Below are 70126 nucleotides of genomic sequence, written 5' to 3'. Positions count from 1 at the left end.
GTTTTGTGTCTAGTAGTAATACAGTGTTTGACATTATTTGGGTGGTTGAGAAAGGATTTCTAAGTCTAAACGTTTTGTGAGCTTTCAAACCTATTTAAAATCTACCGAAAACTCATCTCAATTGGTCGAACCTGTCTCTTGATCAGTCAAGGCTTGCAGTTTCTAAATTCTTCTTTCTGCAGTTTGACTGTTTTTGAATCTTAACTTGAATCAACTTGAGCAATATCTAACACTGTTCTAAGACTTAAATATTTTAAACTAGACATGTTTTTGTACTTAGTTTGCCACCATACATAAAATTAAAATCTAAACATTTACTCCTAAATCTTTAGAACCTAATAATATTTTCCTATTTATCCAAGAAAAGTAAAATAAAAAGGCCTATACATTAGTTAGGTTGGTATTGACCTTCAATTATTAGAAAAACACACTGATCTCACCCCATTTTTCACTTTTAGTTTCGGATTATGAGATATAACAAGTTTTTTTTTTTTTTTTGCAAAGGTCATGCGCATGAGAGGTACTTAAGAATTTTGAAATAAGATTGAACTTCTAGTTTTTTTTTTTTTTTTATAGCAATTTTTGCCCTTGAGGTTTGGATTTTTGTTTTCATCAAGACTTTGGAGATTTTTGGCAATTGAGTTATTGAGGTTAGTTTTGAATTTTATTTAATGCAATATTCTTTGAGGATAGTACCACTCTATAAGAAGGCATTGCACGCTTGCAAAGTGATAATTTTATAAGTGTGCAGTCGTTGTCACATGCCTAGCTTATTTGTTAGGTTGGAGGTGTGACAAATTTCCTTCTTGCTTCATAAGAGGGAATTGTGCTTTGATTCTCCTTGTTGACTATTGAAGGATTGGTGTTGAGTTGATGATCCTATGAACTAGGGTTTTGTGTTTACTGTTAAGTAGTAATACTGTGTTAATGTGTTTGCCGTCATTTAGGGTGGACGAGAAAGGATTTCTAAACCTATATAAATGGGGTTCAGAGTTGCTACTCTGAAAATAAGTGTAGATAACACCATGGAAATTGTTCAATAAGATCCTTCATTATTATTTAATATAAGTATTTATTAATTAAAGTAACACAGTGGGGTATGGCTAGCCTAACCATGTATGGGAATCATGTAATAGAAACAATTTTCCCTTTCATTCAAGAAAAATAAAAAAGCTTAGACATTAGCTTCTTAAGCTAAGGCCTTCAATTATTCGAAAAAGAATCTGATCTTGAACTCTAGGACGAGAGATGGGCCAAGTCTTGGTAATACTGTGCGATCCATTTTGCAATGATATTGACTTCTTGTTTTCTCACATCTTTAAGCCATTCTGGGTCTTCTTTAGTAGAGAACCTTAGGTCCACGTGGTGAGCCCCTGTTAGTAAAATCCAATAACAAGCCATCAGGTGAAAAGCACATCAAACAGAGCAGAAGATCTTTTACCATCATGGTGAAAAGCCATCACGGTGAAAACAATCTCTTTTGAAAATAGGTAATATTTTTTTAGCACACGCCTGTTACACATAACTTACACTGTTACACACGCATTACTTTTGTAAAGAAATCGTAAGTCGTGATTCATAATTTGGAAATCATGATTTCAAGTTATAATTTTGGTTCAAAAATGTGTGTATACAATGTGTGTAACAAATACGTTTAAAAGGCATTTCTCTTTAAAATTAAGAGCAAATTATAACAATTTTGTTTTTGAAAGAAGCAAAAAGTAAAGAGTTATTTTATTCTATCTCAACATGCAGGTTCGCAATTGTACATATATGATACAATAACAATAACATATACTTTTATATATTTATGTTTTTTTTTTTTTTATTAATACAAAGGGTTACAAACCTTCTTTTGCAACGATAGCAACTATGCTCTCGGATATATTCTCCAGCACCCTACCAAAACCGCGAAGAGATTTTTCAATTATATAAACATATTTTTTGAACTTTATCAATTTAGCTCAACCAAATCAGAATGAAGAAAGAGAGTGAAAGAATTGAGAGAGATCATACCCTCCTCCACTCCAAGGGTCCCTTAAGCCATTAAAGAAGATAATGTTGCTCCCAAACCTTTTCAAAACCCTCTTGATATCCTGGTTAAAATAGACATAAAATGTTTCAAGCATGAAAAATGATCAATGATGTGACAACATGTGAAATGATATACCCACATGGCCACCAAACTCAGTAGTAATCCAATTCGGTCTTGGCACAGCGTCGTAGGTCAATTTGCAAGAAGTGACTCGGTTATCGTAGTTCCAATAAGACTCTGGTAATATGCTTTCTTTATTGTTTCCACCCATTGGCATTATCATCTCCGTACATGCCTGCACAAAATCTCATAATTGGATTGACTTATTTTGTTATTACGACACATTTTGATTTTTTTACGAGTAAAAACTTATCCTTAATCAGAAAAAATTGAAAAAAAGATACAACAGAGGAATTAGACTGATCTATCTATTATAATATCAAATTAAAACGTCATAGTTGATTGGTGTCATAATATTTTGTTCTAATAAAGAAATCATAACGACTACTGAAATGGAATTAACAACTTTGTTAATCCCCTCCAAAAGCTTAATAACTAAGTAAAAAAAAAATATATATATATATATATATATATAGAGAGAGAGAGAGAGAGAGAGAGAGAGAGAGAGAGATTAAAAAGAAGAAAACTCTTAGGATTTAGCTCATTGTGAGAGAGCGGGCTAGTAATGACAAGTTAGTGTACTTGAGCCTAGACCTAGTTTGATCCCAATTATGCAGGAGTATATTTAAAAATAATTACAATTACACATATATATGAGTTCAAATTAAACTTGGCATAAGAATTACAATTTACACATTTTTTAAGTCATGAATTTCTAAAATATGTAATGGTTTCTCACTATATATATATATATATATATATATGATTTATAATCTAATTGATCTAAACTCTTCAGTTTTTGTACTCAATAATTCACTTGTCACAAAAATTAAAAAATTAGATGAGACACATGGCGCAAAATTAAACTCCAATTAAAATTTAATTTAGAATATAATTGAATTTAGACTTTTTGATTTTTGCACCTAATAATTTACTTGACACACAAATTTAAAAGGTAAATGAGATACGTGGCATAAGATTAGATTCCAATTTAGAATTTAATTGGATTTTCTCTTAACTTTGGTTATATATATATATATATATATTAAAAAATAATTAAAACCTATCCTCTTACCCTGATTTTTATGATGCCATGGATTTTATTGTAAACTGCTATATAAAATTTGAATGGAACCCAAATTTGATGAGATAACAAGGAGAAGATTTCTACAGTACTTCCGATTACCGAGTCATGGGGTTTCAACTTTCAAATGGTAAGTAAGCTCTTTTTTTTGTTTTTTTTTGTTTTGAGAATTGTAAATGAGCTCTGTTGGTGAAAGGGGCAGGATTTTGCAAAACTATGATAATATAAACAATTTTAAACGCCAACTTTAAGTTTGAACATCCCAAGAAAAATGGTCAAACAATGTTCCCTCCCCCAATTCATATACACTACTTTGCGTTGGATGCCAATTGCCGACACTGCCTGCCCAGCATTGCGAGAGCTTATTATAAAATTAGTGAAAAAAGACTTGTAGTTCAACGGGTACTTTTCGGGGTTTTCATATAAACAATTAAGGTCCAAATTCTTTTCTTTCACTTGTTGTAATTACTGAATTAAAAGGTAATAATAATAATTGAAAAAAAAAACTAGTGGAAAAAGTAATATTACTCTAGCTGTAGTCTATAGGGTCCAAAGAGATAATGGTAATGACCAGGTATAAATAATGGTAAAGTTCAACTTTTGCATGTGAGGCACATGCTTTTCTTGGATACTCTCACAATTCACATGCTCTCTTTATTAGTAAAGATTTTTTAGATTCACTTACGAAAGTGTTTCCTCTTTAGCGGGTTGTGGATTGAAGATCTTCCTTTTTCAGTGGACGTGGTCGGATTCATCATAGATTGCATCGTAATAGTACTTATTTAAGAGTGAGAAAATTCAAATATCCATTCTTATTATAGTAAGTCATACGACTCATAAGTTATACTCATACCTCTAGATTTAAACAAAAAAAAAAATTTAATTAAAAATTTAGGAAGACAACTTTTTGAAAAGAGGAAAATATTTACCAGTCTGCAAGGGAATATTGTCATTGTGATCACAAATCACAATCTGATTTGAAAGAAAAAAATGTTCTTGAAAATGAAACAGCTGATGTTGCAGTACAGGTATTGGTCTATTTAGCCACAAAAAAAAAAAAATATATATATATATATATATATATTTTATTTGGGCCATTAGTCACATTGATATTTTTCATCTATGACTGTTTGAATATCGCTTATTTTGCTGAAAACTGAAAACACTATAGCAAAATAATTTTTAAATGTGTGAATAGTGTCATGAGACCCATTTTTAATGGAAGTTTTGTTTGAAAAAAAGGTTTGTAGGTCCCGTAAATAGTATACGAGACCCACTAAACAGTGCATAATCACATGAAAATTGACTTCTCAAAAAAAAAAAAAAAAGCCAAAACGCCAAACGCTGGGACGTGGATGTGTATCCAAACAAATACTTAATGGTAGAAACCATTTTGACACAATACCAAAAAGTTATGGACTAAATTGACACATTTGAATAGTGAATGACCAAATCAACACACAACTTAAAAGTTAGAGACCAAATATGTAATTTACAAAAAAAATCGTGTTCATTCTAACATTATGAGTTTATGACATTATCACAATTTAATGAGTACCATTTTGCTCAAGGATTTTATTTCCCCTTAAATGACAGGTTTTGCATGTGAGATGCGAGTGTTTGAAACTTGAATTTGATTCTATAGCATTATACATGACAGATTATTATTTTGGTAATTTTATTTTCTATTAGTAATGTTTACTTTATTGAGATATGGCACAAATCAAATATGACAAGGAAAATATATTTCATATTTCAATTAAAAAAGTATTACGTCCACAACAATTTTTTCACAATAGATTATAGGTAGTATATTGTTATTAATTCTAATTTAAACATATAATTGAAATTTCTTTTTTACCCATCTATATCAACCAATAACAATCTACCACTTAAAACGTGACGTGAAAATGATTTTCATCACTGCCTTTGCTTTCTTATCTTTTGCATATCTTGATTCAACATAAAATTTGCTAGTTACCAATGCTTGTAAGTCATGCTTATGTTCCTTAAGACTCCCTAAGGCAATGAAAGTAATAGCAAACCTAGTTGGCCCTAGATGCACAATTTCCGTCCAATTTTTTCTAGTCCTCAACCAAGCTAGCAATGCGATAATATCGTGTAGATAGAATTTTTTTTTTTCAATTAACTATACTTTCAAAGCTTTTTAACTGCAAAAATAAACTGGATTCTATAACATGTGAGATCTCATGAATGAGACGTGGATTTCAAAGATATAAACGATATCTGGTCATATGAGAGTTTTTGGGCTTTGAGCTACAGAAATTAATAGTAATCTGTATGAAAAGTAATCTGTAATCCACTTCTAACACTGATATTTTAATATAATAAACATTTACTTATTAAATGATATCTGTAATCTTAAAATATGTAAAGAAAAATACATAAAAATATAGCATGTATGGTCAAAGAAACTGTTGTGAGGCGGAGTTTTGTAAAAAACTTCCATTTCAATTGGTCAAAGAAACTGTTTGGGTTTAGATGAAAAATTAAAATTATTTTATTATTTAAATTATTTTTATTATTATTTATGAGATTTATTACACTTTTTGGTACTATTTATAAGCTCCACTATATTATTTTAACTAATTTTTACTTTTATCTATAGTATTTTTAGCAATAATTTTTTAATTTCAGTAAAATAAGTGGTATTTAAACACATTTTTAAAACTTTGACAAAAATGAAAAGTGAAAACCATTCAATTCATGTTTTTTTTTTTTTTTTTTTTTTTCAGTTCAACTATCAATCATTAAAATTATACTAATACTTATTTTTACCACAATGAACTGAAAGATTTTTATTTATTTTTCTTTAATTTTTGTGTGGGTGATTTGTTATATTCTCATAGGCAAATAAAAAATTTATAAAAAAATAAAAGTCTTGGCTGTAGCACAGATTTAAGGGTATAATCAGGTGTAGAATCACATACCTGCCATTGCCATCCTCCGAGGCCATGAGGATCAGAATCATCGGCTAGATCAAAGCACGTGGCAGTTCCACTATGGTTATAGTAGATGTTAGCTGCACCGTATAACTTCGCGAACGTATCATTTCCAGTCGTTGGATTATCGATTGCCTTACACATCTGAGCCACTCACACAAGAATAAGTCAAAAAGTACTCAGCCAAAAATAACAGGAACAAGGTGAAAAGTGTGTCAATGTCTATTATACCCCTCAAATTATACAAAACTGAAGATATTAACATGAAAAAAAAAAAAAAATATATATATATATATATCTATTTTTAGGTCCAGTCAATGAGTGCCTGTAAAGCTTTTGTTAATAGGTTATTTTAAGAAAATTTTGATACCGCTTTCATTGAAATATAAAAAAATTTCAAAATAAATCATTTGCTTTTTTTTTTTTGTCATAAAAAATTTCTAAAAATATTTTTTAAATAAATATTTTAAGGGCATATGTTAATTTAAAAAAAAAAGAAAAAAAGAAATTGAGCTATGTGTTACTTTTTAAGAGTACAATATACCTGTTTCACTGGATAAGCTGGTAAAGGACTTATGAAATTTGAAGCAGTGGGATAATCTGTCATGGCCGTGTAATAGTATGCGGTAGTAAGCCAACCTTCTAAAGAACTTACACTAATATAGTTCCTATAAGAAGATAAAAAAAAATTAAAATTAAAAGTCAATTTCTATGAAGATAATATCTTTCAAAGTAAGCTAGAATTGTAACAGTAAAGAGTCTTACTTGCATATTTTGAATGATTTACGAAGGGCCTCGAGACCACCGGGTTGATTTGCTTTATTTTCAATTTGATCCCATGAACCTTTGAGCACTTTGTAACAATTCTCACTTTCACTCTAAATTTTCACATACAACCAAAAAGATAATTTACTCTTCAAATTATTTTACATCGTATTTGTCATTATCATGGCTTCAAAAAAAAAAAAAAGTATTTCTCATTATCATTATTCATTAGTAATAAGTTAATTGTACTTTTAGCCAAAAATTATTATTGTTGTCTTGTTATACAATATGTATACAAAAGGTAATTACTTGGCCTAGAACCTTATCTAGAATCTCATCTTTAATGTCTTTTAGCTGGGTCAAAAATGTAAATATAAAAGAGAGTGGGAAAGAGAGACCCTGAAGTCCTTGGTGACAATGTTGTTGAAGCTATTTGGGGATGTAATATTCTCAAAACTGAGGATGGGTGAAGAAGATGCCAAGGCTCCAATAGTTATATGCGGGTACTTCAATCTAAACCATGCTGCTAGCACTGAAAAGCCAATGAACTCAATTTTAATATCCCCCCACTATGTTCCAATTATATATATATATATATATATTTTTTTTTTTTTGCATAAACAATTGTATTGGGACAAAAGTTCTACCAAGGAAAATAAAAAGAACAGAACAAAAGGACTTGATGATGAGATTGTTACTGAATTGTATTGGGACAAAACTTCTACCACGGAAAAGAAAAAGAAGAGAACAAAAAACAAAGCAAAAGGACTTGATGAGATTGTTACTTACTTCCACCATATGAGCCTCCAAAAACAACAACAGGACAGTCGGTTGCCGATAAATTTTTCTTCAGATCAGTGATGACAGTGGCATAATCTGCCAACGCCTGTGTTGAGCTCAGATATCCAAGTGTACTTGTATTGCTGTAAGCCACATCTTTATGACCCCCAAATGGAATGGATTTACCATAGAACCTATGCTGCAATTTATACCATCTCAAGCTCACATTTTTCACATTTTAAACAATATTACACATTTCTACCCACATTTTTTCCTCCACACATATTTTAAAAAATTATAATCAACATTACTCAAACTATTCTACCAAACAAAATTAGTTAGAAACAAGATTAGTTAGTATTGTATTCTTTTTCCTCTATTCTATTCTATTCAAAATCAAAAGCTCGGTTAGTTCTGTAATTGACTTGTTGACTTGTGTAATTGACTTGTTGAATATCAATAACACAAGGGAATTTCGAATAAAAATTCAAGGCTTAGTATATAATTAACATATCTCTATTCTCTAATATGAATCGAAGTTACCTCGATGAAAACAAGAAGGGCTTTGAAATGGGGTGCTTTTTCAAACATAAAGCCTGTGTTCTGAGCAAACCATTCAACATCTCCTTCATTTCCCGTGTAGACAAAGATTGGAGCATTGCTATGAGCACCACCCCAGAACGTGTCATTGATGAGATACCTTTGCTGAAAGGTTTGGTAGCTCTTGGGATTGAAATTGAAGTGGTCAAGGATTTGGGTGAAATACTTGGTTTTGTAAAGCTGATTTTTGGTAGAAAGTACAGCTGAGAGCTGCTCAGGCCGAACGATTGAAGAAGGGAATCTAGGTGTGATTTTGGCCATTGAAGCTGTAAATGACAACAAAGTGAAGAAGGAAAACCATAGAAACACAACCCCAGTTGCCATTTCTATGTTGTGTAGGAAAAGAGTGAAGGATGGATGGTCCTAAATCGAGACTTGAGAGAGGAGATTAGCTAGGAAGAGTGAGAAGTCCACGCCTTTGTATAGAGTAATAAGGCAAGAAGGTAAGGGTAGGCGGCCGAATTATAGACAACTTGTATGATAGAACTATTGACTATTTTTATCTGGAAGCGTCTCTTGGAAACGAATCAAACGATAATAGACGTTGGTCCCAGATCTCTTTTGAGAAAAGTATCTCATGGATGGACCCCTAGGCTTTTTTTTTTTTGTGTTTCACGAGCATAGGAATCCCCATGTAAATTTGAGAATCACACATCGATGACATATTGGCGTCGTGTCATCACTGAGAAATCAAAGTACGTAACTCTCATCTCCACTATAAAATAAAACTTTGGTGATTGACAAAACTAATATACTTCCATCTTGAGATAGAAATCAACTTAATGATGAGTAAGCTAATTGAATCGTGTAGTTTAGTGGTGTTGTTTTATTCTTCCATAATAAGGAGAATCTAGTATTGAGATATCAAACCGACGCAATGGTTTAAAAGTAAAGAACTGCTATATTCACAATATTTTTATAACACTTTTACAACAAATTTTAGGTGATAAGTTGTTATTAATTTAATTTAAACTCACCATAGAAATTTTTTTTTTCCTTAACAACCTGCCATGTAGTATTAATTTGTTATGAAAATACTGTGAGCATATCATTTCTCTATAAATTAAAAGTATTGTAATTCATTAGTATTGTTTTGTTTTTTCATAAAAGAAAACCTAGATTCAATTCTTGTTTTCCACATTTTATAAGAGAAAAAAAATTATTGAATTTAATTGGAAAACTTGAAATACAATGCTAGGTTGTTTGTGCAAAGTGGCTCAATGTCATTATTAATTAGAAACTAGTGAATAACTTGTACATACACGGTACAATAAAAAACAATTACAATTATACACATATATATATATGTTCAAATTATAAGAGATCTGGGGTTCAATCCCCACCTACACTAAAAACTGATTGGTGTCTTGATCTGATGATAAAGAACTATCATTAGGAGCGGATTCCATAGGTTCAAAACTCTTTAAAAAAAAAAAAAAAATTATACCTGACGTAAAAATTACACATCTTTTAAGCCATATATATATATATATATATATATATATGAATTTTACTCTTTTTTTATGTTTTTTTTGGGATATACATGAGTTTACTTTTTTTTATTAGACTATTGATGGTTTATTTTATAGACTCTTCGTCTTTCATATAACATTAACTCACCTAAAAAAAAAAGCACTTAGATATGTTACATGACGCAAAATTAGACAATAATTGGAATTCAATTTATAGGGTCCGTTTAAATACAACTTATTTTTGTTGAAACTGAAAACTGAAAACACTGTAACAAAATAATTTTTAAATGTGTGAATAGTATCGTGGGACCCATTTTTAATATTTTTTTTTCTAAATAAAGTGGCTGTGAGTCCCATGAACAGTACTGTTACAGTGCGTGAACAGTGCTGCTACAATGTATGAACAATGATAATTGTCTCTAAAAGCTGGAAACGCGTGAAAAAAAAAAAAAAAAAAAAAAAAAAAAAAAACAAAACCAAAACGCAAACGCCAGACCCAACATAATTCCTATTCAAACACTCACATAATCTAATTGGATTGTTTATTAACTTTGACTTTAATTTTATGAGATGGGTTCAAATTACACCTGGCGTAACTTTATAAGAGTTACACCATTTTTAGATCGTAAATTCTCATTAGATGTGACGGTAATAAATTACTATTTGCTATTTCATTAATGCAAATTTATTATATGTCAAGTCAACTACTTTTACTGAATTTTCTTACATTTATTGCCCAACATCCCTCAATCACCTTCCCACTACCACGGTACAACCCCTCTAGATAAAGTGCCAGACTTGGCCATTCCATGGAGATCATTGAAAAATAAAAATATTACAGAGTTTTCTTTTTGAGTCTCACGAAAATATCTTTGAAACAGGTCTCCTTCCATGAGAGTACTCTTAAGGCTTGAGAATTTCTTGACTAGACCTGGCGTAACTTTATAAGAGTTACACCATTTTTAGATCGTAAATTCTCATTAGATGTGACGGTAATAAATTACTATTTGCTATTTCATTAATGCAAATTTATTATATGTCAAGTCAACTACTTTTACTGAATTTTCTTACATTTATTGCCCAACATCCCTCAATCACCTTCCCACTACCACGGTACAACCCCTCTAGATAAAGTGCCAGACTTGGCCATTCCATGGAGATCATTGAAAAATAAAAATATTACAGAGTTTTCTTTTTGAGTCTCACGAAAATATCTTTGAAACAGGTCTCCTTCCATGAGAGTACTCTTAAGGCTTGATAATTTCTTGACTAGACCTGTACCATCTTGCAATTCACAACAAGAATTAGAATGCTCTTAAACTTAACTCCGGGTATTTTCAAAAACTTGACAATCACTCCAAAAATCCGTCTCTGCACCTTCCTCAAAATCATGGTTTTAAAACTGTACACCTGCACCTTCTCTACACATCTTTAGAGAATATACTCGGATTTACAATTACACCAGATATAAAAAATATCTGATTTGATGGTGATTTTGGATCACCATATCAAAAATTTAAGATATGATTTTGGATCACCAGATATCAAAATTCACCATCTTTGCACCTTCCAAAAATCACGATTTTAAAACTGTATTTATGCCATTTTGTTCATAAGTATTGACAAGAGGGACAAATTTTTACAACATCACAAATAATTGTACTGGCATAGCACAGCTTGTGTTGAAGAACTGTTTGGCCAACATTCAGGGCACGAAAATATAAGGAATCTTCAAAGGTTCCAAGGGAAAAATCATGAAAAGTTGCGCATTTGTCAGAATTTGTTGAAACTTTTCTATTGATTAATGCAATTTCTTGCTATCTGTCTGCATTTACTTGTTTTCCTTCTTTATCTCTTTCTCTTTGTTTTCATTTTTGTTTTCCTACTCACAAGCCTCTAATGTAGTGTTCTGCAGTTATTTTTTTTTATATATTTTTTCCTTCTTCTGCCGGCAATCTATCAACAATGGTGGAGGAGAAAGAGATAGAGAGAGAAACGTAGAGAGAGAGAGAGAGAGAGTCAAATATAATTTTTTTTTTTTTTTTAGTTTAGAGATAGGTATAAAATACAATAAATGAGGGATAATTAATGAGATCCTAATCAAAATATTAGCATTAATGAGAGATTTTTTTTTACCGTTGGATCTACTTAAATCCAATGGTTTAAAAAAGGTGTAACTTGAACCCACAATTTTCCACATCATTACTATTTTTTTTTTCCTTTTATTTTATATTCTTTTTATTTCAGATTCTTTTTCCATGTCAGCATTATTTAAAAAAAAAAAACAAAAATTCTGATTTTATATGATAGATATTAGAAGATCATATATAGATACGTATAGTAAGATTAATGCCACTTAGCCGGTTGCCATGAATTAAGAGTCCCATTAGGAATTGGATTTTATTAGAGTGGCGTGGGAGTCTCTAAATCATGTTTGTATGCAATGCAAACTCCTTCACAGTGAAGGAGGTGCCGACTTACTCTCCTATATATGTATAAACCTACGTGTGTTGCCGTAAACTATTCTTTTGTTACAAACACTTCTTTCTCAAGGTACGAAAATTTCTCTTCATAGCTTTCTCTCTTTAGTTTTTGTATTCTTTCTTTAATAGTAATTTGTGTATGGTCTGTGTTTGTGTTTGTTTTTCCTTTAATAGTCCGTGTGAATATATTTCTTGGTACTTATGCAAAATCTTTAAAGATGCCTTCATATTCTATGTTTCCTTTTCGTTTGCTATTTCTTGGCTTATATTATAGATTGTAATGTATATATTCATCAAACAATTTAGTTAATTGGTTTTTACATCCTTAAGCATCACCCATTCATGAATGGAGATTTCGTGCAATATACCACTAGGTTATTGTAGAGTGAAATTCTCTCACAACAATGTTGACATTTTGACTTTTTTGTTTTCCAATTTTTTTTATTCAAGGGTTTAGATTCAAAGTTACAGAAGCAACTTTCAATCCAAACCTTTCAAAAAAATTTCTATTGATGAATTAAAAAGCTAGTGACTTTATTTCATTAAGTCATTTTTTTTATTCTTAAGTAGAAAGGATAAGATTAAAAAAAATGCAAAACTATTTTATAAGCATGCTAATTACATGGAAACCTAAGCCAATTAGGAGAGAAGTTTAATTAGAATTAGGAGACATAAGTTACCACATAGAATAGAAACCTAAATTCAATTAAAATTAGTAGAGATAGAAGTTACCAAATAGAATAGAAATCTAATTCAATTGGAATTAGCAGAGATAGCTAAGAACCTTGTATAATATAAAATCTATAATAGTGTTCCGTATTATATGTTAATATATTTATATTTGGTTTTGAAATTTGCTATTATTGTTTTAAAGTGTTCCAGATTCAAAAGATACGTTTTAACCCTCTATTCCAAATGTTAGTTTTATTACTTTTATATTTTTACTTAAACTAAGTGATATTTGAACGTCGGTGGAATTTTCATAGTGAGGTTGTTTTTGAAATTATAACTTTTAAATCAGTATGCTAGATTATGATACTTTTTCGATTTCTAATATTGTTTGGTTACTTAGCATAATAGTTAGAACTTAGAAGCTATATGGGCATGGTTATAAGAATATGTTTTTTCTATTCTCTGCCCTGTACAACACTTCAATATATAACATTGGTTAAACATTTTTGGATTGAATATTCACTTTAGGATTTTGATTATAATGAGAAGAATTTTGTGTAACAAGTCGCCTTCTTTGAACTCTACCATTGGGTCCAAATATTGTAAAAAATATTTCTTATAGGACCTTTAATCCTTCCTTAACAATTGTAGTTGCTCTTGCTTGTGCTAAAATTTCCGACTTTTTAAATCAAATTGTTTTCTTCTAAAAGCCTGTGTTATTACCCTATCCATTAAATATCATTATTTTTGTTTTCATACTAAAAGTTTGTGTTCTGGTAAATTTATATCTTTGTGGTGGGAAGTTTAATGAAAAGTTTTTAAAATCTCATATCCAATAGCTTTCCCGTGCATTGCACGGGTTAGCGACTAGTATATATATATATATATATATATATATATATAAACTAGCATGTAACCAATGCATACCCATGGGTGCATTTAAAATTAAACACAATTTTTATTATAAAGATATAAATAATAAAAATGTCATGTTTTCAATCAAAAATTTGTTATGGTATAATAGACATTAGCAAAATATCATCAATTCATTATCTTTGAGTAGATTATAACCTTGTCATCTATGAGTAGCTTCTAAGAGCATCCACATTGGTAGAGATATTTTTTTAGCTATTTGGCACCACAAAAAAACTACTTGATCTATTTTACCTTCTCACTTTATAAAACATCCAATATCAGTGGTTCTATTTTTTTACCTATTCATTTAAATATTATTTCTTTGTTAATTTTTTTATTATTTCTTTCTCACCTCACTTTATTTGTCTCTCCCTCTCTCATCTAAAGATTTTGAAGAACAAGTAACAAACCCAAAACCCCAACCACCTCCATAACCCACAACCCACAACCACCTCCACTACCCACAGGCCACCATTACCACAACCCAAATCCACCAAATTTGCAACAAAATCATCTCAAAACCCAACCAAAATCACACATAAAAGCAACCAAAATTCAACAAACCCACAAATCCTCCAACAAAAAAATTCACTGAGACAATTGATAGAGAGATTTAAAAAATCATCACCCCCACACCCCTCCACCACCACCACCAGGGACACCAAGACCACCACATAACATCCAGAACCAAACCCACCACATCAACACCACAAAATCCATCCCATAACCAAAAAGCACCGCCTAAAATCATTCCAAACCCAGCCACAACACCACCACCACCACCATAACCAACAACAACCGCCCACGGCAATGCCAAACCAAACCAGGCTTTAACCCAACCAACCCGACCACCAACACAAACCCACGAACACAAACATAGCTCGATCCTGACCCCGACCACAAACACAAAGCCATAAACACAACCAAATCAACAACCCACTACCACCACCACAAACTCACCTCAACAATCACCACCCATAACTCTAAAAAATAAAATTAAAAAAAAAAAAAAAAACACCACCACCAACAAGCTTGGGTCAGCAGCAGCTTGGTGGGCAGGGGCTGATGTGTGGTAAGGAGTTGGAGGAAGAAAGAAATAAAAAATGAAGGGGAGAAGAGAAGGGTTGGGTTTAGTGAAGAAGAAAGAAAAAATAGAGAAAAAATGGATGGAGGAAGAAACAAAAAAAAAAAAAAAAATTGAAAGGGGGGAGAAGTGCTGGGTTTGGGTTCGGTGAAGAAGAAAGAAGGAATTTGAAGAAGCAATAGAAAAGTGAGAAAGAGAGAGAAAAGATTAATTTAATAAAAGAAGAGAGAGAAACAAATTAAAATATAATTTTTTTTTTTGCCTTTGAGTTACAGTGCACAACCATCTTTGGTTGTGCACTGTAGCTGAGAAGCCAAATCTTTTGGCTATAGCTCCACCATTGTATTTGTAGCCCTATTTTTGTGATTGGTGGTGTTAAAAATAACAATATGGTTTTTTAGTATCACCAATACTAATGCTCTAACCCCAATAAAATCCTAAAACAATTACATTGATACAACTCAAATTTGATATGATTTTTGGCACTAGGATTTGCAAGCTCAATTATATTGATACAATAAAATTTCCTCATTTCGATGATCCAATTCAACTCCTAGGGTTGGGTAGTTGATTTATTGGGATCTAGAGCTAGCAAGGTTTAGATAAGGTTGGAGATTTTTCAACCAAAAGAGATCAAATTTGGTTGAAAAAGATTTCACATCTAACCCATGCACACCTATTTTCTCCTAAAAGAGACAAAGCAATAATTACTCTAACGATCTTACCACTAAACTGTATCAATTTGATTGCTAGTATGATTACTCTAACCTATATTCTCTCTCTCTCTCTCTCTCTCTCTCTCTCTCTCTCTCTCTCTCTCTCTCTCTCTCTCTCTCTCTCTCTCTCTCTCAATTTACTTGCATTGTGGTATATTATTAAAACATGGAATACTTTGCAGTTTATTTTGGGACAATTACCTCTCTTGTGGTTTGCTTTCTAGGACATTTTTACTAATTTTAAATAAATTTAATGATGTTACAAGTGCCAACATATCACATATAGAGAAAGAATTGAAGGAAAAAAAAAATCATTTTACTCCCACATTTTTGGTGGTCTCTTTGATTTTTTTCCTTCAATCGTTATTTGGGTTTGTGTATGTTTACTATGAATAAGATTTAAGGTAGATTAAAAAAAAAAAAATTCAATGGGTGTTGTTAACACTTGTGAAATCATTAAATTCTATTAAAGTTAGCAAAAATGTATCATAAAGCAAACCATTATGGGATAAGAGCATTCACATCCCATATCTTCGAACTATTCTATTCTACTATCTCAAAAACAACTTTAACTATTATACCATTCCATTTTACAATACTCCCAACATCCCAACTTTTATTTTACAATACAATACATTAAATTAATATAAGTTATACAATAAAATAATAAACAAATTATCTATCACTCCTCTTTCTCTCATTCCTATCCATGCCTCTATGTCTCTCTCTCTCTCAACAACCAAACAACCCAATCACCACCATGCCCACCATGCCACCATTACCCATTGCCCACCAAAATCCTATCAGAACCAAAAATCCAAATTAAGAAAAGAAAAAAAAAAGAAAAACCAGCAAATACCCACCAAACCCATTAAAAAAAACCAAACAACCTAGTCACCACCACCACGCCACCCACTGCCCCATTGCCCACCAAAATTCCATCGGAACAAAAACCCAAATTAAAAAAAAAAAAAAAAAAAAAAAACTCAAATCAACCCTGATCAAAACCTAGATAGTTGTTGAACAAAACCTCGACCAAAATCCCACCGGAAAACACACACATAGTTGTTGAGCAAAACCCAAATCAACCCCGATCAAAACACAACACACAAAACCCAAATATTAAAAAAAACACACTTGTTGAGCAAAATCCAGATCAACACCGATTAAAACACACAAAACACAACACAAATCACACCACTGCCGCTAGATCAACACTGCCACGGTTGCTGCTAGATCAATGTTTCCTCCATCAAACAACAACGCACAAAACCCAGCCCATCTTCAGTGAGCTTGAGCAACCCATCATTGCCGAGAATCACAGCCCATCATCAGCGAGCTTGAGCAGCCCACGCCAAAATATGCCCATTGTGATAGAGAGATGTGATAAGAGAGAGAGGCTGTTGTGGAGAAGGAGAGAGGAGATGAAAAACACAGAACATAAAGAGAGAGAAAAAGTCAGATTCATTTATGGGTGAACAAAAAACTATTATTTTGTTTTACAATTGTGCTATAGTACCGTCACAAATTTGTGATGGTACTGTAACACAATTGTAAATTTTTTTAGAATACAAGATCGGATAATGGGACCTTTTTGTGTCTTGATGGTAAAATATATCTATATTTGGCATATACCAGGCCGGGTGTGAATGCTCTAAACGTCTTATTATGATATCATAGGTATAATATATTCTGTTTTGTTTTATTTATATGACACTCTGAAGATCATGAAGTAAAATTATAAATTCCTTCTTCCTTAAAAAATACACGAAGAGTGTGTATGACATTAACTTTAAGTTTTAGCTATTAACTTTTATATATAAAACCTCACTTTTTTCCATTTTTAATTTTTTTCAAAGTACATACTTTAGCATACTTTTAATAAATAACTAAATAAGATATTCTCAAATAAACACGAAGTAAGATCACGAGTTTAAATCTCTTTCATACGCACATACACAAACAAATCCACGTTAAGCACCCGATTTCAAAGGCTAAAAATTTTGAGGCGAGAAATCTATCACGTAGGTCGAAGAAACAAGTGATGCGAGGATGTACAAGAGGCAACCTTTATACAAAGTAACAGTGATGTATCAAGAGAGGGACTGTGTGTTGGTGATGGGTGGTGACATGGCATATTACCATTGGCGATTGACTATTCATTTCCTGAGTCTAACAGGACAGATGTTGATCCCTGAGATTGGCGCTTGTTTGGATGGGGACATCCTGGCTCTTCCTCGCCTTTTGTCTTTGGAGTTTGGATGACTTGACTATGAACCTATGGTCCCATCTTATTATTATCAACTTGTCTCTAAAAGCTAAAAAGCAGTGTTTTCATCACCAGTGGGAATAAAAATGTCACCCTCACCCGCACCCCATCTCCGAGCTTATAAAAATTTCTCTCTATTTTAAGATAAAAACTTTTTGCTTTTTTTTAAAATTTAGCTAACTACTTGTTCATGTCAGCCATTTCTTCACTTACGAAGCACCAAACTTTTTATTATTATCACAGTTATCAAGACACAAAATCAATAAAATACTGATTTGGAAAATAAACAATATTCCCCATACATAGGAAGCTACTCAAGCAAATCTCCCATTTTAGAGTAGAAATGGGAAGTCTACGTAGGCAGCTTTTAGGGTAATACTTTTTTTTTTTGGTTACCTATTCACCCCTTACCTTATTTTAGGTAACTTGCTACCAATGTTCATAATTTATAAACAATATGATTTTTTTATAAAAACAAAGTTTAGTTATAAAATTGATTCTAACTTAAACGATACTATATATTTTGAAAATCTAACTGTTAAATTGTATGTTTTTTACGCTCTCAATATACACGTTAAATTTTGTGTTAATCGGATATTATTTACTATATGATTTACAAGCTTATATTTTATACATAGTTTTAAACTACTAAAACTTGCAATTTAAATGATTTATTAATGATATAGATTTTGATTTTTAATTTTAATTTTTTATAAATTTTGCAAGTATAGAGGATATAAGAAAAAGATGTAATTCAATGGTGGATTTATCAAAATTCACATCCAATAAAAAGATATTGAGTAATGTTGTAGTTTAAAACTACAACTAATTTTTTAGCTAAATTTTATCCTTCTTATAATTTATATTAAGATGTTATAAATTAATTTGTAGGAAAATTATATCCAAAACTTAATTATTAATTTTACATATTTTTTTTGGTAAACTTAATTTTACATCTTATATAGCTAGAACTATGTAGATCTAGCAATACACACATTGTCATGTCATTTAAAATAACGTTATAATTTGTATACCCTCAAGTTTGTAAAATTTAACCCAAATCATGAAATTAGTCAATTTCAAATGAAAAAATAATCATTTTTCTTAACCCATTTAGATTTTCTTACTAAAACTTAAAATTATTATTTTTAGAAGAAAAATGAAAACTGAAAATTAATTTAAGTATAAAAATCTAATTGAAAATAATTGGTAGTACATTTTCATATTTGTAAAATTTAGTCCTAATCATGAAATGGATCTCCTTCAAATCGAAAGAATCACTTTCCTTAGTCCATCTAGATTTTCTTACCAAAAATTCAAACTAATTCAAGATTTAATTTTAGCTAAAACCTTAGAGAGATGCTACATCTACAATATTTTTACAACAAATCACAGGTGGTTAGTTGTTATTGGTTCAAATTTGAAACTAACACTAAGATTACTTTTTTGCCCCAACAATAACAACTAGTAACAATCTGCCACTTAGAATTTGTTGTAAAAATGTTGTAGATATATAATTTCTCAAAACTTTACCATGTTAGAGTATTAGCATTCGGTGATGTAAAATGCATTTTTATCCATTTTAAATTGGACAAAACTTGACTACAAACCTCATTGTAATAAGTTTGTAGCAAAACTCTGTTTTTTTAGATTTTACTATAGTATCAAATCCACAAAAAGATTCTCACACCCAATAATGCAACATTGTTTAAATTTCTACATTTTGCTATAATAACATATAAAAATAGATGTCCACTCTAATAATGTGCATGTCTTTTTTTATTTTTTTTATAGGATAGAATTTCTATTCTAACCTAATCTAAGTGTATATGTGTGTAAATTCTCTCTTAGAGACTTGAACCCTGACACTTGCCCCCCACACATCACAAGTATTTATACTTATAGAGTGACTATCGCACCAAAGGTGCGCAGTGGTTGTGCATGTTTTAAACACTACTATTATTTAATTTATTTTATCCCACCCTTAATTACTTTAATCTCACAAAACATATAGAAAGAATAAAAAAAAATTAAAAACGGTGGTAAGAGAATATTACGAGATATTATTTAGTAATGCAAAGTGCTTCTTTCTTTTGCATTACCGAATGTAAATGCTCTTACAAGTTTTTTTTTTTTTTTTGGAGAAGCTCTTACAAGTAATTGGTCATACATTTTCATTTTCTTTCTTAATGAACAAAATAACATGAAGTATTAAGCGTGTAAGCAACTCTGTTGCTCATTTCCTTGCTAGACGATCTAAATCAGGTAACGAGTTACAGGTTTGGCTGGACTCTCTCCCTGATGATTTAGCACTCCTTGCTTCAAGGGATGTTCTGTAACTTCCTGTTTTTTTTATTATTTGGCCCCTGGGTCTAGTTTCTTAAAAAAAAAAAAAAAAAAAAAAAACATGAAGTAGCGTGTGTATATTCTAAAATGATTTTCTTTAAAAAAAATCATAATTACAAATCCCATATTTTCCTCATTTAACTTACCCTAAGAATCTATTGTAATTATAATAATAATAGCTACGGCAGTGATTTGACTGAACAACTAAAAATTTTTGGTTGGACTTCTCATTCAAGCCTAGCTCCTAAACAAAGCCTAGTTTGAATTCAGGGGGCCATCCCAAATCCACCGAATTTTCGCTATTCACATAAAAATTTTCAAAAGCCACGCTGTCGCCGAATCTCTTCCCTCTGAATTAATATCAGACGGTCTCTCAATTCCATTATAACCACAACCACCTCACAAAATTCATCCCCTTTCAACCACTCCTTTATTGACACGTGTCCACACTCACATGAATCACACCGCTTCTGATTCCTACACCTTTCCTTTTCCTTTACGCACTTTACAATTACGCCCCATGGAAAAGAAAAGAAAAGCTTACAGTCTGCACTGATCGAAAAAATCTTCTAGCAGCAGTAGTGGAATCCATCAGTGCTCTCTCAAACTCAAACTCAAACTCAAACTCAGAAACTCATCTAGGGAAAGAGCTAACATCTTTCTTTCTTTATTTTAAACTGTGCGTTTAGTAGTATGATCTAGAAGTTTCTGATCGAAAGAAAGTGATAATGCCAAGACAAAACAGAGGAGGTGGGGTGGATTTGATACCTGGAAAGATCAGAAAGCGAGGCTGCACGTCGTCGGCGTCTTCGTCTTCGTCGATACTGCAAAACTACAGGTTCAAGAGAGCGATACTTGTTGGGAAGAGAGGCGGATCCACTACGCCCGTGCCTACATGGAGGCTCATGAGCTCGTCTCGATCTCCTGCTTCTGCATTGCGCGGTGCCTTGGACTCGCCCAAACCGAGCGGCCTCAGAACCAAGCATCAGCATCAGAACCAATCGCAGCAGCCGCCGCCGCCGCCCGTCTCGGCGAGGAAGCTGGCGGCGACGCTTTGGGAGATGAATGAGATTCCATCGCCGAGCCCGAGCGTCAGAGAGAGCTCCGACGAGCGGCGGATGAGAAGGAAGGAAGCGATCAGAGGTAGAGAGAGAATCGCTCGGTCCATGCACTCCGGCTCTCTGCCGCCGCATTTGTCCGATCCGTCTCACAGTCCCGTTTCTGAGGTTCGCGATCTTCTTCTCCTGTAGATTCTTTTGCTTCTTTTTGAAAAATTTTGCTATTAAACGCTGCGTTTTGTAGAGAATGGATCGGTCTGGAACTGGAAGTCGTCGGAGACAAACGCCGTCGATTTCTCAGAGACTTAGGCTCACGGATCACCACAACGGCTTCGATGCTCTCAGCAATGCTAGTTTAATGGAGGTACAATCAAATTTCTTCGGATTACTTTGAAATATTAGCGAATTTATTTATTTTATTTGAACTTTTTTTTGGTGAAGCAGATTGAAACTAGATCTCGAGCTCAAACTCCGAGCGCATGTACATCGACAGTTGGAGTGAAAACGCGTTTGAAGGATGTTAGTAATGCTTTAACCACATCGAAAGAGCTACTCAAGATTATCAATCGAGTTTGGGGCCATGAAGATCGGCCTTCGACTAGTATGTCGCTTATCTCGGCCTTACATGCCGAGTTGGAGAGGGCTAGGTTGCAGGTGAATCAGCTAATCCAGGATCAGAGGTCGGATCAGAGCGAGATAAGTTACTTGATCAAGTGTTTTGCGGAGGAGAAGGCGGCGTGGGAGAGTAAAGAGCAGGAAATTGTGGAGGCCGCGATTGAGTCTGTGGCGGGTGAGCTTGAGATGGAGAGGAAGTTGAGGAGACGGTTGGAGAGCTTGAATAAGAAGCTCGGGAGGGAATTGGCGGAGACGAAGGCGTCTCTTGTTAAGGTTGTGAAGGAATTGGAGAGTGAGAAGAGAGCGAGAGAGATTGTGGAACAAGTATGTGATGAATTAGCTAGGGATGTTGGGGAAGATAATATAGCTCAAGTGGAGGAGGAAGTGAAGAAAACTCGTAAAGAGGTTGAGGAGGAGAGGGAGATGATGCAATTAGCTGATGTTTTGAGAGAGGGGAAAGTTCAAATGAAACTGGCTGAGGCGAAACATCAGGTTGAGGAGAAGAATTCGGCAGTTGATAAGTTGAGAAATCAACTCGAAGCTTTTTTGGGGACTAAAAGAGGGAAAGAGAGAGGAGGGCGGAATTCTGTAAGTCATCATCAAAGGAATGATGATGACATTGCTGCATTGTTAAGTAGAACTCGCTTTAGTTCCTATAATTCAAGTGACGAAAAAGATGAGGATGGAGGAGAAGTAGTGGAAGATGGAGAAGAGTGTGAACAAGTCTCAGCTGAAAGTGATCTTCATTCGATAGAGTTGAATATGGACAACCATAACAAGAGCTATAAGTGGAATCATAATTCCGGATTTGGTCATGATCCAAGAATGGCTCAAATTGAGGAAGAAGAAACCAGAGGAAGGAAGTCTACCTCTGGGAGAGCACCGAGGAGAAGCACTACTTTGCAAAGGAGTATATCTGATGGGGTTGAACTCCATAATTCGGATAGGTTAGATTGGGGGAGATTGTTGGAGATTGAAAAGCAATCTCAGGGAAAAGGGTATGCAGATGAATTGATGCAGGGATATAAATCAGTAAAGGGTCTAAGGGACCAAATGTTGTCTAATTCTGGGATGGTTTCCCCCAGAGTTAGTGCTAGTCCAACACGACAAATGGGGCCGCCTTGGCCTTCCCGTGATCTTGTCAATGCAGCTCAGGAGAGAACAGCTATGGCGCAGGGTGGTTTGAAGTCGAGGCTAGCAGAAACCGGAGGTGTAGGCCACAATGCAAGGAAATCCAGGCGGTGAAAATCACTCTGTTTGTGAACCAATGCTTTTGCTTGCATTCTCCACCGGCACTGGACCTATGACGATGGATGCTGAATGCAGAAGGGACTAGTTTGGAGGAAGCGCTTACTTGCAAAGCCAATCCGAGAAAACTTAACAGATGGTGAAAGGTGTCTTTTTGTTGATTTAAGGTTGCTATCCCTCATAGCAGCTCAAGTTGCAGCAAGCTCAGTTTGCATTAGAATGTTGTCTGTTTGTAGGAATATTTGTGTCTATAGTTTTTCTTTTTGTAGAAAGTTGTACTAATTAAGCGAAGTTTCTCTTAAATACAAATACTTCTAGTATTACTGGGACAGAGTATGCTAGGAGTATTGTGTACTCGCGGCTATTTGTAATATTTCTCGTCCACCTTGAAGGGTATCTATATCTGACTTTTTTGAATTATATCCTAAAGTTTTATTATTTCTGGATGAACTTGAACATTGTTATTGGTTTATTATCATACTAGAAAGAGTAAGAGCACTGCCATATCTCATAACCCAAGTAAAACCCAGTATTTATGAATGCCACCTGAGAGATGGATTCACATCCTTTTCTAGGATACAAGGAACCAGTATTCACAGTACCACTGAAGAGATGTATTTTTGTTTCGGTCCCCTTTGAGGATTGAAGGGCATCGAAAATGGAACTTTTTGAATTATGCTTAAGCTATATTAGTCTTGGATGAAATGCCTAAAGAGCAATGTTATTAACTTATTATACTCTGAAGGAGTTAAAAGCACCACAATATCTGGGGAACCAGTATCTTTATCTGGGGAACCAGTATGAACCAGTATCTTTGAGTAGAACTACTGAGATTTATAGGGGTAAAAAAAAAATCCTTTATTTTTTGAAAGAAACCTACAAAGGCCAAAATCGAAAAAGTCGAAATCCGGAAAAATATAGGACTAAACATATTCATTAAACTGTGAAAGATAATACATTCCCCGGGCGTACTCTTAAGTTTAAACACCAAAATTGCCCAAGAAGCAATTATACAACATGTTTGATTCTTCAAACGTAATTTGACAAATGGTGACCGCTAGCCAACCTTTGTACATCTTCTAAACATTACAAAAGGTATACAAAAGAGTAAATTAGCTGTTTGGCATGAGGAAGACTAGAAGTTAATTCCAGTAACTCGATTTTTCTACACAACTATGTCACCATCACAGCTCATCAAAAACTTCAGATTTCACTGCAGTTTTGTACCGAATTGGATTGGGTATATCTGAAATCTGATTGACACAGTTTTGTCCAATATTATGCCCAATTCCACTAAAATCTAGCTTTGCTCGAACAATCTCTCCAAGATCTGGAACATCAAGTGTGAAAGGATTTTATCAGATTTGAGAGATAGGTTTGGTCAATCTATCCTCAAGGAAAAAATGCATATACTTTTCAGATTTGGCCATACCAAAAATGGCCGTTCCCAAACATGTAACAGTCATAAGTATAAATTCTTACCTAGATCAGCTGAGATGAGGGATTCCCCTTGGTAATTAGGTCCTGCCAGAATGGTCCCAGATGGTGATATAATAACACTACCTCCAGCACATATGATTGTATCCATGGATGTATTCCCATTTGAATCTCCAGAAACACATTCTGGTGACTGCAGATAGTCTTTCCTTCTGCAGAATTGGTTTGCAGATAGAACAAAGCAGCCACCTTCTAGGGCAATATGGGTCATTGATGCTCGCCATATCTCCCTTGCTTCGGCTGTAGGCGCACAATATATTTCAATGCCTACATGTGGTGGCAGGAGGATTAAACAAAAGAGTGAAGAACTATGGTGTGTAAGGAGGCTCTTGAATATAAATTATATAAAGAAAGGGAACACAGAACAACAACCCAGTTTAAACCTTAGAGAAACAACTGACTGAGACAGCCAGTTGTTTCACAGTAGAGAAGGCATTAATAACACTAGGTGTTCTCTTAATAAGTAACTATGGCAAAGCAGCAGATAAAAACGGCAAAAGGTATACCTTTAGAATATAACTGAGTTCTTAGAGAAGGCATTCTATTGTCCCAGCAGATAAGGCCACCTATTTTTCCAATTGGAGTCTCATATATATTCAGTGATGATTTCTCTCCCGACCACCACACTGCACATTCTGATGCCAAAGGCATTACCTTTCGATGTTTTCCAAGATACCGGCCCAAGGAATCAAAAAATAGAATGGCACTAAAGAGTGAGTATCCCACTCTCTCAACTACTCCCATCACCAAGTGAACTTTATATTTACCCGAGATTTTAGCAAGCCTGTCAACCTCAGGACCTGTATAAACAAATTACAGTATAAATATAGCCACAGCAAGAATAGACCTACATTTACTAGTGATTTCTATGAGTTACAAGATAATGTAATAGAGTGAGTAATAGTATAGCTTGAAGCTTGAAATATTGACTAGGCATAAAGTTGTTCAGCCTCTATTAGCAACTGGCAGCACAACTGATTCTTTTTTGGGTAGACAGTAGACACAAACTTAGTTTATGTAAAAAATTTAGATTTAGCATCAATAAATTTTTTTTAAGGTAAAAATAATTTTATTGAAACAAGACTACCTCGTGAAAATAGACATGAAATGGCCTTAGTTTTAGCATCAATGCACGTATGTTCCATCTGTTTCCCTTAATTTGGATGCCTTGCAACTCAATCTTTTCTCAATTCAGTTTGTAGTTTCTCACATGATAATCATCAATATGTGGTAAGAGAACTGCAATTGTACTTTGTTCAAAAAAATTATTGCAATGAGGCTTTTAGTGTAGGAACTACACTTGAAGTAGGAGAAAAGCAAAGCTAACATACTCTAAAATCTACCTTCATAAGGTCTCCTCAAGCTTCAAAGAAATGAAAGAGATTATTTATTGATCTAAGTGCACAGGAGTGAGTTTGTGTCACACAGAGAGAGAGAGAGAGAGACATTGACATATATGGTAGAAAACAAATGAACAAAACAAGATAGATAGATAGTGTAACCACTAACCAGGAGGATACTGTGTACTCTAAATTCCACAAATTTCATGGGTTAGCTGCCTGAACACATGCTTAAGCACATTTGTACAGGGCAACTTACTGGCAGCAGTTCAGAAATGTACACTAAGAATCGCATATCTCATGCAAAAATATATTTGGCATGTAAACTTTGTGCCAAAGGCAACAATTTCATTTTCATAGAAAGGGATTGCACCTGGCACATCAATAGCTGAGGCAAAGTACATTTGGAACTGCTTGTTTTCCCAGGTTAGATGGGTATCTGTTAAACCCTCAAACATCACTGCATGTGGATAACCACCAACAAATGCTTCTGGAAACACAACTATTTGTGAGCCATATGCAGCTGCACCGGCAATCAGTCTCTCTGCCTTATCTGCTCACAAGAACAGGACAATGATCTAATGGTAGCAAGAACAGGAAAATAATGTATCTAAACTTTTTAGCAGATAGACTCCTCAAAAGCACCATTTAGCCATGACTTTTGCCATCTTAAACCGTAATAAAAAATTCAGACAACACATAAAAAGGCATAGAACTAGATTTATTTAGATCACACTAGAATGTCACTGTTTCCCTACTTTAATCAAATGAAGGTAAACTAAAGCATAAAAATTGTGTTCAGCAATATGAAAATCATTGTAATCATGAAATACCATTATATTGCCCCCTTGAAAGCAAAGCAAATACAAGAAAACCCATGATCAGGACATTAAAAAGGAAAAAAAAAAAAAAAAAATATATATATATATATATATATACACACACACAATAAGGCTAGAGACAATCTCCAACTGCTTGTGGACCAGAAAGTGCATTCTTTAACCAAAAACAAGGGCCCATATATCCATTCTTCTAGCCTCATAGCTTGACTATTAATCTAAAGCAAATTCATGCTCTCTCCAATGCAGTGTAAATAATTCAGTAGAAGATGAAAAAAAGAAAAAAAAAATAAGAAGCCAATTTCATGACACTATCTAATTTTCATGTATGAATCCCTTAAAACAACCCCAAAAAAGGTTAACAAATCTTCCTATACTTGTTTTTTTTCAATGTTTTCCATATTCATTGTGAGTTAAAATCATCCCAAAAAATTGAAGAACAACACCCAAAGTTACAAATTTTTTTTTTTTTTTTAAATAAATTTTTTTTAAAAGCCATGTGGGAAATGTGATAAAGACAAGAACATTAGGTTGGACCATATACCACATCCGGTGGTGGGACATAAAAAAAGAGCAATCAGAATCTTTCAAATCATTCTCTTTGAAAAAGTTCAGGTCCCACATGATAAAAATTCTAGAAAATCTAAAGATACAGACCAAGATGCTGGTGTATCATAAAAAACCGTAGAAGCCAACATTTTCCCAGCAACCAAACAAGAACAAAACAACAAAACAAAAAAAAAAAACCCAAAAATAAAACAAACCGAAGTGAGTGAGAGAGAGTTACCCAAAGTTGCTGGGGTATCATAGAACACTGTAGAAGCCTGAACCACAGTGGCTCTCACAGTGGGTCTAGGGGAAAGAGTCAAGGCCTTGTGCTCCACCAACCCATCTTCCTCCTTTTTCACAGGCATGTACTTGGACTTGGGTAAAGTTAAACTCGGTGGGACTGAGTTCGACGAGCCCGAGTTACGGCCAGAAAGAACAAGGTCAGGTCGAACCTGACTGAGCAGCCACTGGATGGTCTGGCCATCGGAGCGGTGACCCAACTCCTCAGTCAGTCGGAAGATTCCGGGGCAACAGGTAATGGGTATCCGGACCCGCCTGTGTCGCCCATCTACTTTGGTGTGTCGGTCTTTAGTGCAACGACGACGTTTTAGCTGTTTTTGTTCCTGTTGCTGTTGCTGTTGTTGAATGATAATCTGTGAATCAGGTGCGTTAAGGTTGTCATCCTCAACGTTGCGTTGGGGTTGTAAGACTAGTTGTACCGACTCTTCAAACTCCATAGATTCATTTGCCAATGTTGTTTGAATGCGGAGAAAGTGAGAAGTGAGAAGAGGAGGATTTATGGTACTCTCTACTCACTGTGCGTTTCAGTTTTGAGCTTGTCAGCTTTTATTACTACTTTTTACCTTTTACCACCACTTTTTATTGTTCTTAAAAAAAAAAAAAAAAACTTTTTAGTTTTTACAAAAAAAAAAAAGATTATTATGTATGAGTATGAGTATGACATTGATTTTCCCAGTTCATCAATTTTTTTTTAGTAGAAATATTCCCAAAAACTTTACTATGTATGACATTAAATTATAGGTTAATTAAAAAGACATTTGGAACGAAGTTGGAGGGCAGTAGAATCTAGTTTGGATTCTTTGAATGTAATTTACTTTATGATAGTTATTGATATGTTTTGATAATTATTGTTTCTATATAGCGAATTATATATTTTAGCATTAAGCATTTTCCATGTGCAACAATATATGAAAGGTGTTGATTCTGTTGATCAAAGTGAACCGAATAGTAGATTTAATAGACCGAAAATAGATTGAATGGATTAAGGTGGACCGAAATAAACTGAATGGATTAAAGGGGACTGAATTAAACTAAGATGGACCAAATAGACTGAAATGGATCAAAATAGACAAAAGTGAACCAAAGTAGACCAAATTAGACTAAATGGGACCAAATGGACCGAGTGGATAGAAATGGACTGAATGGACCAAATTGGAGCGAATTGGACTAAGGTGGACCGAAATAGACTGAAGTAGACCGAATAAAACCGAATGGACCCAATAGGACTGAGGTGGTCCGAATAGACAGAAGTGGATCGAAGTGGACCAAATATAATGAATTGGACCGAATTGGACAAAATGGGACTGAAGTGGGCTATTTTAGCCTGAAACGACTTGTAATTTCAACCTTTTTCCTTGAGACTGTTCGAACATGTTGCACACTAGTTTAAAAGGCATCACTTACAAGTTACAAATACAAAATTTGAATTTGGTAAGCCAAATATAGAGCCTGCCAAAGGTATTGTTCATATAAAATTTTTCTACCGAAAAAAGAAAAAGAAAAAGAAAGGTGAACATACGCATGGGATGTTGCTGCAGGCTTGCAGCTAATACTTATGCCTTTGTTTTTTTGGGCTAGCCAGTAGCCAGACCCTACTATAATCTTGGGTGTTGGACAGGTTAGTTCTTTAAAGTTTGAAGAAATAAAATTTCAATATTATTATTTTTCCTCTGTTTATGTTTGATGTAATTTTACCTCATAAGAAAAGGATTGCAATCCTAAGTTTGGAAGTTTAAAAAAGGAAGGGGAGTAGAGTAGAGAGAGGGAGAGTAATTCAATTACCTTATTTGGAAGTTTTTTAAGAAAGGAGGGGAGAAGTTTGGAGGGGTTTCAACCACCTCTAATTCTTCATTTTTAATTCCCCTAAATTGAAGAGATTTGGAAGGAGAGTAGAGTAAATAAATTATTAACTAGATAAATTTCTCAATTTACCCTTTCTAAATTAATAATAGACCAATGTTGCAAGTTCATTTTCAAATAAAGATAAATTTGTCTATTTTAATCATTTCCTCTCCTCTCCATCTTAATTTTTAAAACATCTAAACAAGGAGAAGGGTTAATTACTCCTTTCCCTCTTACTAATTTTAAAAACATCTAAATAAGGTGGAGGGGAACCATTCCCCTCTACTCTCCTTTACTCTCCTCCATCTCTAAACTTCCAAACAGGCTATTAATGTTTAGTTAGGATTTGTGATATAATGATAACCACACATTTATTACTATTATTATTATATTATCATTATCATGCATGTTTGCCTTCGTACATTGATGTGTCCTAGAGTTCTTCATTTGGAGAAGTAGAAACAAACCCATGTTTCTTGGAAGTCTCAACAACATGGTTTTTTAAGTATGAGGTTGCCACAGCAGCATTAAGTGCTGCACCTATTGGAAGAGCCTCTTCATCAATAAAAAAGTAAGGGGAGTGCAATGGCTGATTTGACTTCTGAGTCTCATTTTGTATCCCAATCACAAAAATTGCAGCAGCTGCTTTTTGTGTGAAAAAGCTGAAATCCTCTGCTCCCATGGTCACTGGGAGAAGCTGAACATTGGGTTTCCCAAGTAGGCTCTCACCAACCTTCTTCACATGTTCATACAGTGCTTCATCATTTACCATCACTGGATGAGGCATGTGTCTGCTATCCTCCATGAAGTCCACCATGGCACTGCATCTATGCACATCTGCTTGTGTTTCTATAACCTGTAAGTGGATTATGCATGGTTATCTACTACTTGAGTGGTAATGACAGAAAATTGTAAAGGTCAAATAATGAGTGTTTCACCTCTTTGATCCTTTCCTTAATGTAGGCGAGACCTTCAGTGGTCAAGCTCCTGAAAGTTCCTCCAAACTTCACTGTCTCTGGTATTACATCGTGTCTTTGACCTCCATTTATGAATCCAACAGAAACCACCTATATGATTTAAAAGAATGGATCAAATTTATTGGTTCTCTATTGTTGATAAGAATGTGGTACTACAGGCTATTGTTGTCAATCATTAGAATTTGGTTCAAGACATGAGATCTCCAAGTTTGATTCTAACATATAGGTGGCAATATCAGACAAATTTGATTGATTAAATTAGAATAAATTTATATTTTTTAATTAGGAGACAGAGTGGAGATAAGCTAAGAACTCAGTACCACTTGTTATGTAATGCAATAATTTACTGTTTGTCCCAAAAACTAAACTTCTTAAAAAATTGTGAATTTAATTGTTATTCTACCATTTTGATTATAGATAAAGGGAACCATATAATACCCTGGACTGTAGAGGATCGGTTTCTCGAGATACAATCTGTTGGAGGGCAAGGATTGAGAAGGCTGCTGCGAGAATCGGGTCTTTAGTCTCATGAGGGGCAGCTGCGTGTCCACCTTTCCCTTGAATTGTGACTGAGAAGAGCCCAGCACCAGCAAGAATTGGTCCAGGACTGGAGGCAATGACACCAGTGGAAAATGATGGTAAAACATGTATACTCAAGATGGCATAGATGTCATTTAGAGCAGTATCTTGCAACATATGGTAAGCACTGGCATAACTCTCTTCTCCAGGCTGGAAAACTAGTTTCACAGTTCCCTGATAAACATTGGCTTAATCAATTAGCAACCACGAAAGTAGGGAAAAAAAATTCTTCGTTATTGTTATTGTTGCTTATGATTGCAAGATATTAGAATTACCTTCAATTCATCTCTTTTGCTCTGGAGTAACTTGGCTGCTCCAAGTAGCATTGCTACATGGGAATCATGACCACAGGCATGCATCTTGTCTTTGATCTTGCTCTTGTGGTCCCAGTCTACTAATTCCTTTCAAATGGTAATATGTTGATTTCATGGATAAGACACATAATAGATCAGTTGGTTAAATTAATAGCTGCACATAATGGCATCATCAAATAATTATATGGAAACGTTTAGTATAAGTGCCCCAACAATGGGCTAGCCAGCTCCAATTAACCAAAGCAAGGAGCGAGTTCATATGGTTTTGGTCCTTCATGAATCATGATATCTAGGGGCTTTTGTTCAAAATCCATAATGGGACAAGTGTGTGTCACAGAGAAGGTTAATCAGAGTTGCCACCTCATAACTTCGTAAGACAAAACTCCTCTCTAATCCAAGTCCTGCTAAGTCTAACCAGGAAATGGAGTCAACCCGACCTCTAAACAGTGATCTACCTAAATTTGTGGTCAGTGGTTCCCTAAGCTTCTTAAGCTAAAAATATTCTTCTCCCTTAAAGACATTGCATATGATGCTGTTTGTTTCACTATCGTAGTGAAAGATTAAGAATCCAAGGCAAGTGAATCACTGCTTGGTATGCACGCTTTGCCTTATGGCTTAATGTAAAAGCATCCCCATTATCAATAAAGTAGTGCAAGCTAATCTTATTCTCCCAGTCTTGAATACATGAATACTAAAGTTAAGCCAGTGAATCACAATAATACTTGTTTGACAACTTCAAAACCAAAACTTTTACAACAAAATTGTGCACTCAACAAATGCCAAAAAGTTGCTAACTATGCAATTAGAGTTTTTCCTTCTTTTATTTGTCAGCGTGCAATCAGAGTTTGGTAAATGGCTCATTGCAAGGTTGAGAAACACGCCTAAGGACAGCTACATGTGACATGTGAACAAAAGCAATAACAACCAAGTCTTAGGTGAGTTTTAAATTCTCAACAGGGTAATCAAGATCGATCACAAGTAAAAGCAAGGAGATAGAAAAGAAATGAAAAAAAAGTGAAATGGGAGAGGGAGAGAGAACCTGCAAGGGGAGAGCATCCATGTCAGCTCTAAGAGCAAAAACTGGTTTACCCCCAGACCCAATAGAAGCCACCACTCCAGTCTTGGCAACAGGCCACTTGTATTCCACTCCCATCTTGTCAAGCTCAGTTCTGATGAGCTCACTTGTCCTGTGTTCCTCAAATCCCAGCTCTGGGTACTCATGGATTCTTCTCCTTAACCCTCTCATCCATTCAAAGAACTCGGGCTTTCTCGCCGATTCCAACAACTCCTGACTCAACAACTTTAGCTCCGAACCATAACCAGCCTCCTCCAATGCCCAAGACTGGAACAAGAATGCTGATAGTAACAACCACCTTGACAAATCCATTGTTTGCAATGTTTGTTGAGAAGTATTCGTTGGAAATTTATATAATAACTTTCATTTGCCACTAAAAGAACTCACGTGTGGGTCACATACGAAATTATTGAAGCTCAAATTTGTACTCATGCGTGAGTAAGCACTTCTCTCTCTCTCTTTTTGCTGAGTATTATTCTTAAAAAAAAAGCAGTTTTACTGGGTTGGAACTGTTTTGTCTGCCCTCCTCTGTAAATTACTTGCTAAACTGCTAATCATGTAGATGAGAAATTTGTTTTTGCTTTTGTTTTTTTTTTTTTTGAGAAAAAGTTAACGGTTCATTTGGTTGATGGGGTGGAAAAGTGAAAGAATAGAAAATAGTAAAAGGATGAAAAAGTAGAAGGATAAAAAAGATTTTAATTTGCCTCCTCTTTATTTGATTGGGATTGGAAAAGAGGAGAATGAAAAAAGTGAGTTTGTATAAATTTATGTATATACCCTTGTTAAAAAATGACACCCAAGTAAAACCAAAAAAGTGATAAACAACTAAAAAAAATCAATTACCTAAATTTATTAAAAAAAAAAAAAAGCATGTCCAGAAAAAAAAAACATCACATCTAAACCAAAAAAAAAAAAAAAAAAAGCTAAAAAAAGAAAAGAAAAGAATATGAGCACTGGACAAGCTTGCCCAATTAAAAAAAGAAAGAAGCAGAAGAAAACACAAAAGAAAGCAAAAGAAAAAAGAAAAGAAAAGAAAAGAATATGAGCACTGGACAAGCCTGTCCAATAAAAAAAAAAAGAAAAAAAAAGTGTGAAGAAGAGGGTATTTTTGTCTAAAAATAATGTCTAATTTCTCTCGTAAGTTTTCTCTTCATTTTGAGGAGAAAACTTTTTGGTTAATCCGAGAAGAAAACACGTGAATCCTACCATTTATTTTCCTTCTTTCCCACCCAATCAAATACACTACAAAAAAATTTTTCTTCTCATTTTCTCTTCAAAGTTTTCCATCAACCATATTTCACTTCCAAACAAACACATCCCAAGTGTTGCATGTTAGTTAAGATTAAATGTATGTTTTCTTATTTACGTGTCAATAAGGATGAAAATTCTGAAAGGACAAAAGCTTGAAAATCGTACCATACTAGAGGATATGCTGGAATCTAGAAAGGACAGTGAGGGAAAACGTTTCTTCTGAAAATGATTCATCACAAAGTAACGGTCACTTCCAAACTGAGCTATGCAGTTGCCATCATCAAATATGTCCAAACATGATATCATCTTCAACAAATTGGTGGAGTAGAAAAATCTTCACGCAAGAAATGACTTCCAAGCTGTATACATCCAATGTGATGAACCATGATCTAGTTAACGCAGTGGTCATCACAGTGGGCCTCGGTAAAAAGACCAAAGTTGTGTATATTCAGCGACCCTTAGAAATAGGACATAAGCTCTTAATTGCAGCGTAGACTAGATAGACAATGCCAACACAGACTTGTACTTTCTTCCTAGTTCCCCGAGAAAAACATGCTGCACACCAGTGCCACAGGTACTTTAAGCCAAATATAGAGCCCGCCAGAAGTTTTTTGTTTTTAATACCAATGAAAAGAACAAATATGGTGCCCTGCTCTTTGTAGCAAACCTACGAATACAATGAAGCAATGGGTGCTTATAACAGAGAAGAAAACTCGTGCCAACAATCACGTTGTCCAGGTCACAATCTTACTTACATATCCTCCAAGAAAATTTCTTTATTGTCACCAGTCGGAAAATGATATCTTGCACATTCTTGCCAAGAGGTTACTTCCAAAGCTTGAAGAGGTTACTTCCAAAGTCAAATATGCTTAACTAGGTCATAAGTAGGACAATATTATTCAGGAGGGACATATATTATTATTATGGACAAAACTTAGTTATAGTACTTTAAGTATTGTTTCTTAGGTTACCCTTTTAAAATTTAGCTATGTGGCTACTTACCTAAAAAAATACACTTTCATCTTATGAACATGACATAATTTTAAAAGGAAAACCTAAGGAACAACACCTAACTTTTGCCCTATTATTATTATTATTATTATTATTATTATTGAGAATGGAATTGAATCAAATGGTCCTTTAACTGCCAAAAGCCTTGTACCTATTTCATGAAATACTAGATCTAAAATATACGAATTTTATTGTTGTAAGCAGAAAAACATATTATGGACGATCATAGTACTAATGGAAATAGACAACAGGGTCAATATGAAAACAAATAACAAAGGGCAAAATGAAAATTTTGAAAGTAAAGAAACAAAGTGAAAATAGTCCCAAACTTTATGTGCCAAAAATGTAATTTAGCCTAGAAATTACATAAGCTTCACAAAACACATCAATTTTTCTAGGAGGTTTAGAAAAGCATCCAAACACTTGCTACAATGATGGCACTAACAATATGTTTTCACCCTTATAAAGGAGCTTTGTTTTTGTGCTTGTGAGATGATATCGTCCAAAAGCAAATTCAATCGGACCAATCCTCTCAGAAACAGCCTCAAAAACTATTTTAAGGAAGCATCTTGCTCATGCCATAAATCTGCTACATTCCTCGCGCTCTCAGTGGGTTTTCCTTAATCATTCCTGGCATTCCCATAGCATTCCTATTGCCATGCTTAGCACTTGCACTTTACCATCTAAACATTACGAAATTCAAAAGAAAAATGACTTATCAAAACAATCAAGACACTGTCAAAATTAACCATAGGATCTATGTGTTTAAAAAGCTTGCAAACAGATGGAAAAACCAGTTTAGTTGAGAATGTTTTAAAGTAATGCTTCAATTTTATTTATGTTTTGAATTCAAATATTACGTACAATATTCTGAAGCCATGAACTTATTCAATCACACAAAAGTAGGTGAAGCCCAAAAATTTCCCATTTAGGACCTCCATCCTGCCTCAACTTTGACACTCAAAAGAGTCAAAACCCATAACAATGCAATAAAGTACTTCTTAAGTTGTCCTTTTTCTGTAAGCCGAGAACCTCAGGGATTATGCTAAAACTCAAGCAAGGAGATATGAGATAACAGCTAAGAGAGTTCTTCTATGGTAGCTATGAGTAACATACCCACTATGATTTTAATCTCAGCCTTTTGCTTAAAGCAATGCTTGAGACACAAATTTTCCTAACAATTTTTTCACAACTTGCTAAGATGGTAAGTTGTGATTATCAATTTCATATGGATCCACCTGTAAATAGGGAGCAAACACTAAATTGATATTGATTATACAATGCTATGCATTAGAGATCATTTATAAGAAACCTAGCCTTATCCTAATGTGATCCTAGCTAGTAGGACTATGTACCTTGTCTTGCAAATACAGTATCTAACATCACCATTAACATCACTTTTACTATGTACTAATGATGTAGGACAACCTAGGCTTCCCACCTAGATTAGTCCCACCGTAGACCTTAGGCTTCCCACCTAAGGTGTTTGAATTCACCACCAAACAAACACAATGAAATCTTTGCAAATAATCTCAATAATAATCATAATTTGTGAATACAAAAGAAATCATCTAGAGATTTATATGCAGCTTCTAGAAATCACAAAGATAAGGATAAACTCTCCTAAACAAATCTTAAACAATTTCAAATACTAATCTGATAATCCTAAACAAAGGATAATGATGAACAACTAATCCTAACCAAACTCAAATATCAATCCAAACTAAACAAATAACTCCATAACAATCTGAAATTATCCACGAAAAATTTAAAATGAAATTTTGAAATAACTTTTGGTTATGCTCCTGCATTATATATTCCCCTGGTTTAAGAAAACTCGACCTCGAGTTTTGTGGTGATGACTTTGGTGTGTACTACTTCCTTCAAATTAGAAATCACCCTAGGAAGCATTGAGAGTAGAATAACCTTCAATTCCACGACACCATAGAGCTCCTCTGGAAACACAAAATCAATGTGTTGAACATGCACAATTTTATCTTGAATCATAGTATCAACCTTTTGGACTTCATCAACCTCATGGATCATGAAGGGCTCAGTAGCACGTTCATCAGAATCAACCTCCACATCAAGTGCACCCTCTAAATCTTCTCTCACTTGTTGAAATTTCTCTTCTTGTGTAGACTCTATAATAGGTTCTTCTTGCTGCATGAATGTTGATACATCATCTATTGGCACTTGTACCTCCTTTTCAACATTAGTCTTTCGTGGAACCTGAGCATCCTTTTTCTAAGCAGAAGAGTCTAACAAAACCTTTATTATTTTTCTTAAGTCTTGAGCTATGGCGATGAGTTCTTGACGGAAGGATGAGGTATTTTCTTTTTGAATACTATCTTTGTGGTGTAGAAAATTCCCCTAAGAGGATTGAGGTTGATGAACATATTTCTCTCTAAGTATTTGTTTCATTTCATTCCAATCAGTTATGGCAGGCTAGCTCCTTCCTTTGCGATGATTCTCGATACTACTATGCCAAAAGTCTCTAGCTCTAATTCTCAATTTCAAGCTGGCAAACCTAACCTTATTGGCATCTGGCAGACATATTTGATCAAAGAATTGATCCATCTCATCTAGCCAATTGATGAGGGTCCATGGATCTGGTCGTCCATCAAATATTGGCGCTTCTAAGACTACCATGAGTCACAGGAATAGATTTTCAACAATTTGAAATGAACATTTAGTGGACATGATTCCCACGGCTAGAGCAATAAGTGTTGGACCTTGATTGGGCTGGTTTAGTGACCTGGTGCTGCCCTGGACATGGGTCACTTGGCTGAAGCAAAAGAGGAGGACTATGGACTCCTCATGTATCTGCTGGAATGTTCTGCTTTTGACTATTTTTTTTTTTAAATGACAATATTCAAGAAAAACTACAACTTAAAACACTAGAGACGGAAAATTAAGCTAAAAGAAACTAAGGCTTCAGAGGAAACTAAACAGGTAACACAGAGAAAAAATATCATGGAGGGCAGCGCTGGATTTGTCGGAGAAGAGGCAGCATGGACTCATTATGGCTGTCATCAGTGCTCAAAGGTGGAGATCGGTGCTTGCGAGTAGCGGCATGGAGAGATTGGTGATGGCTTCTTGTATTTCAGACCTGGCAGTGTGGGTTTTGCAGATCTGAATCTGTGGTTTTGTATGGGTTGGATCGAAAATGGGTTTGGGGTGACTGGTGAGAGAGTTGCTGTGACGGGTTATTGATTTTGTTTTGAAGGGAATAGGGTTCTAAGTTTCAGAGCCTTGCATTGGGAAGAATGGTGGGAGTACAGGTTTTGTGGCTTTTGTGGTGGAATTTGGCTTCTTTGTTTCTGAGCAGAGATGGCTTGATTGGTGGTAATTGCAAAGATCTTGTGAGACATGCTTGGAGTGTTGATGATTGTGGGTTGTACCCCTGGTCGGTGTGGGTTTGGGCTAGTCAGACGTGGTTTTGGGTTGTTGAAAGGGGGTGATCGGGTTGAGCTCTGATACCAAGTTGATGTAGGACAACCTAGGATTCCCACCTAGATTAGTCCCACCGTAGACCTTAGGCTTCCCACCTAAGGTGTTTGGATTCACCAACAAACAAACACAATGCAATCTTTGCAAATAATCTCAATAATAATAATAATAATAATAATAATAATAATAATCATAGTTTGTGAATACAAAAGAAATCATCCAGAGCTTTATATGCAGCTTTTAGGAATCACAAAAATAAGGATAAACTCTCCTAAACAAATCCTAAACAATTTCAAATACTAATTTGATAATCCTAAACAATTTCAAATACTAATCCGATAATCCTAAACAAAGGATAATGATGAACAACTAATCCTAACCAAACTCAAATATCAATCCAAACTAAACAAATAATTACGTTACAATCTGAAATTATCCACAGAAAATCTAAAATGAAATATTGAAATAACTTTTGGTTATGCTCCTGCATTAACTAATCTAATCGTAACAGTTATTAGCAATTCTGAAAAAACCTATGAAATTTTTTGTGTAACTAGATTTATCGTTTTCTTTATATTCTTCAAGAAATGATGGAGATTAAAACATTTCAAATTATATGGCTATGAGCATAGTACCTTCAAAAGGCACAAAGGTATATTAGAATTGTTCACAGCTAAAATTGCCACCAGAAAGTCAAAAACACAACATGTTATTGTTGAGGCCTCAACTATTTTCATCAAGTAAACCCCAAATTTATTCCATATATAAACTGAACTTTCCCAACATTCTCAACTACAAATGTGTTTGCCTAAAAAACACTACATTTTGGGGTCTCTGGAAATTTGGTTTTTAGTAACAATCAATTTCGTCATGTTATTTTCAACTTGAAAAGCTTGGTGGGTCACCATCAATTTGGTCCTTACATTTGATAGCAGTGAAAACAGTCATGCTATTTTCAACTCCCAGACAACTTAGAGCCAATTAAGTTTAAAATGACATGACCAAATTGTATGTACCAAAATGATATATTTGCCTAAAAAAAGAGTACAAATGTGTTTTGGCAGGCTATATTAATCAATACTTCACAGTGCAAAAATTGACAGAAATGTTTACCAAGAGCGTGGTGGTTGTTAATAGTAACAAATTAAGCTAGTCGTCGAGAAGCTTCCTGAGGCTCTGTTTGACGAAATCGCTTCGGGCTTTGGCACGAGCTTGTTGGGGTCCTACGTTGGCGTAAGAGAGGTGAATCCCAGCCGCCAAGAGTGAAGCGCCGGTGACGAAGAAGCAGACCGTCACGCCTAGCTGTCTCGGCGTTGGTGGATATGACCACAGCACCATATCTGCACTGTTTTTTGTGAATTCGGAGAACTGTTTGGTTGGTTGAGGAGAGATGGGCTTTTAAAGTCCCAAGTGTTTGGAACTGTACGAGGTTTGTGATCATTTGATTTTGGACCTTGGACTGGGCGGTGTTTAGCTCAATGCTAATTGCTAACCTAAATCTCATTACTGTTTTCTTTAGAATTTGAGTTTTTTTTTTTTTTTTTTTTTTTTTTGGTCTTCTTTCCAAAAAAGAAATTAAAAAAAGAAGTTTTTTTGGTCTTAGGGTTTTTTTTTAGTGTATATTATATATATATATATATAGAGAGAGAGAGAGAGAGAGATGTGTATTCAACTCATTAACTTAATCTGACTTAACTTGATGAATACGATGACTTGGGTTGGTTTTGCGTGGGTTGGGTTGTAAATTTTTTTGAAACTTGGGTTGGATTGGACTTGAGTTGGCAAGTTTTTCAACTTAAATAACTTGACTCAATTCTATATACTAATTTTAAAAATATATGTTTTTGAGAAAGATTTAAAAAATATATGTATTTTAGAATTTATTAGTTTGAATTATTTTGTACTTTGAAACTTAGTTTTGATAAGATTAGAATAGTACGCTCAATTTTTCACATTGTAATCATTTGTTGAATAATGAGGTTAAATAGTTGAATGAAAACTCAAAATTTTTTTATTAGGCTTGACACAATCATTCCAACTTGATGGCACAATTTAACCTAACTCAACCCATTTAGTTTGGCTTTTAAAGCTACCATAGATTGGGTTGGGTTAGGAATTTCTCAACTCAAGAAGATCAGGTTAAGTTGGATTATTCAGTTTGCATAGTTGACCTATACACACCCCTACAATGACCTATTGTTATTACAAAAGAGATGGACTAGGGCAAAACCTCCCCCCCCCCCCCCCCAAAAAAAATCTTTGAAGTGCCAGGAAAAGAAACCTAAATTAAATTTTTTTTTTTTTTTTTTTTTTTTTTTTTTTTTTTTTTGGGTTCAATTGATCATTATTTTGCTATTACATGGAACACATATAATCCAAGTAAAGCTTGTAATTCATTACACATTACTCATTAAAAATATATGCATTGATGAAAACAAAAAAAATTAGGTATCACAACATTACAAAAAGACATACACAACTAACTTATTGTGTGATAAACACTTCACAAAATAACATTATCGTAATATTTTGTGGCAAAAGTTATAATTTATATATTTGTTAAAAAATATATAGTTTTTGTCAACATTGTTTTTTTTCCTCATTAATTTTTTCTTGATGTGGCTATACCTTGTTCTGAAAAGGGTTGCAATCCTAGATGTCTATCTACAATTTGTGATACGATGATAAACAGACATTTATTGCTGCTATTATTGTTTTATTGCCATTATTTTGCTTGTTTACATTCATCCAGTAATGTGTTCTAGAGTTCTTCCTCTGAAGAAGTGGAAACAAGCCCATGATTTTTGGAAGACTCAACATGTTTATTTAAGTATGAGGTTGCCACAGCAGCATTAAGTGCTGCTCCTATTGGAAGAACCTCTTCATCAATAAAAAAGTAAGGGGAGTGCAAAGGCAGATCTGACTTCAGAGTCTCATAATTGATCCCAATCACAAAAATTGCAGCAGCTGTTTTCTGTGAGAAAAAGCTGAAATCCTCAGATCCCATGGGCAATGGGAAAAGCTGCACATTGGGTTTCCCAAGTAGGATCTCACCAACCTCCTTCACATGTTCATATAGTGCTTCATCATTTACCATTACTGGATAATGCTTGTGTCCGCTGTCCTCCATGAAGTCCACCATGGCACTACATCTATGTACAGCTGCTTGTGTCTCTATAACCTGTAAGTAGATTATGCCTAGTTATCTACTACTTGAGTGGTAATGACAGAAAATTATGAAGGTCAAACAGTGAATGCATGTTTTACCTCTTTGATCCTATCCTTAATGTAGGAGAGACCTTCAGTGGTCAAGCTTCTGAAAGTTCCTCCAAACTTCACGGTCTCTGGTATTACATTGTGTGTTTGACCTCCATTTAAGAACCCAATGGAAACCACCTATATGATTCAAAAGAATGGATCAAATTTATTGCTTTTATATTGTTGATAGGAACGTGGCACTGCAGGCTATTGCTGTCAATGGATCAGTTCAAGTCATGAACCCTGAAAATTTGATTCAAACAGAATTGGTGGCAATATCAGACAAACTTGATTTAATTAGAGATTTAGTTTCAGAAAATTTGATTAGAAATGGATGGAATATGAATGTGAAATGATCTAATATGATCAAATTAGAATAAATTTTTACTTTTTACATGGGAGTAAGAATGGACATAAGATTCGAATTTATTAACACTTATTCAGATACCATGATTGATTAATTACTGTCAGTCCAAAAGCTTAAATTATTAGAAAATTGTGAATTTAACCATTATTCTACCACTTTAATCATGGATAAACAGCCTTATTACCTTGGACTCTAGAGGATTGGTTTCTCGAGATACAATCTGTTGGAGAGCAAGGATTGAGAAGGCTGCTGCGAGAATTGGGTCTCTAGTCTCATGAGGGCCTGCAGCATGTCCACCTTTCCCTTGAATCGTGATTGTGAAGATCCCAGCACCAGCAAGAATCGGACCAGGACGTGAGGCAATGACACCAGTAGAAAATGTTGGATAAACATGTATAGTCGAGATGGCATCGATGTCATTTAGAGCAGCATCTTGCAGCATGTGGTAAGCACCAGCATAACCCTCTTCTCCAGGCTGGAAAACTAGTTTCACAGTTCCCTGAAAAAAAATTGGCTTAAGCAAAGGAACAAAACTTCTTTGTTATTGTTATTGTTGCTGATGATTGCGGGAGATTAGAATTACCTTCAATTCATCTCTTTTGCTCTGGAGTAACTTAGCTGCTCCAAGTAGCATTGCTACGTGGGAATCATGACCACAGGCGTGCATCTTGCCTTTGATCTTGCTCTTGTGGTCCCAATCTACTAATTCCTTTTAAATGGTAATGTTGATTTCATGGATTAGACACATATATTAGAGCATATAATCAAACAATAGCTGCACTATGTGCATCATCAAATAACCATAAGGAAATGATTAGTACGTGCTCTGACAATGGGCGTTTGTTGGAAATAGCGGGAATACCAATTGAGCTATAAAGTTCTTAGCTAAGCTCTTAAAGCTAAAGATATTCTTCTCCTTTAAACACACTGCATTATAGGCTGTTGTTTTACTATCATGGTGAAAGATTGAAAATTCAAGTGAATCATTGCTTGGCATATACCGCTTTTCCCTTGTGGCTTAATGTAAAAGCATCACCTTTATTTGTACTGAAAGCTTTTCTTATTCTTTTTTCCTGTGTTATGATACAAATACTAAAGTTAAGCCAGTGAATCAGAAAAGCACTTGTATGACCAAGGGTGGAGCCAGGACTTTCTATTTGGGGGTTGAGTTTTGATACAAAAATATAAAATGATAAGCCATTGATTATACAAAAGATTTATTGTTTGATATTAGACATGTTCAAAAATATAAAATAAAAAAAGAAGTTGGTAGCTCTTGTAAAAATTATGCTTAAGGAGAATTTTTTTTTTTTTTTTTATATAAAATAAAATTCATCTCTTATAATTTCTATAGTGAAATTCTAAAATTTTCAATTTCAGTACAAATTATTGATCAAATTGTCTTCTATTATATATTATAAGATATGTATGATGCAAAACTTTAATAGATGCACAAATAGCAATTTTTACAATAAAAAATGAAATCAAGAGGAAAAAAAACCTTGCCTTTTTAGGGAAAATTCACTTGTAACAAATTAAACCTTATAGTTTCAAAAGTAGCAATTTAAAACATGATGTATTAAAAAGTTACAAACTAAACTCTTTATTTTCATAAGTAATAAATTAAATCTAAGGTTTCCAAAGTAACAAATTAAATTCTCAACCTATATTGAACCTCAAAAATAATAGGTTGAAGTTTAATTTTTTCATTTTAAAACTTAAATGCCTAATTTGTTACTTTTGGTTTTAGAATATTTAATTTGATACACTTCTTAAATTATAGGGTTTAAAATATGTAACTTTTTAAGAGCATCTTTGGACTGACTTAAATATTTTGGAGGAGGGAACTTAAAATTTTTTTTCTTTTACCCTTATTCTTTAAAATGTTCATTATTATTATTATTATTATTTTTTTTGATGAACTAAAATGTTCATTAGTTATACATACTATAGAAGGATTTTTAATAAACCCCCTTCCTTGTGAGTAGTTCGGCTTACCTATGTATGACAACTTCAATTCTAAAACTTATAATCAACAAGATTGTCCATTCAGCAAAGGCCAAAAAGTTCTATCATTTTCGGACAAAAAAAACAAAGGCCAAAAAGTTCCTATAAAAAAGAAAAGAAACTTTTTTTGGTAACTATGCTCGCAATTAGAGCTTTCCCTTCTATTATTTTGTCATCATGCAATTGCACTTTGGTAAATGGCTAATTTTCCATGGTTGATAAACACACCAATCAAATTGAAAACAACAATAACAATAACAACCATGCCTTGGGTCATTTTAAGATTACTAATTAGAATTAGCCACACATAATACGAGGAATTAGTGGTGGAGCCACACGTATGCTTGGGGGTGCCTCGGCCCCTCCAAAATTTTTAATTTTTTTTTCTTACAATTTAGGTATATTTTATAAATATTTAAAGGTTATATGAAAAAAAAAAAAAAAAAGGAGTTGGCCCCCCTAAAGATCAATTAATTTAGTAATTTTTCCTAAAAGAAGAGAGTTTAGAGTTGATATACAATTGCAATAGAATGAAATAAGTAGGTAGTAAGTTTTGTGAGTAAATAGTGGAAGTGTGGAACCCCTAATTTTTAGCTCAATTTCAAATCCAATTAATGCGTTCAAATCATTCAAGATTGATAATATATGCAATTTGGTTGAAATTTCTTATTTTCAAGATTTTATCAAGGGAAAAAAAAAAACTCATATGATACTTAATTCAATTATAACATTGTGATATTGATTTCTTACACACAAATATATCATGTGAATTTTTTAAGGAAGTGTCTATTTTTTATTTAAGTTTATCTTGACAGAATAGTTCAGCCCCCTTAACTCAAAATTCCTGATTCCACCGTTGCGAGGAATAACAACAATTCAATAACAATTAAGTTTTCGATTCTCAATAAACTAATCGGTGTCGACCACACAAAAAGATAGAAAAGAAAAGGAAAAAAAAGTGACATGCATGGGAAAAAGAGAGAGAACCTGTAAGGGGAGAGCATCCATGTCGGCTCTGAGAGCGAAAACCGGTTTCTCTCCAGACCCAATAGAAGCCACCACCCCAGTCTTGGCAACAGGCCATTTGTACTCGACTCCCATCTTGTCAAGCTCAGTCCTAATGAGTTCACTCGTCAAACCCCAGCTCTGGGTACTCATGGATTCTTCTCCTTAACCCTCTCATCCATTCAAAGAACTCGGGCTTTCTCGCTGATTCCAACAACTCCTGACTCAAAAACTTCAGCTCTGAACCATAACCAAACTCCTCCAATGCCCAGGACTGGAATAAGAATGCTGATAGCAACAACCACCGAGTGATGAAATCCATTGTTTGCAATGTAACTTGAGGAGTATTGTTGGAAATTTAAATAACTTTCTTTTGCCACTAAAAGAGCTGTCAGTATCACAAGAAATTATATTACAGCTCAAATTTGTACTCATGCGTGAGTAAGAACTAAGAAGTTTCTCTCTGGATTGAAAATGTTTTCTACCCTCTATAGTAAAATTACGTGCTAATTAAGTATATGAAAAATGGTGAAAAATTAGTAAGTGTAATTGCATAGCATTACTCTTTTTATTAACTTCTTGTATGAGAATTGAAATATTTGGTTCCACCAATTACAACGACTTTTCATGCATCATTTTTTCTTCCTCTTATATAGTAACCATTAATTAACCACTAACAAAGTGGAATTGAAATTCATTGTTTGTCGTATATATTGGAATAAATGAGTTGGATCCACTTGCTGTGTGAGAAAAAAACAAAAAAAAAACACTTACATGATATAGGGTATACCTTCTTTTTATATATTGAATATTGTTGGAAATTTAAATTGTAACTTTGGGTATGTTTGGTACGCTGTAATAGCTCCTATAATGGAATAGTTATTCATATGTAATATCAATTCGGTCATTTGGTTGCATCTTTATTACATGGATTAGCTATTATATTGGAATAACTATTCTTTAAATTGAAAAATAACTATTCCTCTTTAAAATGGATGTAATAGGCTAATAGCTATTCTTTAGTGTATATAATATGTTTTAAAATTAATATATTTCCAAAAATATAAAATTTCCTTAACAACCAAACTTATGAATAGTAATAGTTATTCAATTATAATATCTTCTATTTCTAATAATAAAGATTATTATTCCTAATGTAATCTACATTCAATGTACCAAACATACTCTTTGTTTTGCCACTAAAAAGCCCAAGTTCATGTGGATCTGACAGGAAATAATTACAGCTCAAAAATTGTACTCATGCGTGATTAAGCAGTTCTTTCTGGATTGCAAATTGCTTTGTCTGCCCTCTTTTATTTAAAATTACGTGCTAATTATGTATTATGAAAAATTGAATAAAGTCTAATTTTATAGCGTTAGCATTACTCTTTCTTATTTACGTGTCCGGTGTCCGAATGGATAAAATTTCTGAGAATATAGAAGGTTTGTTTTAATTGTAAATCGTAATATACTAGAGGATATATTATAATCTAGAAAGGAGACTAGGGGAAAATAACGTTTTTTCTAAAAATTATTCATCACAAATATGACGTCAATTTGTACATATAAACCATCCAAAAAAGAAATGGTTTATATGATTTTTTGTACAAATTGGTGAGGTGGAAAAATCGTCACCCAAGAAATCAAATCCAAGCATTTGAATCCAATGTTATGAGTCATGATTTAGTCCACAAATCACAATCAAAAGATCACCAAAGCCTAGAAGAATATTTAATGTGCTTAGAGATATATAATAAGTATAGGTCAAAATGCAACAAAGAACTCTTAAGTTAGGGTTAGTTGCAATAAACTGATTTCATGAGTTATCAATTTTGTATTATTGATTGTTGAGGTTTAAGAATTGTTCAAATTGATCACTCTATTTTAATTTCCATTAACTATAACCAAAAAAAAAAAGAAAAGAAAAAAAGAGTCATATGGTGTGCATGTTACCACTCTACTATTACAAAAAATCATTTTTAAAACAATATGTGCATAACACATGACAATTTTCTATCAATATAGTTAATGGAATTGAGATGGAGTGGTTAATTTAAATGGTTCTTAAGCGTCGGGGTCAATAATACAAAATTGATAACACAAGGTTTTGCAACTGACCCAAACCTAGGGGTCTTTTTGCACTTTGTTGAGGTTCAAAATATCACAAGTAATGTGTCAAGGACCAAAATTTTACAAATTTAAGAAAAAAGAATCCATTTGGGCCTTCAAAGAAGGGACAAGGCCCAAATCCGCCAATCAAGGTCCACTTAAGATAAGTGAGAGGAGGTCCAAACCCATGAATGGGCAAGCTTTGGACCTTAGAAAATAAAGAAAAAGGAAAAAAGGAAATTCAGCCCAGCCCTTGTAAAGAAAACTTGTTGGGAAGCCTAGAAAATGACTAGACCAGGATACTTGGGGATTCCTAGAAGCCTGGGATCCTCGAGATATGCAGAAAGAAGTCAGTTGGGATTAGGACAACTCAAGGGAGCATGCTCATAGACACAAAGAACAAAGGTGGATATGTCCCATCAACCGCCCATGGTTCAGAAAAAAAGGTTGATGGCTTAGGAATCAACACTCCAAAAGAAAAAGCCTAGTACCTCAGGGAATGCAGGAAGGTGGTTGAGGATCTTTCAGCTTGACAGAGAAGAATCTGTCCATTTAGAGAAAATGACAAAAGGTGAAACAGCCCAAAAAGTGGATCTGAAAAGTAGCATTTAAAAGTTTTGGAAAAAGGGAATTGAAAGTCAGCCCCTAAGATCTCCCAAAAGGGGAAATAATGAGAAAATAAGGAAGGGACCAGCCACCAATGTTGCTGACACAATATTGGTTCTGGTACCCAAGACAGCAAATGGAGGGAACCAATGGTACCCCAAAAACCCTAGGGAGGCACTATAAAAGGGGATGGAGTCAACAACAAAAATCGATCAGCAATAGTGAATTAGGGTGAAAAGATCCTTTAAAAAACTCCTGTAGAATTCAAAAAGGGAAAAAAGAGGGAAAACTCCGTGGGGGATCTTGAGACAGATACTAAGGGATACACTTGAATTCAAAGGGATTCAAACTTCATAAGTTTTAGAAGTCTAAAAGAGCTATCTAAATTTGTGACTTTTGAACTTGTTTGGACCTTGTAACATATCCCAGTAGAGAAAGGACCAAATGTATTGGAAAACTCAAGAAATAATGAAATATTATTCATCATTCTAAGGATGCCTAACGTTTTTATTTACCTTTACTATTCCTTTACTGTACAATATGTATATATTTTGTGTATGGATGTGTATGTGTTGCAAGACCCATGTCTTTGTGCACAACTTGGTTCGTAATCAGCCCAACATAGCTGCGGTGAACCAAGCCTAGTCCACCAAACCACAAGCATAAGGCCTAGGGTCCTTGTTTCTATTTGGGCCTGAGTACTATGAAAAAAAGAAAAAGAAAAGAAAAGAACCCATAGACTTTGTCTGAAGTAAAATTTAGTTGCAGTTCTTTAAGTATTGTGCCTTAGGTTATCTAGTGAACTTCAATTATGAGCTTAAGACTAAAAAACTTCAATTATGAGCTTGCATCGGCCAATTAATTGTAATATTGCTAGCATTGCATTGGTCAATGCAGCCATGGAATTAAATTAAATTTAAAGAACTATAACTGAACTTTGTCAACTTACAAAATTTTACTTGATTTTGGCAGACTTTAGGTTTTACTCTAACATATTCACGCAATTTAATTTTATGGTTTTCATTGTTTGATGCGAATCACGCTTCTGATGTTCTTGACATCATCTTCTTGTTTTTCTTTGTCATTATCTACAGCTGAATCCAAAACAAATCCCAAGTTCCTTATTGTCAAGTTAATCAGTGCCAACAACATGGCTATCAAAGAATGTGATTGCAACAGCAGCATGAAGAGCTGCTCCTATTGGAAAAGCCTCTTCATCAATAACAAAATAAGGAGAGTGCAATGGCTGGTCGGATTTCACAGTATCATTCATAATCCCAAGCGTAAACATTGCTGCAGCACTCTTCTGTGAGAAGAAGCTGAAATCCTCTGCTCCCGTAGACACCGGTAGAAGCTGAACATTGGATGGCCCAACTAGAGATTCTCCAACTTTCTTTGCATGTTCATACAATGCCTCATCATTAACCATTACAGGATAAGGCAGTGGTGTGTCTTCCTTGAAGTCCAATACAGCTCTACATCGATGCACAGCTGCTTGTGCTTCTATGACCTGCAAGTGGAACACATTAGATGTTCACTACTTTTTCTTTCAACTGAATGGTAATGGTGGAAATGAATGAGGGTCAGACAAGGAATGCATGTTTCACCACCTCTTTGATCCTTTGCTTGACGTAGGAGAGACCTTCAGAGGTCAAGCTCCTGTAAGTTCCACCAAATTTCACCGACTCTGGAATTACATTTCCTGCTTGGCCTCCCTCAATTAATCCAACTGTCACCACCTATATGATTCAAATTTAAGCTCTCACATTAGTTGGCACCATGGGGCTATGGATGTAAATGGATTGGTTAAAGATATAAAAGCCCCATATCACATTTCAAACCTGACATAGCAGTTCTTTTATTAAAGACTAACGAGTACGCTGCTTTAACAAAATTATTGTTACAAAACCACTCACAAATCCAACTCTATCTTTATTGTCACATCGTAGTTATCAAACATGTACTTGACTCTCAAATCAGTGATAGAGATGAGTGTTTGTGAAAGGAACTTCGTTATGTCAGGGACACAATTTTTTTATAATTGTTGACATGATTTATTGTAATTTGATCATCATTTTCATCTAAGTTTATCATTAAAACTACTTTTATTATGTAGCAATCACAATAGATTATGTCAACAAATACAAAAAAAATGCTGTTTCCCTAGTCCTTAAGACATATTGTTGTAAAAATAGCATTACTTCATTGTTAATGCAATTCATTGTAAGCTGCGTGCTCATCTTACCCAGCAAGTGGTGAAATCATGCCAAAAGAAAAAAAAAACCAATTTCAAAATATTGGAAGGAAAGAGATTTACATTGGCTTCAAGGGGATTTGTCTCTCTAGACACAATTTGTTGGAGGGCAAGGATTGCAAAGACCGCTGCAAGAATTGGATCCTTAGTCATATGTGGGGCTGCTGCATGTCCACCTTTTCCTTCAATGGTAGCGGAAAAGAGCCCTGCACCAGCAAGCACTGGACCAGGCCTTGAAGCAATAACTCCAGAGGGTATTAATGGCAGAACATGCAAAGCAAAGATGGAATTGATATCGTCAAGAGCACCATCTTGCAACATGTGGTAAGCACCAGCATAGCCCTCTTCTCCGGGCTGGAAAACAAGCTTCACGGTTCCCTTAAAGTGTAAGTTGAAACAATATGTATAGTTAGCACTTATGGTTCATATTCTTGATGATTAATTTAAAATGCCTTTAAATTTACCTTCAATTGGTCTCTTTTTCCATGGAGTAATTTGGCTGCTCCAAGTAGCATTGCTACATGAGAATCATGACCACAGGCATGCATCTTGCCATCAATCTTGCTCTTATGCTCCCACTCCACCAATTCCTTCTCAATGGTAAATGTACATTTCAATGTTTCATACAATGAAAATATATAAAATCAAAGAGAATAACATAACTACGCAGAGCATGAAAACTAACCATTAGCTACATCAGTTGATCAACTGGCATGTCATTTTAAAGGAAATCCATGTAATGCCCTGCTTTAGTAAGGACTAAAGCTAGGATAAAAGGTTGATTAGGTGGCTGTGGGTGTAAAAGTTTAAATGATATGGTATTATGTATATTAGCATAGATTTTTTAAGACGATAAATCTCTCCACAATAAAAATGACTCTTTCCGTTCCAAACCAAATGGAGAGGATCCTTTCTAGGAAGTTTTGAGGTGATATTAGGGATAATACAAATTTGAGTTTAAATTCAATAAGTATGTGGTATAACACCCTCTACTTCCAACATGCCACATCAGTATTTCACAAATTAATGAATAGGAACTGTCACACAAAATCAATACTCATTATTACTATCTGAAAATCAGAGTATTCAAATTAGCAATCTAATCTTGCCATCGGCCTCACTGTCACCGAGTTCGACAACCACACCATTGACCATGACATCCATGTTGTCTTCTACAACCTCTGCTTCAATGGCCAACAACCCATCCCGGCCATCTTTTTTGGCAGCAAGTTCTTGCAAGATGGCCCAAATCATAAAATCTCAAAACAAAACCACATATGAGTTGACCGCAGATAAAATAAAAAAAAAAAAACTTTTTAAGCATAGTTCTTTTTTTTTTTTTTTTTAATAAATAGGATATAGTTTCAATTAATAGCATCTACTTCAAATAGTAGAGTTTTGGGCATCAGTCTAATTAGAAGAAAGAAACTAATCAATTAAAAGAAATGCAAAAAATACAAAGGTTGTGAATAGATTACTATCATTTTCAAATAAAATAGCAACCAATCAAATGATAAAATAATAATAATAATAATAATAATAATAATAATAATAATAATGGCCAACAATAAAAACATCAATAATTATAAAAGTAAAATTTGTCAAAAATTTTTGTACCATTGACGACTGATATTTAATGAGGGGCGTAGGTCTGTCACATTTCTGTGGTTCATTTAAAAAGTTGTATAAATCACATTTTACCACTTTAACAAATATAAATAGTAATGCTATATAAAATTATACATTCATAGCCTCTTCAATACAGCTATATAATCAGTTGAAGGAAGAATTAATGGAGCTAAACTTTTTCCCAACTTTTATATGAACTTATTATTTTTCTCTCATTTACAATAAGTTTATTTATTTTATATGTATGATAAAATTCAATCTATAAAGTTTGTTTCATGATGATTGTTCTTTACAATCAGATCAAGATATCAATTAGTTTTTTCTGTGGATGAGGTTCGAATCTCAAACCTCTTATTCAATGATAATAAATTTTACCAATGAAATTAACTAAAACCTAGTCTCTTAGAGTATGTTTGCTTGGAGGGATTTTAGGGAGGATGAAAAATTTAGGAAAGAAAAGTGGAGAGAAAAAAGTTTTAGTGAGTGTTTGGTCAGGAGGGTGGAAAATTTTGTGGAGTAAGGTGTTTTTTCCCCGAACCCACCAAAAAGTTCTCTCCAAAATAGGAAGAAAACTGAGTTGATTTCTGTAAAATGTTGCTTCAGCCATACTTTTACACTTTTGGCCCTCTTTAAATAGCAACTACGCTATGAGTCCAAATCTTCTGTCTCACTTTTCCTGCTTCATTCTATACTTCACCAATAAAAACTTGCCACATGTTCACCTAATTAATTAAATACTACCATTAATTAATAACGGTAGAATTAATAAGTCAATAATGATAGTATTTAATTAATTAGGTGAACACATGACAAGTTTTTATTGGTGGAGTATAGAGTGGAGCAGGAAAAGTGGGACAGAAGATTTGGACTTGCTACGCTATAGTATAGTGCCCTCAGAATGCATCTTTTTTTTTTTTTTTTTTTTGTATTTTTCTCTCTTTATAACGTGTTCAGTTTTTTTCTTCCTTTTATATATAATATAATAACAAGTAAAAATAATATAATATAATATGTATGATGTGTAAATTTTTTATAAAATGTTATTTTAATAATTTTAATTAATACTAAGTAATATTTTAATTATTTAATGAGTATAATATAAATAATTTCTTACCTATTATGTAATAAGGGAATAAAAGTAGATTTATATAAACTAGATTTTCTATTCTTCAAATTTTCTCCTCAACCAAACAAAAAAGTTTTTTATCCTTCCAACCAAAATTAAATATTTTCTATCATCTTACTTTTCTACTTCCTCAACCAAATAAACCCTTCAGTGAAAATAAGTTATATCTTCAGCATCACTAGAATACAAATACAAACCATCATAAATAAGAGGACCACGAAGTTAGTAATGTGTACACATGAGTTTACACTGAAGTGGGGGCCCAACCAATTAACTCCAAAAAAAAAAAAAAAAACACCAAAGTTGGTACACTATGAAGAAAATTTATTGGACATTTTAGGATTTTACTTCCTTTGTAGAATTGAAAGACTCCCACTTATCAAAGGGAGTGGCTCCTCTCCTGTTTCAAAGTCTCAAATTCTCTCATTTTTTTTTCTTCAGATTAAAGACACGTGGAAACTAAATAATCTAAGGGTCAGAACATGGACACGTCAAATACAATTTTCATCTAATTATTTTTTTCTTTGTCTTCTTTGCCCCTCTCTCCTTCTTTTCCTTTGTCTCTCTTACATGAGTCACCAAACTACTTAACAAATGAAGGCAAAGGAGAAGACGAAAGAGAGGAAGAAGAACTGAGATCAATCTGGTGGCTTTTTGAGTGAAATGAATCGGCCAGGATTTAGGTAAAGAAGAAGAAGAAGAAGGCAGAGAAGGAAAGGAAGAAGAACTGAGATCAATTGGCCTCTCTTCTCTGTGGTTTTGATCTTCTCCACCATGATTGGGACTCTTGCTAGCTAGCTAAAGTTTTGATTTAGGCTTTTATTTTATTTTATTTTATTGTTCTCTTTTTGAAGGAAAAACAAAATCTAATTCTAGGGTTAGGGGGGGATTTAGAGCAAAATTTGTAGAAATTCTAAAGATTCTATCCATACCTGCTAGAGCCAAGGAATTTACCTTGTAACCTCCTCCTTCTTCTTCTTCGTTTGCACAATAACTTGGTGACTCAGTGAGAGAGACAAAGGAAGAGAAAGGGGCAAGGAAGAGAGAAAGAAAGAAAAATAATGCTATGAAATTGTTTAGACCCTTAGATTGTTTAGTTTCCATGAGAGAATTGGAGACTTTGAAACAAGAGAGGAGCCGCTCCCCTTGGCCAAAATGACACAATAGCACTGTTTTTCGAAATATATATCAATCTACAACTGTTTCGGAAATATGTTGGGATCTACCACTTTTTGGGTACTTCAGTCTGGAGAACTCGAGTTTTCCATAATACTCGAGTTTCATGGAAAAATTTTGAAATTTTTTTATGGTACTCAAGTTCCATAAAAAATTTTCCAACAAATTTAAAGGCTATTTTTTCAAAGAACTTGAGTACCCAAAAAGTAGTAGATATCTACATATTTCTGAAACAATGGTAGATTGATATATATTTCGATAAACAATGGTATTTGGCCATTTTGGCCCGCTCCCCTTATTTAAAATGACTGAATCAGTAGTTAGTTTAAGTTTAAATAAACTTTTTTTTTAGCTTGAAGATTTAGAAAGTGGGTCTTTATAGTTTATAAACCCAGCTTTAAGAATTAAGATTTGCAATTTTCTTTTCCTTAACCATTGTTTTTGTCAACAAACCCCAGGTTTCAAAGGAAAACAACAAACCCACCAAAAAAAAAAAAAAAAAAAAAATCTCAATGCTAAGAGCATTAACTCATCTTTCACGATGGTTAGTGACTTCTTTTTTCCTTTTTGTTGTTGCGCAAGTTGCTGATTTTGTGGTACATCTTTTAGTTCAGATGTTCTTAACTTTATCATAATTATTGATATGTTAAGATGTTCATATTGTATGTACTCATGATTTTCAAGCAAATTAGTAGATCTACCTCATGTGGATGGGAGTGTGTTTTGGAAGAGAGGAGTGTTTAATTTGTTTTGGATTTTGTTTTTGATAAAAAATGTGGGGTAACGTCTGAAAGGGAGGTGGATTACGGAGTAGTAACGAAGTGAAGCATAGGTGAGTAAAGTGTCAAGAATGAAACCACGGATGGATAAGTTAAATTTAGGCTAAACCACAGGTGGGTAATCTGTAATCATCCCTTAAAAATATGTGATTAAATGATTAAATTTACTATATTTCAATAACTTAAATTTTAAAAATAATCGGTAATTTAACATGGTATCAGAGCATAAGATCCTAAATTCGATTCTTGTTTCCTCCACTTTATTTCCCATTTAAATTCTCACATGTTAGGTCTCACTTATTAAAAATGTAATTTCGGCCTACACATGAGAGAGTATTAGAAATATGTGATTAAATTTACCATATTCTAACAGTTTATGTTAGTTTCGGTCTACATGTGAGAGGAAGTGTTAAAAATATGTGATTAAATAATTAAATTTATCATATCTCAATAGTTTAAACTTTTGGGACAATCAGTAATTTAACAACTGCAACATACTAATCTGTTGGGCCCAAAGAATGTTTAATTCAAACATAATCGATCAAGAAGTCAAGAACAGAACTAAGTCCATGTAAATAATAAAGTGTCCAACATTCATTGATTGTGTGCATGTAATTATTCATAAGCCGAGAGAGAGAGAGAGAGAGAGAGAGAGAGAGAGACCTGCAAAGGAAGGGCATCCATGTCAGCTCTAAGACCAAAGAAGGGTTTCTCACCGGACCCAATAGTAGCCACCACACCAGTCTTGGCCACAGGCCACTTGTACTCAATCCCAAGCAAGTCCAACTCGGCCCTTATGAGCTCACTCGTCTTGTGCTCTTCAAATCCTATTTCTGGGTACTCATGGATTCTCCTCCTAACACCTCTCATCCACTCGAAGAACTCTCTCTCCTTTGCTGATTCCAGCAACTCACGAGTCAACGACCCCATATCTGATCTCAAATCAGCTTCTAAAGCCGCCCAAGGTTGGTGCAAGAATATTGTCAATGATAGCAATAAGCACAAGAGTAAATCCATACTGACTTGATTGTAATTGATTTTTGGGGTTAAGAGTTTTTTTTTTTTTTTTTTTCCTTTTTTGTTTGGCTCACTTGGATTCTATCTAGAAATGAAGAACCTGGCTATGGCTACTTTGTTTTATGTGATTGTGATCCTCGAGGTTAGTTCTTAGTTCTTACGTATTAAATGGAAATATTGTTTAGGCTCTATTTTTGTATTTGAGTAAACAAGTGTGCGGGAGCATTTTTTATTTATTTATCATTCATTCCAGGCTCCAACTGCCTCTTTTGTCTCACGCTTGCTCTACACACCAGTTCACTCGTTTCACACACTAACATTTTCTAGAAAAATTATCTCGTTTTTATTTTTTATGTTTAGTAGCAAGCAACTTTAAAATAAATTAAAAAAATATTAATTGACTTTCTTTTTTAATGACATTTTAGAAATTAAATAACTTCATCTCACGTCAAACTAAATAAAAAGTTAAAAAATAATTTTTATTTGACTCATTTTTTTTCTTGATAACAAATACAAAAAAATACAAAAAAATATCTTCACAAAAGATCTTTTATTGAAACAAACATAATGTAAAATAAAGAATAATGACAGTTTTAACGATCTTAATATAAGAACGGTATTTTTTTCACATAGTGTGTTTTAATAAACTAAAAAAATTGAGTTAAACTTACATTCTTCTATAAAATCATATAGTGTGTGACCTGTTTGGTGAGTTAGTTTAAGTAATGTTATTTAAGTATTTTTGATATATGTGTAGGTGAAAAAGTGTGTTATATTGTTTAAAGTAGAGAAACAACATTGATTAATGGGTGTTATGTTATGTTATGTTGTTTTGTGTTTACCCTTAAATTGAATTCCCCCGTCACAAAGTAGAGAAAAATGCTACATTGATTAATGGGTGTGGCCTTGGACCTACTGCCATGCTGTGCGGCCCAGAATTACATAGCCGAAAGACAGGGGAATTGGTCGGTAGGATTAGTTTGGGTTTGGGTTGAATTTTTTAACCTGTTAATCTTGTATTAGGCTTTGGTTTGATGATTGTTAGCCCAATCCAGCCCAGCTCCAAATTTTAACTTTCGTACCCTTGATTTCGAGAATGGGTTGGGATTGTGCCCGTTATCAGACACGTTAGGATAAAATCATATACCAGTTTTGGACATTGTGCCCATATCCTAATGGAAAATAAAAAAATTACAAACTATTTTACAATTTTTTTTTTTACAAACTGTTGATATGATATGCGGTTATTGGTAATTAAAAAGGTGATGTTAGTTGTGGAATTAGATGAGAATCAATAGTAATTTGCAACATCAATAATTTGTAAAAATATTGTAAAAAATGCATGTAGTATTACTCTATCCTAACATGTTCAATGTGTTAATGCATTGAACACAAACCGTGCCTTGTGTCTAAACTAGCTTGTGAACTCATGCATCATTATATATCTTACTCAATCCATGGCACGTCTCTCTTATTATGCCCATAGTTTTTATTGTGTGGCAGGCGACACCTCTCAATGATCATCACAATCCACAAGTCTTAACAATCAAATGACCACCTAGTTTATGGTCATTTTTATCTTCTTATTTGGTCTTTTTTCTCTTCTTTTTCACTATAAAAGGGAAATTATCCTTTTAGTGGAAAGTGGAAACCAAAGAATATAAGATAGTTTCTTCTTTTTTATGAGTAAACGTTTGAGTGTCATTTCTTCTTCATCTTAATTTGTTATGATGTTTTAATTAATAATAGGAGGAAAATGAAAATTGATATAGCACATTTTATAAATAGGTTACTTTTTAATAGCCCAACATTCAGTACCATAGGAGCATAACTAATTGAACAACAGTTTTATAAAACAAAAAAATTTCCTTTAAATTACTAGGTATTATATGATCACACTATACTCTTGATGCACTTCTCCACTTCATCTACCATACTCTTATCCTATGATTCACATCATTTTCAATCTCTCCATCTTTATGAATTATTGATCCAAGATATCAAAAGTTTTAGTTCTTTAGTATCTATTGACTATCAAGTCTTATCACCTTCTAAATTCCCCAATTTAAGGGAATTGTGTTTTATTTTTTTCCCAATCCTCTCAAATAATTTCCTTCTCCACCCAAATACATCAAATAGGGGAAGGGTAACACCCCCATCAATGCCTTCCTTTCAACCAGTATCTGTTTCTCTCCTCTTCCTCCATCCAAACAGTAGCCAATCTGTAAGTATCTCTTGTTGCCCAGTATGTGCCTAACCAAGGAATCACTCTTTCATACCTCAACCTCTACCTGTTAGCTACTTCTACAATAATCCTTTGGGTGACTAAAAGCCCATGTTTTCTTAAAATAAAAACTTTGATAGTAGTGACACCTAGCTAGCAAACTATTCCAGTTGATACTGGTAGCTAGGAATAAAATGTATAATTTGAGATTTGGTATGGACATATCAGAACAATATCATTACTCAGAAGGCAATTTCCCAAACAAGTCTGTTGAGAATTGAGATTTTCTTTCTGTACAAGCCATGAACAAGTACAACTGTAAGTGGACAGAATTTCAGGGTTTATTACATTGTATATTCGTGATCTTTCTTGTCTCTTTGGTGAATCAGATAAAATTTGAATAACACATTATTTTGCTCTATGGTTTTCCATTGTTGCTGGTCCAACATGCCCAAGTCTCTAACTGGTCTCAACAAGATGGCCATCCAAGTAAGAAATGGCCACAGCAGCATGGAGAGCTGCTCCAATGGGAAGAACCTCCTCATCAATAACTAAGTAGGGTGAGTGCAAATTTTTATTTGATTTCAGCGTTTCATTATTCACCCCAATCATGAAAAATGCAGCTGGAATCTTCTGTGAGTAGAAGCTGAAGTCTTCTGCTCCCATAGTCATTGGAATAAGTTGGACATTGGGTTCCCCAAGCAAGCTTTCTCCAACCCTTTTTGCATGTTTGTACATTGCTTGATCATTAACAGTTGCAGGATAAGGCTTCAATTTATCCTCCAAGAAGTCTATTGTAGCATTGCATTGTTGCACTGCTGCTTGCGTCTCAATGACCTGTTAATTTTTTTTTTGATAAGTAACTTAAAAGTTTATTGAAAGAACACAGCCCCGTACATATAGGCAAAAACATCAAGAAATCAAAGTACAATGATCAAGCAACCTAGAAAGAGAAATACAAGAAAAAGAAGGTAAAACCAAACACCATTCGAGAAGAGTAGAAAAGAAAAAAGACTTAAACAATTGTTACTGTACTTTTCTATCTCAAATGGTAGATTTCATGCTCAAAAAGAAGCTCCATACTCCCTAGACATTGTTCAAGACAAACTTCCAAGGAAAAGTAGCTGCCAATAGTCACTACTCACTAGAATAAATTAAGCAGCTTAATGAGGGGAAAGGAAGTAGCCTTTGCTCAACGATATTTTTAGAAAGTTACAATTAACACCCCTGTAGTATGCCCTTAAAATTCAGAAGACCTTGCGATTTGGTTTGCAAACACTTAGCTCCCTTATACTTACATCCGTTAGTCAATTTGTTTACTTTATCCGAATTTGATGATGTTAAATTAGCAAATGAAAACATAACCTATTGAAATACAACTTAAAAAAAAAAAAAAAAAAAATCTAACCTTTTAACCCATACCTTCTCAAAGTGTGCTCATCTCATCCTCCATATCATACCATCTCAAACTCAAACAAAAAGGAAAAAAGAAAAAAGAAAAAAAAGATAACAAGCGTGTATTTAAGCTATTAGACTAGAATTGTGTCAAAAGTACCTCTTTAATTCTTTGCATAAGGTAGGATAGACCTTCTGTACTCATGCTCCGGAATGTGCCTCCAAATCTCACCGTCTCTGGGATTACATTCCCTGCTTGGCCACCCTCAATGAACCCAACAGAGATCACCTGTAATTTGTAAATGTTGAAAATGAACACAGACAAGAAAATGCTATTAGGTTTTTAATTCTCATACTGAATTTAATTATCCACTAGCAGAAGTATTCATAATATGTATGCCTTTGAACAGGAACATCTCTATTTCCATTTCAATTGAAATGGAAAGAATAAAAATTTTATTTCCTAAATTTGATAGTGTATAAAGTACTATGTAATTTTAAATTTCACATGACTTGATACTGGATACACAATTAGATTTATAATAATTAATCTAAACCATTAAACAAATTCATTTCAATTGAGGAGGATCCTAATACTTTTCCCTATGGATCATTATACAATTCAATTATTCAAGAATGTGAGGAAAATTACCATGGCCTCTAGAGGATCTGTTTCTCGGGAAATAATCTGTTGGAGTGAAATGATAGCCAATGATGCTGTAAGAACAGGATCTCTAGTTACATGGGGATTTGCAGCATGCCCACCCTTCCCTCGAATTATGGCTACAAACCTGCCAGAGCCAGCAAGCATTGGACCAGGTCTCGAACCAATGGTACCAGTGGGCATTTCTGGTAAAACATGTAATCCAAAAATGGCGTTAACCTTATCAAGTGCTCCCTCTTTTAACATATAAAAGGCCCCAGCATGACCCTCTTCTCCAGGTTGAAAAACAAGCTTAATGGTGCCCTTTGAAATAGATTTTAGACAATGCAATCAGCCAACATTATCAAAACAATAAAATATATATATGACTTTAGGGTGGGATAGATATGATAGGATTTGAATTTATGGCATTAATTCCATGACAATTTCTCTTTATCATTAAGTCAAGAATTTCATTTTCTGGACAAGTACACCAAGACACCAATAAGGTTCTTTTAATTCTTCATCGTTGTTCCTAGATGTTTATGTGATTGTTGATTTACCTGCAATTCACTGCTTCTTTGCTTAAGTAACTTAGCAGCTCCGAGCAGCATTGTTACATGAACATCATGGCCACAAGCATGCATTTTGCCAGGGTTCTTGCTCTTGTACTCCCATTCTACCAATTCCTTTCAAAAAAATCATAATTAATTTCAAGTATTTGATTAAAAATGAAGGTTTCACTTTTGAACAAAAGTGAATCCTAAATAACAGGAAAAAGAGTTTAAACATTTGGTTTAAATTTTGGATCCATCATTATTTGCCGTCCAAACAAATGTATTCCAGCCACCCTTCCCTCTCCTCTCTTCCCATCTCTCTCCATTACAAAGATACCCTTAACATGGGAATGCTAAATTATGGATGGGGCGGCTTCAGCTTCCATGAGGCAGGTGGGAAGGCAGCGGTATCAAAATTTGAAATTTGGTCATTGTTTTTGTTTCACATAACTTTTGATGCTTTTGAGCATGTAAAGCTGAACTTGTCCAAATTGCCAAACTTTTGCAGACTTCCAAAGATCAATTTCTTACATTACATGCATATGGAATTTATTTCTAAAGCTAATCTTGCGTAAAATTGTCTTTTCTATAACCAAAACTATGAAGAAAGAATTACTTGCAAGAAAGAATTTCTATAACCAAAATTTGCACTTATCTTCTTGACATGATTCAAATGGAGTTTTTGTTTTTGTATTTTTTTTTTTTTAAATAAATTATAAACTACCACATCTTACTGCGAATGAATTTTTCTATTTTGAAATTAAGAGCATTGGCATTGAATTAAGCTATAGCTAAAACTTTCATGCCTAATCCAAAAATTTAGTCCACAATATGATAAAACTAACTTATCACTTGTCACTAGGCCTACACATGCTATTTAAAGTATACATCCAATTCAAAAATGGAGGAGATCTAAGAGGCTGTTTGGATAAGAAAATTTCATCACACATCACTCATCACTCAATTTTTCACACTCGTTTGGCATCATCACCCAATTTCCATCACTCAATATTTTTCACACTATTTGTGGGTCCATACCTGTCAATCGGTGCAGCTTTTTTTTTTTTTTTTTTTTTTGTTTGTTTTGTTCTGTTTTCAGTACCCAAACTCACCGAAGCATAAAAAAAAAAAAAAAAAAAAAAAAAAAATCAAGAACGGAAGATCGAATCAGTGAAAGAAGAAAAAGAAAAAGAAAAAAAACCCAAAACTGAAGACTGAACCAGTGAAAAAGAAAAAAAAAAAACCAAGAACAGACCGAAACCAATGAATGAAAAAAAAAAAAAAAAATCCAAACAGCCAACTCAGGAGAAGAAAGGAAAAAAAAAAAGGAAAAAAGTCAAAAGTGGTCAAAAGGTGCTGCTGGTACTATTTGTGGGTCCCCTATGTGTGTTTAATTACAATATTGTCATTGAGTTATGAGTTATGGAAACTGAAAACAGCCAAAACATATAACTTAAAAATCAGAGAATTAAGTGATGGAAACAGAGTTATGGAAACAGAGTTATCGTTTGTCAAACGGATATTGAGTTATGGGTGCCACCATTTTTGAGTTATGAGTTATGGAAACTGAAAATTGAGTTATGGAAATAGGTGATCCAAACAGCTCTTAAATAACTCAAAGTTTCTTGATATACTATTAGACTAACCAACCACCCTAGGTTGTCAGTTGCCACACGATTCCAAGGTATTTGTTAAATTTTGCCTTCAAATAATATTCTGTCTTTTTCATCCTTTTTTTTTTAATAATAATTTTAAGACCATTTTTTTCTCACTTTGATTCCAGCTACAACCAGCATAAAACAAAAGCACAAAACATTTAATAAACAACTGGTAAAGAGTTGCTCAGAAAATTTGAAAAATTAAAATTCACAGTCATACCCAAAGGTGGTCCTCAACTTCAAACAGCAGAGCAATGCACAAAAGAAAAGTAAAAAATGAAAGCACTTCTGATTGTATTTAACAATAAGTTTTGGATAGTTGTTTATATGATTTGGTGTGATTAATACATAAAAGTAAATAAATATATATTATCAGTAATAGAGTCAATGATGTAATCCTTGTTCACAGTTGCCAAAAAAAAAAAAAAAAAAAAAGTATTGTGAAAATAACTGTCCTCGAATTATTGTTTATTCAATTAAATCTTCAATGTTGGTGACAACTGTCCACAAACAATGAAATTAAAAAAACAACCACTACATTATTCTTCAACTAAAACAACTAGTTTCATGTTTAGAGCTCTCGTATTAATGCTTATATAATAGAAAAATAATTATATTTATACAAAATTGTATAAAAATATATTCATTCTAAATTTATTATAATAATAATATTCATTCTAAATTTAATTTTTTATTTTTTTACTTAAGATAAAAAATAGTAATAAAAATAATATTTAAAAAAAATACAGTGAAAAATAAATAATATAATGTAAATTGTTTTAAAAAGTAAATAAAAAAAATTATTAGGTTTGAGTTAGAGAGATTAAAAAAAAAAAAAAAAAACCAACCTGAATAGGGAGGGCATCCATGTCTGCCCGTAGAGCGAACCAAGGTTGAAGCTGGGAGTTGGACCCAACAGAAGCAACAAGGCCAGTCTTGGCAAGAGGCCACGTGTACTCAATCCCAAGCGAGTCCAGCTCCGATCTAATGAGTTGACTCGTTTCGAACTCCTCAAAAGCCAACTCTGGGTTTTGGTGGATTCTCCTCCGAACCCTTCTCAACCAATCCGAGAACTCGGCCTCCCTCGCCGACTCCAACAACTCACGAGTCAACTCAGTTAGCTTCGACGCCGACACAGACACCGAAACCCATTTGAATTGTAGTACATGACACGTGTATATTGATAACATCAACAACAACAAACGTAACCACTCCATGAGAAACAAACACCCAAAGCAAAGTTCGAGAAATCCTGAAATGCTACTTTAAATATTTGGGTAAATTTCACAAACATACCCTGAGGTTTGACATAATACCAATCAAGTCCAAAAGATTTAAAAACTGACCACTTCAGTCCTTAAACCCAAACGGCTTATAACGTGGTTCTATTTTTTATTCTATTCCAAAACTCTCCTCTTTCTCTCATCTGTTTGGATGAGATCGTGAATCAAAAGAGTGGCAAGCTCCCAACGTGACCTTCACAGTTCACACGATGGGTCAATCACTGATTCAACCTGTTTACAACAAGAGATGTGATGGAGATTTTTCATAGAGAGCCAGAGTTTTGGTAATGGAGTGAGTTGCTTGTGTTGGGGTTTGACATTTTTGTGAATTTGAGAAGATTTTTTTGGGGGTTTTGATTTGTTGGGTTTGGTTTTGGATTTGAAGTTGAGATTGGATTTTGATTTTGTGCTGGGGTTTGACATTTTTGTGAATTTGAGAAGATTTTTTTGGGGGTTTTGATTTTTTGGGTTTGGTTTTGGATTTGAAGCAGAGATTGGTTTTTGATTTTGTGTTGATGTTGATTTTTGGTATGGTTCTTGACGGTAGATTCTTTGATTTGGATTTAAATATTAAAATGAACTGATTTTTTGTGTTTTACTCTCATTAAATGAAAATTTGTTTTGATTGTTGGTTCCATTCAAGGTTTTTTTTTTTTTTTTTTTTTTAACTGGGAACATGTTCTACAATTTCCTCTTCTTCTTCTTGTTTGTTTACTTGTTTACTGGGAAAGCTCTGAGCGTCAGAGAAAAAGAGGAAAGAGATTGAAGGAGGCAGATGAGAGAAAGATGAGAGTTTTGGAATAGAATTTAAAATAGGTAACGGCGTTACAAGCCGTTTGAGTTTAATGACTGAAGTGGTCAGTTTTTAAATTCTTTGGACTTGATTGGTATTATGCCAAACCTTAGGGAATGTTCGTGAAATTTACCCAATAGATGCGGTAATTGAATTTGATTCTATTATGTCTATGTCAATGTCAATGGTACTTAAAAAAATTGTACGCTTCTTTCTTAAACTTTGGCATATGGATCCGCATTGGGTATGCTAAATGGCATATGTAAGGAAACTTTACTATTTTTCACACAAAAAGAAAGCTGCATCCAGGCTTTTAAAATTCAACTATTGCAAATTTTTTTGCAATAGTGTTATAGTGCAATTCTACCTTTAGAGCATTCGCATCAGGAAATGCTATCTCATCCCACTTTACCATTCCAAAAAGCTACTTTATTAATTATATTATACTATTTTACAACACACCTAATATCCCAAAATTCTATTTTTTCCCATTTTATTTAGATATTCTATTTTTTATTTTTTATTTACTATTTCTCTTTTTTTTATTCCTTTTCCTCTCTTTCTCCCTTAACCTCTAGCACCGGTTTCAACACATAGACCCATACACACACATGGACCCATGAAGTCAGTACTTTTTATGTAAATTTCATAATTGTAACTCATATATATTAGAGTTATGACAAAAATTGTGGCATAAAAGCTGTGTTCACAAATTTTCATTTTTGGCCATTAATTAAAGAGCTTCGAGTAGTAGGAATTGAACACAAAAGAGTTGACTTAATGGTTCTTAAAGTCTCATGATATCCATGAGATCTTGGATTGAAAACCTCTTGCTAATAGCTTAGGGTCACCCTAAGGGAATTCTCAATAATCTGATATGTGTAGAATGAGAAATTGCATATACTTAAGAAAAAAGTCAAATATTCAAAAAAAATGTGAATACTCTCGTTTGTAAAAAAAAGAAAAAAAAGAAAAGAAAAAAAAAAAGGAAGTTGGGCCATTGAAGCAAAGAGAATACTCATCAATATCTAATAGATGATGTTAGTGTTGATAATGGTAGGAGGGATGAGATAGAAGGGGCCGGGAAAAGAGGGGGGAAGAAAGAGAGAGTTAATAAAATATCTATAGAAAATATTAAATTATATAATAATTAGGGCTATAACATGTTAGCCTGTTTGAAACTTGTGCAGAATGGAACAAGAAACAAGGGAGTTGGTCCCAAATAAAGGGTATAACATATTAGCCAGCTCAATCCTCTATCCTCTAGCCAGTATAGAGTCTAGACAAATCGTGAGTCTTGTATAGCAAAAATTATGTACTGTTAACCTAATATTCTAAAAGTGTCTAAGACATTATGAGTTTTGTAGGTTGATAACTTAACTCACACTTTTTAATGTTTAAATCTTCCTTCTCTTCTCCCTTGACCATCAATCAAAAAAAAAAAAAAAAAAAGTGCTGTCTAAGACAAATTCATTATTATTTTTTGGTTGAGAAAAGACAAATTCATTGTTGGCTTACCTATATATATGCCGCTAATTTTGTCGCGCTTGCCAGCCAACTCATTATATTTGAATGAGATCCATTTCATAAAGAAATAGTTCCTGTTGCTTCTTTGCTCCTTACTTCAAAACCTAGGTTGGTGCTAGGGTTCCGAACTTCACTCTCTAAGCTGAGTAATTTAACATTTTAACTAAAGCAATAAAGAAGTCACTGTGATTAGTAATCATCAAACTTAAAAACAATAAAAATACTTTTTGGTCAACATCTTGTTTTGTCGTTTAATTTCCACAAAAAAATAAGACCTAATTGGTTCTTTCCAAATGGAAGATGCCGCCATATCTTTATCAATATATGTAGGGTTCTCGGTTCACTAAATCCTGCCCTTAATCTCAACCTCACATCAAAGAGTACGTTGGAAATCATCAGTCTCTTTCTCTGTTTCTGTGCAATGGCAACAAGTTCATTGATCTCTGCAGTCACAAGAAGGTTAGCAAGATTATGCTTAATCATGTTTTTATTTTACCTGTGTTCATGTTATTTGCTAAACTTCCCATAGATTGTTATCATTATTTTGATCAAATTTAAATTTAAGGTCATGTTAACTACTGCTTTTAGGATAATTGTTTAAAAATCATATTAGAAAAGTTTTTAACATCTCTTTTATGAGAAATATAAAAAACTGTAAGAAAAATTAATTATTTTATCATTTTCTCATAAAATGTTTTTAAAAATAGTTCTTAAATCAATGTGTTTAGGGTATTTATTAACATTTCCCTTGAACTTATAAGGTTGTTCCAAGAGTTGAGGGATTTTTTTTTTTTTTTTCTTTTTTTTTTAAATATAAAAAAAAGAAAAAGAAAAAAAGTACTGGGTTAGAGCATTCTCATCAAGAATGCTAAATATTTTAGCATTTACCACTTTAAAATCCTACTTTATCAATTTTAAAATACCATTTTACAATCCACTAAACATCAAACATTCTATTTTTTTTACAACTTCATTTAAATAATATTATTTTTATTTTACCACTTTCTCTCTCTTTCCACCACTTTCTTCTCAGCCCAAGCAACCCCAGTCAGCCACCACCACCATAAACCATCAACATTCAACAGCAAACCCAAACCCATGGCCAACCCACTGCCACCACAATCAGCATCCATCCAAAAATCAATCCTATAGCCAAAAAAAAAAAAAAAAACTAAAAACTAAAAACTAAACTAAACTAAACTTGAGAGAGAGAAGCCTCACCGTGAGAGGAAGAGAGGGAGGCGGAGGATAGAGCGGCGAACAAAACCCATAAACGCAAGACCCACGGCGGCCACAACAAGCAAAACCCATCAAACCCAGAGACCCACGCCTCAGCCACAACAACCCACCTCAGTCACCACCCACCTAGAGACCCATGAACCTAGACCCACAAACCCAGACCCACAAAATCGCCCGAGCACATTAGGGAGAGAAGAGTGGGTTCGGTATGGGTTCATTTAGAGGAAGAAGAGGCTATGTTTGTGATGGTGGTTCGATCAGAGGGAGTAGTGAAGCGGAGATGGGTTTGGCGGCGTGGATTGAGGGAAGGGAAGAGCGGCTTGGGTTGAGGGAGAACGAAGAAAAAAAAAAAAAAAAGAAGGAGAGGAGGCAGAGGTAGAGGCGTAGGCATGGGAGAAAGAGTGAACCAGAAAAAAAAAAAAAAAAAAATGAGAGAAAACCAGTAGAGATAGGCGCGAAAACAGAAGCAAATGGGAGGGAAAGTGATTAAACAAATCTTTTTTTTTTACAATCTTGCTACAGTGGGTTGTTAGAGATAGCGGTCCACTGTAGTCGGATTGCAAATTTTATAGGATTTAAAAGTTTTGATGGAGCATGCTTTTTAACATTTATAGCATTTAGCATGCTAAAATTTAGCATTTATACCATTTAGCATTCTTAATGAGAATGCTCTTACCATCATCGGTAAGTGGTAGGTACTATATTACAAGGTACAATGTGATTCTACCGCAAATTGGTTGTAAAAGATAGTTCAGAGTGTCTTTGTACTTTCATGCAAGCTCAACCCAATTTAGGAAGTAAGGATTCTCATGACAATGCAGTCTTTTTGCCAAAAAAAAGGAAAAAGAATCTATTGCTGCCTAGCCACTTCTGATTTTGCTTTCAGTTGTTTAGCCAAGCTTGGGCCGGGCTCTTTTTTTATTATTCATTTTTTAATTCCAAAAAAATGGGCCGTGCTTTGATTAGCTTTAAATTTAGATATCGTCGGGCCAATATAAGCTCAGTTGGCCCAAACCGTGGACACCCACAACCGGCTAGAGCACCCTTTTTTTTTGTTTTTGTTTTTTTGTTTTTGTTTTTGTTTTTGTTTTTGTTTTTGTTTTTGTGTGTGTACTAACTATGTAATTGTTATGATATTTTTGGCTATTAAGAAGTTATTAAAGTATTAGGAGTAGGTATTGTAAAGGGATAGAGTGGACTAGATCATAACTTATAGACATTGAGGTGGAGAAAACACATTTCATCATCAATAATAAAATAATGTTAGTGTTGATAAGGATAAGAGAGATGAGAGTAAGGGGGAGAAGTGATAGAGAAAGAGGGACTTATGGGGTTGATAATAATAATAAAAAAAAATTAAATTGTATAAAAATTAGGGATACAATTTGTTAGTATTCCTAAAATGTTTGTATAATGGAACAAGAAGGAAAGGCTAGTTGAGTACTCATGAAGACATTTGTCCATATCTGCCTATTAGTTAAGTAGTCCAAAATAAGGGTCAAGATATGTTAGCCCACTCAATCCTCTAGCCTTTAGTGTTTTTTATTTTATTTTTTGAGAAAGCTCTAGCCTTTAGTTGAGTGCACAAAGAGTTCATAATTTTGAACTCACTCTTAGGCGATGTAGGACTACCCACGTTTTTTTTTTTTTTGAGAAGGAACACAAACAGACAACACACACACAGGGAATGGGGATAAAGACATAATATCACACAACTTACCCACTACAAAAGTTGGTAACTCTCGTAGTGTGTATGAAGACTTTATACTTGTTTTTGAACTCACTCTTAGACGATATGGGACTACCCACGTTTTTTCTTTTGAGAAGGAACACAAGCAGACAACACACACATAAGAATGGAGACAAAGGCATAATATCACACAACTTACCCACTACAAAAGCCGGTAACTCTTGTACTGTTAATCTATTATTCTAACAAAGTTTTGATTTGTCTCACACTACCTTTATACACTTTCCGTACACATCATATGTCATCATAGTGTGAAATTGTATCCATTTGTGGACGTCATATATCATCATAGTGTGAAATTGTATCCATTGTGCCTATAAGCATGTAGTCAAGGCCGCATGCTGCAACATGAGGAACTATAATTTTCTACTATCTCCCCTTCTAACCATTTTTTTTTAAACCCCAAAAAAATAAAAATACTATTTTAAAAATTTTCTTAAGGTAAATTCATTCTTGGCTACCAAATATGCCTCCAATTCGTCGTGCTTGTCAACGGCCCATTATACTAGAATGAGATCTATTTCAAAAAGAAACAGCTATTGTCGTGTCTTACCTAAGCCAATTTTAAACTGGATAAAAATAAATCTTTACAACAATAGCATCAATAAACAAACAAAACTTTAATTCCAAAATTTTAGGGTTGGTTATGAATTCTTATCAAATTAGTTAGGATCAGGCACATATATTCTTTTTATACCGCATTCTTTTCCGATAGCAGGGCCGACTGAATGGGTGAGCAAAAGATGCAGTTGCCTAAGGCCCCAAGTAAAAAAAAGGCCTCCAAATTTTAACTAATAGGGTTATTTATAATCAATAAATAAAATAATATTTTTTTCCCATATGAGAAACAAATAAAAAAGAGAGAAAAATGCAACGTTTACAATATTTTTCGTAACACTTTTACAATTAATGCTAAATAGTAGATTGTTACAACTTGTTATTAATGGCAAAAAAATAATTATAGTGATATTTTCAAATAGAAAACAAAAAACAACTTAAAACCTAGGATTTGTTGTAAAAAAATGTTATGAATGTTGCACTTCTAAAAAAAATAAGAATAATAATAAGAGGTGAGTTAGCAAACTTTTATTAGTTTTCATCTAAGTCTATCACTAACTTCACTCTTTTACTTACCACTACAATCTACCACATCAATAAGTATGAAAAATTTTGTTAAGTTTTTTCTGTCTATAAAATTTCTAAAAAAAAGAAAAAATTCTATGTAGTTCATGTTAATTAGTAGTAATTTTGCATCTAAAACAAAATAATCAATTTTCGCCTTAGGCCCCCAAATACATCAAGCCGCCCATGTCCGATAGGTTAGATGGAAATAAATCTTTGTTTTTAAAAAAAGAAACTAAGAAATATTTCCCAACTTCACTCTAAATTGAGTAATTTAAGATAAAACTTAGGTACAGTACTTTATGTGCTGTTCCTTAAATTCTCCTCTTAAAATTCAGTCATGTGACTGT

General features: G+C 33.8%; 8 protein-coding genes across 12 annotated transcripts; 1 reads left to right on the top strand and 7 right to left on the bottom strand.

Annotated features, from left to right (window-relative positions):
- Nucleotides 1-1032: 1032 nt before the first annotated feature.
- On the bottom strand, nt 1033-8946 carry LOC115953451 (lysosomal Pro-X carboxypeptidase-like). Its single transcript, XM_031071094.1, has 10 exons — nt 8291-8946; nt 7757-7946; nt 7366-7499; nt 6968-7080; nt 6747-6870; nt 6191-6346; nt 2175-2330; nt 2017-2096; nt 1850-1899; nt 1033-1373 (listed from the first exon to the last, which is right to left on the bottom strand). Exons 1-10 carry the CDS (start codon nt 8669-8671, stop codon nt 1237-1239), a joined length of 1521 nt encoding a protein of 506 aa, XP_030926954.1. The 5' UTR covers nt 8672-8946; the 3' UTR covers nt 1033-1236.
- Nucleotides 8947-20782: 11836 nt separating this feature from the next.
- On the top strand, nt 20783-23645 carry LOC115953316 (uncharacterized protein At5g41620-like). The gene is made up of 3 exons (XM_031070921.1): nt 20783-21530; nt 21607-21726; nt 21807-23645. Exons 1-3 carry the CDS (start codon nt 21033-21035, stop codon nt 23220-23222), a joined length of 2034 nt encoding a protein of 677 aa, XP_030926781.1. The 5' UTR covers nt 20783-21032; the 3' UTR covers nt 23223-23645.
- A 496-nt stretch (nt 23646-24141) lies between these two features.
- On the bottom strand, nt 24142-28271 carry LOC115953695 (bifunctional nitrilase/nitrile hydratase NIT4B-like). Its single transcript, XM_031071455.1, has 5 exons — nt 27689-28271; nt 26436-26615; nt 25229-25522; nt 24708-24989; nt 24142-24555 (listed from the first exon to the last, which is right to left on the bottom strand). The coding sequence occupies exons 1-5, from the start codon at nt 28185-28187 to the stop codon at nt 24410-24412; spliced, it is 1401 nt and encodes a 466-aa protein (XP_030927315.1). The 5' UTR covers nt 28188-28271; the 3' UTR covers nt 24142-24409.
- A 1675-nt stretch (nt 28272-29946) lies between these two features.
- Nucleotides 29947-34107, bottom strand: LOC115952824 (IAA-amino acid hydrolase ILR1-like). The gene is made up of 6 exons (XM_031070121.1): nt 33954-34107; nt 32502-32804; nt 31424-31549; nt 31008-31322; nt 30531-30659; nt 29947-30448 (listed from the first exon to the last, which is right to left on the bottom strand). The coding sequence occupies exons 1-6, from the start codon at nt 34092-34094 to the stop codon at nt 30026-30028; spliced, it is 1437 nt and encodes a 478-aa protein (XP_030925981.1). The 5' UTR covers nt 34095-34107; the 3' UTR covers nt 29947-30025.
- On the bottom strand, nt 31464-39678 carry LOC115952825. Of its 5 annotated transcripts, none has more exons than XM_031070125.1 (2): nt 39366-39677; nt 31464-31549 (listed from the first exon to the last, which is right to left on the bottom strand). In XM_031070125.1, exon 1 carries the CDS (start codon nt 39588-39590, stop codon nt 39402-39404), a length of 189 nt encoding a protein of 62 aa, XP_030925985.1. In that variant the 5' UTR covers nt 39591-39677; the 3' UTR covers nt 31464-31549; nt 39366-39401. The 5 variants fall into 5 exon arrangements, with proteins under 5 accessions (XP_030925985.1, XP_030925986.1, XP_030925983.1 ...); XM_031070126.1 differs by lacking the exon at nt 31464-31549 and adding an exon at nt 32753-32835 and having other exon boundaries at nt 39366-39678; XM_031070123.1 differs by lacking the exon at nt 31464-31549 and adding an exon at nt 34579-34661 and having other exon boundaries at nt 39366-39678.
- Nucleotides 39679-40786: 1108 nt separating this feature from the next.
- Nucleotides 40787-45221, bottom strand: LOC115954216 (IAA-amino acid hydrolase ILR1-like). The gene is made up of 5 exons (XM_031072125.1): nt 44872-45221; nt 42461-42586; nt 42062-42376; nt 41520-41648; nt 40787-41433 (listed from the first exon to the last, which is right to left on the bottom strand). The coding sequence occupies exons 1-5, from the start codon at nt 45040-45042 to the stop codon at nt 41014-41016; spliced, it is 1161 nt and encodes a 386-aa protein (XP_030927985.1). The 5' UTR covers nt 45043-45221; the 3' UTR covers nt 40787-41013.
- A 3254-nt stretch (nt 45222-48475) lies between these two features.
- On the bottom strand, nt 48476-55739 carry LOC115953931 (IAA-amino acid hydrolase ILR1-like). Its single transcript, XM_031071761.1, has 5 exons — nt 55232-55739; nt 50323-50448; nt 49922-50236; nt 49215-49343; nt 48476-49114 (listed from the first exon to the last, which is right to left on the bottom strand). Exons 1-5 carry the CDS (start codon nt 55583-55585, stop codon nt 48737-48739), a joined length of 1302 nt encoding a protein of 433 aa, XP_030927621.1. The 5' UTR covers nt 55586-55739; the 3' UTR covers nt 48476-48736.
- Nucleotides 55740-58027: 2288 nt separating this feature from the next.
- On the bottom strand, nt 58028-63749 carry LOC115954226 (IAA-amino acid hydrolase ILR1-like 3). The gene is made up of 5 exons (XM_031072136.1): nt 62911-63749; nt 60411-60536; nt 59857-60171; nt 59365-59493; nt 58028-58646 (listed from the first exon to the last, which is right to left on the bottom strand). Exons 1-5 carry the CDS (start codon nt 63277-63279, stop codon nt 58269-58271), a joined length of 1317 nt encoding a protein of 438 aa, XP_030927996.1. The 5' UTR covers nt 63280-63749; the 3' UTR covers nt 58028-58268.
- Between the last annotated feature and the right edge of the window lie 6377 nt (nt 63750-70126).

The sequence above is a fragment of the Quercus lobata genome, chromosome 7, assembly GCF_001633185.2.
Source record: "Quercus lobata isolate SW786 chromosome 7, ValleyOak3.0 Primary Assembly, whole genome shotgun sequence".
Lineage (NCBI taxonomy): Eukaryota > Viridiplantae > Streptophyta > Magnoliopsida > Fagales > Fagaceae > Quercus > Quercus lobata.
This window is presented reverse-complemented; position numbering and strand designations above follow the sequence as displayed.

Coding starts and splice junctions, on each gene's coding strand:
- LOC115953316 (XM_031070921.1), top strand. CDS start 21,033: ATGCCAAGACAAAACAGAGGAGGTGGGGTGGATTTGATACCTGGAAAG. Junction 21,531..21,606: donor CTCACAGTCCCGTTTCTGAG/GTTCGCGATCTT, acceptor TGCGTTTTGTAG/AGAATGGATCGGTCTGGAAC. Junction 21,727..21,806: donor GCAATGCTAGTTTAATGGAG/GTACAATCAAAT, acceptor TTGGTGAAGCAG/ATTGAAACTAGATCTCGAGC.
- LOC115953695 (XM_031071455.1), bottom strand. CDS start 28,187: ATGGAGTTTGAAGAGTCGGTACAACTAGTCTTACAACCCCAACGCAAC. Junction 26,616..27,688: donor TGATACCCCAGCAACTTTGG/GTAACTCTCTCT, acceptor TCTTGTGAGCAG/ATAAGGCAGAGAGACTGATT. Junction 24,990..25,228: donor AACTCAGTTATATTCTAAAG/GTATACCTTTTG, acceptor CACCACATGTAG/GCATTGAAATATATTGTGCG.
- LOC115952824 (XM_031070121.1), bottom strand. CDS start 34,094: ATGATATCATGTTTGGACATATTTGATGATGGCAACTGCATAGCTCAG. Junction 31,550..32,501: donor TGGATGCTCTCCCCTTGCAG/GTTCTCTCTCCC, acceptor ACCATTTGAAAG/GAATTAGTAGACTGGGACCA. Junction 30,660..31,007: donor CCGATCCTCTACAGTCCAGG/GTATTATATGGT, acceptor TAAATCATATAG/GTGGTTTCTGTTGGATTCAT.
- LOC115953451 (XM_031071094.1), bottom strand. CDS start 8,671: ATGGCAACTGGGGTTGTGTTTCTATGGTTTTCCTTCTTCACTTTGTTG. Junction 7,500..7,756: donor TGGAGGCTCATATGGTGGAA/GTAAGTAACAAT, acceptor TTGGCTTTTCAG/TGCTAGCAGCATGGTTTAGA. Junction 1,374..1,849: donor TGCTATCGTTGCAAAAGAAG/GTTTGTAACCCT, acceptor TTTTACTAACAG/GGGCTCACCACGTGGACCTA.
- LOC115953931 (XM_031071761.1), bottom strand. CDS start 55,585: ATGGATTTACTCTTGTGCTTATTGCTATCATTGACAATATTCTTGCAC. Junction 50,449..55,231: donor TGGATGCCCTTCCTTTGCAG/GTCTCTCTCTCT, acceptor ACCATTGAGAAG/GAATTGGTGGAGTGGGAGCA. Junction 49,115..49,214: donor TCAAGCAAAGGATCAAAGAG/GTGGTGAAACAT, acceptor TTCCACTTGCAG/GTCATAGAAGCACAAGCAGC.
- LOC115954216 (XM_031072125.1), bottom strand. CDS start 45,042: ATGAGTACCCAGAGCTGGGGTTTGACGAGTGAACTCATTAGGACTGAG. Junction 41,649..42,061: donor CCAATCCTCTAGAGTCCAAG/GTAATAAGGCTG, acceptor TGAATCATATAG/GTGGTTTCCATTGGGTTCTT. Junction 41,434..41,519: donor TTAAGGATAGGATCAAAGAG/GTAAAACATGCA, acceptor ATCTACTTACAG/GTTATAGAGACACAAGCAGC.
- LOC115952825 (XM_031070126.1), bottom strand. CDS start 39,590: ATGGTGCTGTGGTCATATCCACCAACGCCGAGACAGCTAGGCGTGACG.
- LOC115954226 (XM_031072136.1), bottom strand. CDS start 63,279: ATGGAGTGGTTACGTTTGTTGTTGTTGATGTTATCAATATACACGTGT. Junction 60,172..60,410: donor AAAGAAGCAGTGAATTGCAG/GTAAATCAACAA, acceptor TCTATTTCAAAG/GGCACCATTAAGCTTGTTTT. Junction 58,647..59,364: donor TTATGCAAAGAATTAAAGAG/GTACTTTTGACA, acceptor AAAAATTAACAG/GTCATTGAGACGCAAGCAGC.